This window comes from Erithacus rubecula (assembly GCF_903797595.1).
Source record: "Erithacus rubecula genome assembly, chromosome: 27".
Classification (NCBI taxonomy): Eukaryota; Metazoa; Chordata; class Aves; order Passeriformes; family Muscicapidae; genus Erithacus; species Erithacus rubecula.
In genome coordinates this window covers 836,797-904,170 of record NC_136679.1, presented here as the reverse complement: position 1 = coordinate 904,170, position 67,374 = coordinate 836,797, and the positions used below count along the sequence as shown (strand labels likewise).

At 51.9% G+C, this 67,374-nt stretch overlaps 5 protein-coding genes across 13 annotated transcripts; 1 reads left to right on the top strand and 4 right to left on the bottom strand.

The window, feature by feature from the left end:
* Positions 1–7,070: 7,070 nt before the first annotated feature.
* Positions 7,071–11,084, bottom strand: GNGT2 (G protein subunit gamma transducin 2). 3 transcript variants are annotated; one of them, XM_079327720.1, is made up of 3 exons: positions 11,031–11,084; positions 9,033–9,128; positions 7,071–7,285 (listed from the first exon to the last, which is right to left on the bottom strand). In XM_079327720.1, exons 2-3 carry the CDS (start codon positions 9,114–9,116, stop codon positions 7,160–7,162), a joined length of 210 nt encoding a protein of 69 aa, XP_079183846.1. In that variant the 5' UTR covers positions 9,117–9,128; positions 11,031–11,084; the 3' UTR covers positions 7,071–7,159. The 3 variants fall into 3 exon arrangements, with proteins under 3 accessions (XP_079183846.1, XP_079183847.1, XP_079183845.1); XM_079327721.1 differs by lacking the exon at positions 11,031–11,084 and adding an exon at positions 9,789–9,908; XM_079327719.1 differs by lacking the exon at positions 11,031–11,084 and adding an exon at positions 9,422–9,504.
* Positions 11,085–11,855: 771 nt separating this feature from the next.
* Positions 11,856–16,935, top strand: ABI3 (ABI family member 3). Of its 6 annotated transcripts, XM_079327598.1 has the most exons (8): positions 11,856–12,074; positions 13,265–13,432; positions 13,976–14,152; positions 14,975–15,060; positions 15,344–15,418; positions 15,988–16,163; positions 16,284–16,448; positions 16,520–16,935. In XM_079327598.1, exons 1-8 carry the CDS (start codon positions 11,958–11,960, stop codon positions 16,696–16,698), a joined length of 1,143 nt encoding a protein of 380 aa, XP_079183724.1. In that variant the 5' UTR covers positions 11,856–11,957; the 3' UTR covers positions 16,699–16,935. The 6 variants fall into 6 exon arrangements, with proteins under 6 accessions (XP_079183724.1, XP_079183725.1, XP_079183727.1 ...); XM_079327599.1 differs by having other exon boundaries at positions 15,347–15,418; positions 16,284–16,935; XM_079327601.1 differs by having other exon boundaries at positions 16,362–16,935.
* Positions 16,936–17,117: 182 nt separating this feature from the next.
* PHOSPHO1 (phosphoethanolamine/phosphocholine phosphatase 1) lies at positions 17,118–23,770 on the bottom strand. Of its 2 annotated transcripts, none has more exons than XM_079327607.1 (3): positions 23,580–23,770; positions 20,658–20,727; positions 17,118–19,015 (listed from the first exon to the last, which is right to left on the bottom strand). In XM_079327607.1, the coding sequence occupies exons 2-3, from the start codon at positions 20,700–20,702 to the stop codon at positions 18,263–18,265; spliced, it is 798 nt and encodes a 265-aa protein (XP_079183733.1). In that variant the 5' UTR covers positions 20,703–20,727; positions 23,580–23,770; the 3' UTR covers positions 17,118–18,262. The 2 variants fall into 2 exon arrangements, with proteins under 2 accessions (XP_079183733.1, XP_079183734.1); XM_079327608.1 differs by lacking the exon at positions 23,580–23,770 and adding an exon at positions 21,101–21,527.
* Positions 23,771–28,852: 5,082 nt separating this feature from the next.
* On the bottom strand, positions 28,853–47,495 carry ZNF652 (zinc finger protein 652). Its single transcript, XM_079327624.1, has 6 exons — positions 47,173–47,495; positions 37,102–38,138; positions 32,335–32,482; positions 31,319–31,434; positions 30,517–30,661; positions 28,853–29,382 (listed from the first exon to the last, which is right to left on the bottom strand). Exons 2-6 carry the CDS (start codon positions 37,927–37,929, stop codon positions 28,868–28,870), a joined length of 1,752 nt encoding a protein of 583 aa, XP_079183750.1. The 5' UTR covers positions 37,930–38,138; positions 47,173–47,495; the 3' UTR covers positions 28,853–28,867.
* A 3,824-nt stretch (positions 47,496–51,319) lies between these two features.
* On the bottom strand, positions 51,320–57,008 carry PHB1 (prohibitin 1). Its single transcript, XM_079327606.1, has 6 exons — positions 56,881–57,008; positions 56,458–56,619; positions 55,565–55,707; positions 54,802–54,918; positions 53,882–53,977; positions 51,320–51,547 (listed from the first exon to the last, which is right to left on the bottom strand). Exons 1-6 carry the CDS (start codon positions 56,966–56,968, stop codon positions 51,335–51,337), a joined length of 819 nt encoding a protein of 272 aa, XP_079183732.1. The 5' UTR covers positions 56,969–57,008; the 3' UTR covers positions 51,320–51,334.
* Between the last annotated feature and the right edge of the window lie 10,366 nt (positions 57,009–67,374).

Sequence of the window (67,374 nt, the reverse complement as noted above, 5' to 3'; positions counted from 1 at the left end):
CCAAGATTTTCCCTTAATTTAATTCCCTTGGTTTTCCCTCCCTGTCCCTGCTGCTCCACCCAACATTTTTTGGGATATTGTGGGAATTTTTTTTATCTTTATTTTGGATTGATTTCCTTGGCTCGTTCCCAATCCCATTTTTTTTTTTTTTTTCTGTTGATGTTTGTTTTGTCTGGTTGGAATTTTGGGGATCCCAGGATGGATCCCAGCATCCCTGGGAATATTTTTCCTGGATTTTTGGTTCTGGATTTGCTCTGGGAATGGGGCTGGAGCTTGGCTGAATTTTTCCACTCAGATCTTGGCAATCTTGGAATGGCACATGGAAAATCAATCCAGGCTGGAATTCCCTTGGCAATTCCCCCATTCCTGACCCAGCTTTTCTCCGTGTTTTATTGGGATTTTATCCCAGGTTTTCTCATTGGGGTTCCCTCTTCCACCCTGGATTTTTTTCCTGGTTTGTTTAATTTTTTTTTTTTTTTTTTTTTTTTTGGGAAGTGCTTCCAGCTGGGATCACACACCTGGAACTACCTCAGAGCCTCAGGGATCTCCCACTGGAGGCAGAATTTTGGGATTGCTTGGAAGAGGAGGAGGAGCCATGGAGAAGGTTCTGGAACATTCCAGATTCCAGGATGGTGACAGGGGTGGGAGAATTCCCAAAAATCCCCTGGAAAAGTCTGGCTGAGCCCAGCACTTGCTCAATCCCAGTTCTTCATCCGTGGATCAGAATTCCAGGGATTTTTTGTTGGAACAGAATTCCCAGGAGCTCTTGGACGTTCCACCAAAATCATGGAAGTGTTTGAGGTTCTGCTGGATTTTGGGAATGCTCTGATGGATCCTGCTGGGTTTGGGGACTTTTCCTGGACTGTGAGGATTTTGGGATGCTCCAGAAGAAGCTGTGGATGATTTCTGGGATGGTTTCCTGGATCCTGGCAGGGGAGGAAATCCCGGATCCCAACATTGGGATGGTTTTTGGGATCATTTTTGGGATCTTGGAAACAGAATTAATCCCTGGATCCCAACATTGAAATGGTTTTTGGGATCCTGAGAATGGGATGAATTTTTGGGATCCCAGCACTGGGATCATTTTTGGGGCAGGGAATTTTCAGGGTGGGAAGAGCTGTTCCAGAGGAGGGAACTGATCCATGGCAGATCCCAGGAAATCCACAGGATTGACGGATCCAGGTGGGAATTCATCCTTAAAAATCCACGATTGGTGCTGAATTCCATTGGCTCCTTCAGGATCCAGAATTCCTTGGAATTCCAGGAGAAAACTCGGCCTTAACCTGTGCCAGAGATGCCTTTGGGGTGAATTAAATCCTGAGAAATCCACGGAACCAAGGCAGGAATTCATCCTGAAAAATCCGCAATCGGCGCGGATTGGTGCCACCTCAGGATCCAGAATTCCTTGGAATTCCAGGAGGAAATCCAACCTTAACCTGTCCCACAGATGCCTTTGGGGTGAAATAAATCCCAAAAATTCCACAGGATTGGCTGGATCTAGGTGAGAATTCATCCTTAAAAATCCACGATCGGCGCCGAATTCCGTCAGATCTTCCAGCATCACCTCAGGATCCAGAATTCCCTGGAATTCCAGGAGGAAACTCGGCCTTAATCTGTACCAGAGACACTTTTGGGGTGAATTAAATCCCAAAAAATCCATGGGATTGACTGATCCAAGCAGGAATTCATCTTAAAAAACCACGATTTAACCAGGGCAGGAATTCATCCTTAAAAATCCACGATCGGCGCCAAATTCCGTCGGCTCCTTTGGTGCCACCTCAGAATCCAAAATTCCTTAGAATTCTGTCAGGAAATCAGCATTAACCTGTACCAGAGACACCTTTGGGGTGAATTAAATCCCAAAAATTCCACGGGATTGACTGATCCAAGTGGGAATTCATCTTAAAAATCCGCGATCGGCGCCAAATTCCAGCGTCACCTCCAGATCCAAAATTCCTTGGAATTCCAGGAGGAAACTCAGCCTTAAATCATCTTGGGATGAGAGAATGAAATCCCAGGAAATGAAATCCCAGGAAAGGAAATCCCAGGAAATGAAATCCCAGGAAATAAAACCCCAGGAAATGAGGGGGGAGGGAATAAGCAGAAAATTCTGGAATTTGGGAAACGCGGCGGCCGCGGAGCCGAGAACGATCCCAGGAATTCTCATCCAGCCCCAAATCCCATTTTTTTTTTTTTAATCTACCTCTTAGCCATAGGTGACTCTAGGTAGGGGCAACTCCCCAGGTGTAGCTTTAGGGAGAAAAGGAAAATTAAATTAAAAAAAAAAAAAAAAAAAAAAAAAAAAAACTTTTTTAAAAAAAAATTAAAATTAAAAAAAAAAGTTAGGAAAAAAAGAAAAAAAAAAAAACATAGAAAAATTTTTTAAATTTACACTTTTTCCAAAGAAAAATGTTCTTTAAAAAAAAAAAATAGGATTTAAAAAAAAAAAATAGGATTTATGGGATTGCTTTCTCTTGAGGAAAGTGGTTTTTGAGTCCTTGGAAGCTCCAGACCTCACCAGTCCCAGATTCGGGCTGTGACTGATTTTATTTTAATTTTAATTTTAATTTTTAATACTCGATTTTCCTTTTTTTTTTTTTTTTCCTTTTTTTTTTTTTTTTCTTGGATATTTTCTCCTCACTCCTCCGGCCTCCCCGCAGGGCTGGAGGAATCCAGGTTGATAATTTAGGGTTTTTTTCTATTTTTTCCAATAGTTTTGAGGTTTTTTTAGGGTGATGGCAGCGGGGGGGGGGAGGGGGGATGGAGCCGAATTTTGGGAGCATCCAAAGGTTCTGCTTTTCCCAGGGAAATTCAGGCTCTTTAGGTAAAAAATTCTGATTTCTGGGATGTGGTTTTGCCTCTTTTTTGAGTTGTTTTTACCTTTTTTTCCCCCTCTTACCTCTCCTGATCCCTTTGCCAGGGAGGTTTCCTTTTTTAAATTTTTTTTAAAATTTTTTTTTTCTTTTTGCCACAAATCGCTTTATTTCCACTGTTTTCGTTGTGAAAAATAAAAGAGGAAAAAAAACAGAGAAAGAAGCAAAAAATAAATTCCGAGTGTTTGTGTGGATTTGTGGGATTGAGGAGGGGAAAAAGGGGGGAAAATTGAGGAATTGGGGGGAGAAAAAATAAAGGGGAAATTTAAAATTAAAATTTGAAAGGGAAGAGGGAAAATAGAGGGGAAAGAGGAAAATAAATGGAAAAAAAAGGAAATTAAAGGGGAAATGGGGAGGAAGAAATAAAGGGAAGAGAGGGAAAAATGAGAGGAAGAGAAAAATTAAAGGGAGAAATAGAAAAAATAAATTGAGGGGGAAATAAAGAAAAAATAGAGGGGAAAGAGAAATAATGGAGGAAATAAAGGGAAATATAGGGAAAAACCTTTAAAATGGGAAATAAAGGGGAAAGGAAATGGAGGATAAATAGGAAAATAAGAATTAAAGGAGAAAAAGGAATAAAGGGAAAATAGGGAAAGAGAAATTAAGGGGAGAGCAGAGGAAAAAATCAAAATGTGGGGAAAAGTTAAAGGAGAAATAGAAAAGGGGAAATAAAGAGGAAATAGATATATAAAATGGGGAAATAAAGGGAAAATGAAGAAAGGGGAAACGGGGAGAAAAAGGAAAGGAAATTGAGGGGAAAATAAATAAAAATATAAATAAAATAGGGAAATCAGAGGGAATGAAGTGTGAAAAGGAGAACTAACGGGAATAGAGAAATAAAGGGGGAAGAAAGAAGGGGAATAGAAGAAAAACAGATGAATAAATGGAAAATAGAACGGAAAAGAAATAAAGTGGGAAATAGAGGAAAACAGAGAAAGAGAGGGGAAAATGAGGGAAAAACCCCAGAGGAATAAAGGCAGAAATAAATAAAAAAAAAAATAAAAGTGGAAATCAGAGTGGCTGTTCCAGAGCGGGGAAAGGCGCTGGGTGTGGGATTTGGGGAGGATTTTAGGGGAGGGAATGTCCCGAAATTCCCGAATTCCCGAAATCCCCGAATTCCCGGAATTCCCGAATTCCCGAAATCCCCGAATTCCCGAGATCCCCGAATTCCCGAAATCCCCGAATTCCCGGAATTCCCGAATTCCCGAAATCCCCGAATTCCCGAAATCCCCGAATTCCCGGAATTCCCGAATTCCCGAAATCCCCGAATTCCCGAAATCCCCGAATTCCCGGAATTCCCGAATTCCCGAAATCCCCGAATTCCCGAGATCCCCGAATTCCCGAAATTCCCGAATTCCCGAAATCCCCGAATTCCCGAGATCCCCGAATTCCCGAAATTCCCGAATTCCCGAAATCCCCGAATTGCCGAGATCCCCGAATTGCCGAGATCCCCGAATTCCCGAAATTCCCGAATTCCCGGAATTCCCGAATTCCCGGAATTCCCGAAATCCCCGAATTCCCGAAATCCCCGAATTGCCGAGATCCCCGAATTCCCGGAATTCCCGAATTCCCGGGATCGGCGCCGGGACTATTTCCCGCGGGCGGAGGGATAGGGTGGGCGCGCGGCGCCTCCCGGTACACCCAGCGGTCCCATGGTGTAATGGTTAGCACTCTGGACTTTGAATCCAGCGATCCGAGTTCAAATCTCGGTGGGACCTCGCGTTTCTTTTTGCCCGCAGCCGCCGCCGCGCCGGGCCCGGGCAGGGAAGAGGAAAGGAGCGGAGGAGGGTGAGACTCCGCCGGGGCCGCACCGGGAGCACCGGGCCCGCAGCGGCACCCGCCGCGCTCCATTTTGTGCGTGGGCGCCATCGCCTCACGGCGCAGGCGCGGGGAGAAGCGGAGAATGGAAGCCGGAGGGCGCTCTCCGTGTTCCGCCGCTGATTGGCTGAGCGGGATGTCACTCCGGAATCCCTGCATTTCTATTGGCTGCTTGCGCGCTTTGCCCCGCCTCCCACCGGCACCGCCCGGAGCCCCCGAGGGAGAATCGCGGTGTCTGTTTTCTATCATTGATTGGCTGTTTGATCTGTCACTCTTACAATCTCGTATTTTTATTGGCTGAGAGCGATATTTGCACCGCCCCCTCCTTCAGCGATGCTAAATCCCCCGGGCACGGTTCGGGCTCTCCGGTGCCCATCGCTGATTGGCTGCGCCTGCAGTCACGCTCTGAATATCGCGATTCTATTGGCCGCAACCTCGCCTTGTACCGCCTTCTCCCAGAGCGGCATCTCGTCTGCATTCTCCACGCTGATTGGTTGAGTCAGCTGTCACTCCACGAATCACGCATTTCTATTGGTTGCAAACTCTATTTGCCTCGCCTCACACTGGAGATGCTTCTCTCCGCATTCTCCACGCTGATTGGCTGAGCGGGCTGTCACTCTTCTAATCCCGCCTTTCTATTGGCTGAGCTCTCCCTTTTCCCCGCCTCCCCCTCAGCAGCCCGGAGCCCTCATGGCGGGTCGGAGCCCTCACGACGCTGATGGCGGCTCGGGCCGCGCCCTAAGCCGCTGTTGCTCCGGCATTGTCCCGAATCCCCTCCGCCGCGGCTTAGCCGCCTCTGACGCACGTTCCGAGCCCTTTAACGTCGATTAACGGGTCAATCCCCTCAGGCCGCCGCCCGGTGCTCGGCCCGGATTAGGGGCAGCTCAGGTGGCCTCGAGGCCATGACAGGAATATTTTATTTTTTAATTTTTTTTAACCTACGTAACCTGAAATTACCTTGGAGCGGTGGCCGGCAAAAGAAGAATTCAAATTAATAATGGAACAACTCACATTCAGCTCCATCTCTCCCAAAAAATCCACCAACTCCATCCAAAAATGCATCAAAATCCATCCGAAAATTGGATTTTGCACTCCAAAAAAACCCAGCGAAACCATAAAAAATTCCATCACTGTGCATCCAAATATTAACGGCAAAAAAAAATTAAAATTATTGGAAGATGAAGCATTAAAATAATGCATCGGTTGTGAGCCGCTGCTCACAGCTTTTATTTGCTTTTAAATCAAATTAAAAGCGGCTTTTAATTGCTACTGCAGCTGTAGCAAATAAAGGATGTTTTAGAGCAAAAATAAAGTCTAAATTCTAATTTTTTGAGAGTATTTCCTGCAAGAAAAAGAGGCTGTGGTGGTGCTGGCGGGTTTATTGAGAATCTGCAAGAAAAGAACAAAACCACCCGGGTTGGGATATTTTGTGATATTTTGGGTATTTTTGGGATATTTTGGGGGGATATTTTTGGGATTTTGGGGGAGTATTTTTGGAATATTTTGGGGGTATTTTTGGGATATTTTCGGGATATTTTCGGGATATTTTCGGGATATTTTCGGGATATTTTCGGGATATTTTGGCGTTCTGGTTGCAGGAGAATAGGGGGACTCCCTGCTTGAGGAAAATCCATTTTTTTCTGGTTTTTAGGGTGTCCAAAATGCAGCAGGAAAACGCCGCTCCAGGTGGGATCCAGGAGGATTTCCTGGGATTTAAACCTGGGAGAAGAGGAAAATTTGGACATTTTGTTTTTTTCCTCAAGGACAGCGCCCTGAAGGACTCCAAAATTCAAATTTCTGCTGCTTCTCTTGTGGGGTGGATGGAGTAATTTTTGGGTGAGATTTCCTCAAGATTAAACGGAGCTGGAATGGATTTAAAAAAAAAAAAAAAAAAAAAAAAGAAATAAAGAAAATTTTAAAAAGAGGGGAAAAAAAAAAAAAGCAAAACCCGCTGTACTCCGGATTTTCTCTGTCTGTTTAATTAGGATAAATTACATTTATCCTAAAATAAAATTAAAAAAAAACCAACTTTGCGAGCAGGTTTGTGCCACCAGCTGATTTTCCAGCTGGTTTTCCAGAGGAGGAACCGAGACTGGAGGAGGTTGTGGCATCTCCCGGCTGAAATCCCGGCCGGGAATTTGGGAATTTGGGAATTTTGGGGGATTTTGGGGATCAGGAGAGCAAAGCTCGGGGTGCTCGCAGTCCGCCTTTCCACCATCCCCCGCTTTCTCAAGCCGCTCAAAATGCAGAAGTTTCGCTTTTTTTTTTTTTATTTTTCATTCGTGGGAAAGCAAAGCTCAGCCCCGGCGGCGGCGGGGGAGGGCGGGGTTGGTTTTTTGGTTTTGGGTTTTTTTTGTATTTTTTTAGTTTTGGTTTTTTTTTTTTTTTCTTCTTTTGCTGCCCTCTACGCGCTCTAGGGTTGGCTGGGGCTGGAGGGGGAGGCGACAGTCCTGGGGGGGACACGGGGGTCAGCTGATGGCGCAGCCCCCCTTCTCCTTGAAGGGGTTCTTGTCCTCGGGGACCCCCTTGAGCAGCGGGTCCTCGCCCGCCATGGACTCGATGTACTCCTTGATCTCCTTGCCCGTCTTGGACACCTGGGGGGACGGCAGGGGGCGGTGGGTGGGAGGGGGCAGCGGCCCGGCGGGGTGGGGGGTCCCAAATTATCGCTGGGGGGTCCGAAAGAACCCTTGGGGTGTGCCAAAACCATCCATGGGGCTCCCAAACCATCCCTGGGGCACCCAAACCATCCCTGGGGCTCCCAAACCATCCCTGGGGCTCCCAAACCATCCCTGGGGCTCCCAAACCATCCCTGGGGCTCCCAAACCATCCCTGGGGCTCCCAAACCATCCCTGGGGCACCCAAATTATCTCTGGGGGGTCCGAAAGAACCCTTGGGGTGTGCCAAAACCATCCATGGCGTGTGCCAAAACCATCCCTGGGGCACCCAAACCATCCCTGGGACATCCTAAACCATCCCTGGGGTACCCAAACCATCCCTGGGGCTCCCAAACCATCCCTGGGGGGTCCGAAAGAACCCTTGGGGTGTGCCAAAACCATCCCTGGGGCTCCCAAACCATCCCTGAGGAGTCCCAAATTATCACTGGGGGGTCCTAAATAACCCTTGGGGTGTGTGCCAGAACCATCCATGGGCACACAAACCGTTCCTGGGGCACCCAAACCATCCCTGGGATACCCAAACCATCCATGGGGCACCCAAAATCGTTCCTGGGGCGTCCCAAATGATCTCTGGGGCACCCCAAACCATCCCTGGGGTGTGCCAAAACCATCCCTGGGCACCCCAAATTATCTCTGGGGCGTACTAAATAACCCTTGGGGTGTGTAAAAACCATCCCTGGGGTACCCAAACCATCCCTGGGGCATCCCAAACCATCCATAGGGAGTCCCAAATTATCGCTGGGGGGTCCTAAATAACCCTTGAGGTGTGTGCCAGAACCATCCATGGGCACCCAAAATCGTTCCTGGGGTACCCAAACCATCCCTGAGGCACCCAAATGATCTCTGGGGAGTCTTAAATAACCCTTGGGGTGTGTCAAAACCATCCCTGGGCACCCAAACCATCCCTGGGGCGTCCCAAACCATCCATAGGGAGTCGCAAATTATGGCTCGGGCGTCCTAAATAACCCTTGGGGTGTGCCAAAACCATCCCTGGGGCAACCAAAATTGTTCCTGGGGCATCCAAACTATCCATGGGCCATCCCAAATGATCTCTGGGGCATCCCAAACCATCCCTGGGGTGTCCTAAATTACCCCCGGGGTGTGCCAAGACCATCCCTGGGGCACCAAAATTATCTCTGGGGTGTCCCAAACCATCCCTGGGGTGTCTCAGAGCACCCCCAGGGCACCCAAACCACCCCTGGGATGTCCCAAAGGATCTCTGAGGCGTCCCAAACCATCTCTGGGGCATCCTAAACTACCCCTGGAGCGCCCAAAATCGTCCCTGGGATGACCCAAAGGATCCTTGGGGTGCCATGGACACCTGTCCAGGTGTGGGGCTGGAGCCCCTGGACCCCGGGATATGGGGCTGGGAGGGGAACATTTACCTGGGGGGCAGAGGGGAAGTGGGGGTGTCCCTGCCTGGCTTTGTGGGGTGCCCCTGCCTGGGTTTGGGGGTCGATTTTAGGGTTTGGGGTGCCCCTGCCTGGGTTTGGGGTTGATTTTAGGGTTTGGGGTGCCCCTGCCTGGGTTTGGGGTCGATTTCAGGGTTTGGGGTGCCCCTGCCTGGATTTGGGGTCGATTTCAGGGTTTGGGGTTCGTTTCCTCATCCAGGAAGGGAAGCCCCAGAGCCCCGCGGGTGCGGTGAGGAGCTCAGCGAGGAACTCACCATTTGCCTCTCGTTCTTCACCTCCTTCTTCAGCTGGTCCAGCTCCATCTTCAGCAGCTCCTTCTCTGTCATGTCCTGAGCCATCTTGCCCTGGAACTGGGGGAGCGGGTGATTTTTGGGATTAGATCAGGATTGGGACCAACATCTCCCCAGTTTTTCCAAGGAATTAAACACATCCCAGCGTTCATTTCCTCCAGGATTTTTACAGCACCGCTCCCCCACCACTCTTTGCACACCCCTGAAAGTTTTTGGTACAGCGAAGGTGAAGCAAACCCAATTTTCTTTCCCAAAAAAAAACCCGCACGGTACTCAAACCCCGTGAAACCAGGAACCAAAAAAAGAAAGTGGGGGGAGCCCAAAATCTCCCCGGGAGGCAGCAGAGCACTGACCTGGGGGGGCCGGGGGGCCGCCCCTGTGTGTGCTGGGGGTGCTCAGAGCCCCATGGAGGGGAGAGCGGCTCCTGCGCGGCTCCTGCGCGGCTCCTGCTCGGGGCTCTGCTGGCAGCAGATGTCTTTGCTCCCTAAGCTGATAATGGACTCAGCCTCTAAGCCGGTCAGGTGTTGTTGGAATTAGCCCCAAAGTCGGGCTAATCGCCCTGGGGAGGGGCCCGGGCAGGAAGGGTGGGTGGGGTCCGGCCGGGACACCTGGGGAGAGCCGGGGGCTCTGCTGGGGGTGGGTGAGGGGGCGAGGGGCGAGGATCCTGGATTTGGGAGTGACACTGGGAGTGACCTCTGGAACTGACCGCTGGGATGATACCTGGGAGTGAATCCTGGGAATGAATCCTGCGAGTGAATCCTGGGAATGAATCCTGCGAGTGAATCCTGCGAGTGAATCCTGAGAGAAACCCCAGGAATGATCCCTGGGAATGAATCCTGAGAGCGACCCCTGGAATGAATTCTGGGAGTGGATCCTGAGAGCGAATCCTGAGAATGACCCCAGGAATGAATCCTGGAAATGAATCCTGGGAGTGACCCCAGGGAATGACCCCTTGGAATGACCCCAGGAATGTTCCCGGGAATGATCCTTGGGAATGATCCCTGAGAGTGAATCCTGAGAGTGACTCCAGGAATTAATCCTGGAAATGAATCCTGGGAGTGAATCCTGAGAGTGAATCCTGAGAATGATCCCAGTAATTAATCCTAGGAATGATACCTGGGAGTGAATCCTGAGAGCAACCTCAGGAATGATCCCTGGGAATGCATCCAGGGAATGATACCTGGGAATGAATCCTGGGAGTGACCCCTGGGAGTGACCCCAGGGAATGACCCCAGGGATGATCTGGGGAATGATCCTTGGGAATGATCCCTGGGAGTGACCCCAAGAATGAACTCTGGAAATGACCCCTTGGAGTGACCTCTGGGAATGACCCCACGAATGAATCCTAGAAATGACACCTGGGAATGAACTCTGGGAATGAACTCTGGGAATGACCCCTTGGAATGACCCCAGGAATGATCCAGGGAATTATCTTTGGGAATGATCCCTGGGAATGAATCCTGGGAGTGACCCCAAGAATGACCCCTGGGAGTGACCCCAAGAATGACCCCTGGGAGTGACCCCAGGAATAACCCCAGGACTGTCCTGTGTGACTGACCCCGGGAATGACCCCCAGAATGACCCTTGGGGGGGTCACAGCCGCTTTCCCACAGTTTGGAACTGGCCGGGGGCAGCTCTGCGAGCAGCCGGTGCCGGTGCCGAGGGCGTGGGGAGCAGCACCGGAGGAAATCCATCACTTCCCTAAGCCCGGGCTTAGCACGGGCTCGGGACGGGCTCAGGAAGGCCCGGCCCAGCCCCGGGGGCTCTCCTGTGCAGCCAGGGCGGCACCTGCGGGAGGAGCGGAGCCGAGGGCGGAGAGGCTTTCCCAGCACCGGGGAAGTGGGAATTTCCTGCGGGGCGTGAAACGTCCTCAGCCAAGGACACGCTGTCCCCGCTGTCCTCTCTGTCCCCGCTGTCCCTCTGTCCCTCTGTCCCGCTGTCCCGCAGTCCCCTCGGGCTCACCGGGCTCGTCCCGCTGTCCCCTAAACGCTGCGCGGGGCGGTTCCCGGGAGGGGCACCGGGAGCATCCAAGAACATTCCATTCCATTCCATTCCCTTCCTTTCCCTTTGTCTCCCTCAGCCAAGGGCAGCGGCAGCTCCGGGGGTTCCTGGATGTGCCCGAGCCTGGCTCGGCCCCAAGCCCCGGGACAGCAGCGCTGGCTTCTGGATGTTGGGCACAGGTGGCCGAGATGAGGGCAGAATGGTTTTAGGATCAGGATCATTTTGGGGTTGGGATGATTTCAGGATCAGGATGGTTTTAGGATCAGGATCCTTTTGGGGTTGGGATGATTTCAAGATCAGGATGGTTTTAGGATCAGGATCCTTTTGGGGTTGGGATGATTTCAGGATCAGGATGGTTTTAGGGTCAAGATCCTTTTGGGGTTGGGGATGATTTCAGGATCAGGATGATTCCAGCATCAGGATCCTTTTGGGGCCAGAATGATTTCAGGATCAGGATGGTTTTAGAGTTGAGATGATTTCAGGATCAGGATCCTTTTGGGGGCAGGATGATTTCAAGGTCAGGATGATTTTAGGGTCAGGATCCTTCTGGGGCCAGGATGATTTCAGGATCAGGATGATTTCAGGACCAAGATGATTTAAGGGCCAGGATGATTTCGGGATCAGGATGGTTTTAGGGTTGAGATGATTTCAGGATCCTTTTGGAGCCAGGATGATTTCAGGGATCAGGACAATTTTGGGGTCACTCCCGGCCCCCCAGCCCCGGTTCCCGTGACTCACATCCTCCCACGGCCCGGGGCCCGGTGCCTCCCTCCCCTCCTGGCCCTGGCCGGTGCCGGGCGGGGCGGGGTGTCCCTGCTGGGGACGGGGACACCGCGGCGCCCTCGGGCCCTGCGTCAGCAGCGCTGGGAGGAAGCGGCACCGAGCGCGATGTCGGAGCTGGAGCGGCTGCGGCTCAGCGACATCCCCGAGGGCCGGCGGCTGCTGCGGGAGCAGCACGGCAACCTGCTGCAGGTGGCCGAGTACTGCCAGGGCAACTACCTGCAGGTCAGGGCGCGGGCACGGGGCTGGGATGGGGCAGGGACACGGGGCACGGGGCTGGGATGGGATGGGGGATTGCCACCAGCCCCCCTGGGTATCCCTGAGTGGTGGCTGCTGGGGCTGGGGTGATGCCAGCCCCTCTCGGAGCCCTCCAAGGGGTGGCTGCCGGGGCTGGGGTGATGCCAGCCCCTCTCGGAGCCCTCCAAGGGGTGGCTGCCGGGGCTGGGGTGATGCCAGCCCCTCTCGGAGCCCTCCAAGGGGTGGCTGCTGGGGCTGGGGTGATGCCAGCCCCCCGAAGGGTGGCTGCTGGAGTTTTTGCCCTGCTAGTCCGAGCATCCCTGCTGCCTCCTGTCCCAGCTGCCCCGGCCGCCCTCTGCTGCCTTTGGGCTCTGCTCTCGCTCCCCAGCAGCTCTGGCGGCGGGTTTGGGGTGCAGGGAGGGGTCTCATGGGGTTGGGGACAGCAGCGTGTCCTGGGCTGTCACAGGGGCTGGGAGGTGGCACCCGGCTGGTCCTGCAGGGATGCTGGTGCATCTCTGCTCATCCTCTTCATCCTCCTCATCCTCCTCATCCTCCTCATCCTCCTCCCTGCCTTACTCACCGAGAGACGGGGATCAGGAGTTTTGGAGGTGCATTGAGGAGGAGAACGCCTGTTCTGGCTCCCCGTGTGCCCTGGAGCCACCGGGGCAGAACGGAGGGGAAATGAGCTGAGCTATTCTGAGAGCTGCGACAGCGACCCAGCGCAGCCCTGGCACCCACGGGCGTCCCACACGTGGCCTCGCGCTGTCCCCAAAGGACCCTGGAGCCGGGAATTTCGGCTCTTGGAGCTGGGAGTTTCAGCTTTTGGAGCCGGGAATTTCGGCTTCTGGAGCCGGGAATTTCGACTTCTGGGCTGGGAGTTTCAGCTTCTGGAACCGGGAATTCCGCCTTTTGCTGCTCCAGGGATGCTCCAGCCCTAAAATCCGCACCCCAAATCTTCCCCGGCTCATCCCCTGCTGCTCCAACGCCATCCCCAAAATTCCAGCACCCCAAAAAACAGAAACAGAGGCTGAGCCGGGCACTCAGCTCCCTCCAGAACCTGCCTGAGCATCACTGCAGGAACGCCGTGAATCCCCGGTTCCTCCCATCCTCAGGGGAAGTCTGAGGCATTTGGAAAGCAGAAGGAACCTCTCTGGTGACAGAAACTTTGTCCCCTGCAGGCCAGCGACAAGAGGAAGGCTCTGGAGGAGACGATGGCTCTGAGCACGCAGTCCCTGGCCAGTGTCACCTACCAGGTCAGCAGCGTGGCCAGCGCCTTCCTGCGCCTGCTGGACCTGCAGACGGCTCAGCTGCGCCAGGTGGAGGCTGATGTCACCTGCGTGGCACAGGTGGGACCCTGCTGGGGGGAAAAAGAGGGGCTGGAGACCCCAAAATCACCCCTGGGTGGGATGAGGAGGAATCGGTCTCGGGGGTGTTTCCTGAACTGCCCCGAAATCTCATTTGGTGTCACACTGTCCCGCCTGCAAATCCCAAAGTGCCCCAAAATCTCATTTGGTGTCACATTGTCCCGCCTGCAAATCCCAAACTGCCCCAAAATCTGAGTGTTTTTTGGTGTCGCACTGTCCCCGTCCTCCCGGGGTTTGGGGACACTGCAGCAGAGTCCTGTGGCCACCTGGCACTCAGGAGCCACCTGGGCACCCACAGGAGGGGACAGGGCCAGGCTGGAGAAGCGCTCAGGGGGTGGCTGAGCCCCTGTCACCCCCCTGCTGGTGCCACCCCCCAATTCCTTGTGTTGGGTGACATCGGGGCTGTGACGGGACAGAGCAGAATCTGCCCTTGAGCAATCCCAAGGCAGGGACACAGGGCTGGTGGCACCTGGGGGAGGGGGTAGAGCCCGGGGTGTGGCTTTGGGGACATTGTCACCTCCGCAGATGGTGGCCATCCACAAGGAGAAGGTGTCCCGCCGCGAGATCGGGGCGCTGACGGTCCCCAGGAGGGTCCCGAGCGGCCCCAAGGTGGCGGCGCCCCCCGAGCCCCCCGTGCTGGAGCCCTACTACAGGAAACCGCTCAACCTCGGCGCCCTGGACGGCGTCGGCCACGGGGTCAAGGTCAGCGGGGTCCCACCGGGGGTTTGGGGGCGTTTATTGGGCATCAGTGTCACCAGTGTCACCAGTGCCACCAGTGTCACCAGTGTCCCAAATGTCCCCCATATCCCCAGTGACCCTCAATGTCACCAGTGCCCCCAGTGTCCCCAGTGCCCCCAAAAGGGGTTCAGAGCCCTCCCAGCCCCACTGGTCCTTCCCCTCTCTGGGAAATCCCCAGGGGAGTGTTCGGAGCCCTCCCAGCCCCACAGAACCTCCCCTGCTCTGGAAATCCCCCACAGGAAGGGGTTTGGAAACTTCGCAGCTCCCTTGATCCTTCCCCACCCCGGAAGGCGCCCACGGGAGGGTTTTGGAGCCCCACAGATCCTCCCACACCCCAGAAACCCCCCGGGAGGGTTCAGACGCCTCCCAGTCCCAGCAGGGCCAGGGGAAGTGGTGGCGCGGTGGCCGCGGTTCCCACGGTGCCGGTGGCCGCCCCCGCAGCCCCGGGGTTCATCCTGCTCCCCCCGAACCCCCGGGGGCTCCTCCTGCTCCCCCCGAACCCCCGGGGGCTCCTCCTGCTCCTCCCCGAACCCCCGAACCGCCGGGGGCTCATCCTGCTCCCCCCCGAACCCCCGGGGGCTCATCCTGCTCCCCCCCTGCTCCTCTGAACCCCCGAACCCCCGGGGGCTCATCCTGCTCCCCCCCGAACCGCCGGGGGCTGAGCTCTTGGGGAGGGACAGGGATGTCACAGCCCTGGAGGCGTGGGGCAGAGATGTCACCCTCCCATGTCCGTGTGTCTGTGTGTCCCCATGTGTGCCCGTGTCCATCTGTCCCCGTGTCCCACAGGACACCAGCACTCAGCTGTCCCGCACGGGGACCCTGGCTCGGAGAAGCACCAAAGGCTCCTCGGCTCAGCCTGGGGGGACACTGGGGTGAGAGGGGACAGGGGGGCGGGGTGGCCCTGAGTGTCACCGAGGGGGGGGTGGCACACGGGCTGGGCTCTGTGAGGGTTCCATCCCACTGATCCCATTGATCCCAACCCACTGTTCCCATCCCAACCCATCCCATTGTATCCCATCAATCCCATTGATCCCATTATCCCATCCCATCCCACTGATCCCATCCCACTGATCCCATCCCATTGATCACATTGATCCCACTGACCCCACTGACCCCACTGACCCCACTGACCCCACTGACCCTCCCCTCCCGCAGCAGGAGCAGCCGTGTCCCCGAGCCCGTGCAGCCGCCCGTGGTTCCCCAGGGGAAGCTCTCCCTGGGGTCCCTCAGGTACTGGGGGGCTCCCGGGACTTTGGGGGCAATGAGGGGTTTGGGGGATTTGCTGCCTTCGTGTCCAGAGCAAAAAAATCCTTTAAGGAGAGGGGGGATGGTGGGAAATGATGGGGGAAAGGGACAGGGGATGGGACAGGGAATGGGACAGGGAGGGAATGGGACAGGGAATGGGACGGGAATGGGACAGGGAATGGGACAGAGAATGGGACAGGGGAATGGGACAGGGGAATAGGAATGGGACAGGGGAATGGGAATGGGACAGGGAATGGGACACAGAGTGGGAATGGGACAGGAAATGGGACAGGGAATGGGACAGGGGAATGGGAATGGGTAATAGGAATGGGACAGGGGAATGGGAATGGGACAGTGAATGGGAATGGGACAGGGAATGGGACACAGAGTGGGAATGGGACAGGGAATGGGACAGGGGAATGGGACAGGGGTGGGGAAGGGTTGGCACAGCCGGGCATCTCGTGCCACACGGTGCCACCTTGTCCCGGCACGGGACAATGTCCGTGTGTCTCAGCGTGGGGACAGAGCCCTGACACTGCTGCTCCTCCCGCCAGCTCCAGTAGTGCCCCGGCTGCTCCTGGGGACGGAATTCCTGTCCCTCCACCCCCGCCAGGGCCACCCCTGCTGGCACCGTCCCCTCCGGGGCCGCCCCCACCCGCCGCTGCCATCCCACCCCCGCCACCCCTCCCTGCGCACCTGGCCGCGCCCCCAGCGCCCCTCCCGCCGCCAGGTGAGTGCTCAGCGCTGCGGGGGGTCACAGGGACACGGTGGGGGGGCTGATGTGACCCCTCCCCATCAATTTTTGGGGTGTCAGCCCTTTCATCCCTCACCTCTTTGGGGGTTTTGGCAGTCCCCGATGACCTGGAGCTGCTGCCACCACCTCCAGCCGTGCCTGAATTTGGGGACATGGCCTTGCCACCACCCCCAGCCGTGCCTGAATTTGGGGACCTGACCCCACCACCACCCCCAGTCGCGGAGGATCCCCCGTGGGCGCCTCAGAACTACCTGGAAAAAGGTACCCAAAATCCCAAACCCCCGGATCTTGTCCCCTGCTGTCCCCTGCACGTGGCCTGTCCCCTCCCGCAGTGGTGGCCCTGTACCCCTACACGCGGCAGAAGGACACCGAGCTGTCGCTGGCTCCGGGCGCGCTGCTGTTCGTCACCCGCCGCTTCTCGGACGGCTGGTGCGAGGGGGTGACGGAGCACGAGTCGGGAATGGGGCACCAGTCCGGAATCTTCCCCGGGAATTTCGTGGAACCCGTCTGAGCCTCACCCGCTCCCCGCGCCCGCGGCGTTTCCTTGGAATTTCGGCTTTGGCAGCGCTGAGAATGCGCAGGAATTTCGGCTCTTGGAGCTGAAAATTTCGGCTTCTGGAGCCGGGAATTTCAGCTTTGGGAGCCGGGAATTTCAGCTTTTAGAGCCGGGAATTTCGGCTTTTGGACTCGGGAATTTCGGCTCTTGGAGCCGGCAATTTCGGCTCTTGGAGCCGGCAATTTCAGCTTTTACTGCTCCAGCCCTAAAACCCCCACCCCAAATCTTCCCCTGCTCATCCCCTGCTGCTCCAACGCCATCCCCCAAAATTTCAGCAGCCCGAGGAACAGAAACCCCGAAATTCGGGGCTCGCTTTTCTGCAGCTCAGGGCTGTTTCCCAGCACTGGGCTGGTGTTTTCTGCAATACAGAAATATATAATACACAGATTTGTATCTTTAATTCCATGGCTTTGAGTTCCACACAGTCAACAGGAGGAGGAAGAACAAAGGAGAGGGGCTGGGACAGATGGGGAACAATTTGGGGCTGCTTTGGTTTTATTTCCTGCTGGGTTCGGGGGTTCCGGGGGTTCGGAGGAGTCAGGACCACCCTCGGGGGCCGGTAAGGCTGTGGATAAATCCAGGAAAAACCAGGATAAACCCAGGAGGAGCCAACCCCAGAGAGCAGCGGGTGCTGGAGGCGCCCCCGCAGAGTGCAATTAGAAGGGGTAATTAATAAAGGGGTAATTAATACTGCGGAGGGGAGGGGGACACAGGGGGAGGGGGGATGCGGTGCCAGAAGTGCCACAGCACCGCGAGAACCCCCGGGGGGGATTTTGGCAGCTCTCAGGTGTCCGGGTCAGGGGTGGGAGGGGTCGCACCCGATCCGGGGAACGGCTCGGGACAGGGAGGGACACGGGGACACCGCGGGGACACCGCGGGGACACCGCGGGGACACCGGGGAGAGGAGCAGGGACGGAAGGGGCTCCGCCGGGTCCTGCTCCCGCGGGGGATGTGGGGCTGGAGAGGCTTCCCCGCCTTCCAAAACTTTCCTGCTGCTCCCGGCACGTTCGATCCCGAAAATAAAGTCCCGGGAACAGCGAATCCTGGCACAAGGCTCGGGGTGGAGTGGAGCTGGGATTTCCCATCCGGAATTCCCGGTGGGATCAGGGATTTCCCATCCAGAATTCCCGGTGGGATCAGGAAGGGAGAAAGGGGAGGATGGCAGGAGCCAGGACGTGCCCATCCCACGGGGAGCCACAGTTTCTGAATTTTTAGGAATTCTTTCTCGAGGTCAAAAGGGAAAGGAAGCAACAACTCCACCAGAAAATCCCCGTCGGTGTGGGAGAAGGGTGAAGGGTCCGGTTTTGGCTGCAGGGTTCGGTTTAGCTCCAGGGTCCGGTTTTGGCCCCGCAGCTCAACAGGACCGGGCGCCTGCAGAAAGTGCTTCATTCCCCAGGGAGCAGCGCTGGGAAAGGCAGGAGAACATCGCAGCAGCGAGGCCAAGCGAGCAGCGCTGAGCGGGGAGCTGCGAATCCCAAACCCCGGATCCCAAACCCCGGATCCCAAACCCCACAATCCCTCAGCATTTCTTCCTGAGCAGCTCCTGCAGGTACCGCGCCACCTCCGTCGCCGACTCCCACGGCACCACGGCGGCCTGGAACGCCCCGGGCTGCTTCTCCTGCGCCTCCTGGATCAGCCTGTGCATGGGATATCCCTTCCTGGGAAAAGCCACGTCCGCCGCCGTCAGAATCCCCGCGGGACAGAAATCATTGGCTCCATCCCCCACGTAAAAAACGCGCTGGAACTCCGCGTCCTCCCGCGCCCGCTCCTGCAGGTACTCGCTGAGAATCTTCCTCTTGCACATGTTGGCCGGGCACTGGGGGCACTGGTGGCTGTGGTACGGCCCCAGCGTCAGGAATCCGCGGCGGTCGATGCTGGCCGGGTTGCTGAAGATCTTTCGGAAGAGCGAGCGCGCTCCCGCCGCCCGCAGCTTGGCCTCGATGCCGAAGGTGTTGGCGTCGGAGAGCAGCACCAGCTCGAAGAGCTCGTGGTGCTTGGAGAGGAACTGGAAGAGCTCGGCCATGCCCGGGGACAGCGGGATGTTCTCGTAGACGGTTCGGAAATCGGCGGGGCGAACGCCCTGCTCGCCCAGCCAGCCCAGCACCCGCTGCATGTGCTCGTTGTAGGAGCCGCCGCGGGGGCTCTGCCGCAGGGACTCGGGCAGCGCCCGGCCCCGCACCACCGAGTCATCGCTGTTCTCGTCCACGATGGTCTCGTCGAAGTCGAACACCAGCAGGAAGCGCGGCGGGCGCGCCCCGGCCATGCCCACACCCTGCGGGGGGAGCAGAGCCGGAGGGTGATGGGGTGTGGGGCTCTGATCCCACCGGTATTGGGGTGTGGGGGCTCTGATCCCACTGGTATTGGCGTGTGGGATTACTGACCCCGCTGGTATTGGGGTGTGGGGCTCTGATCCCACCGGTATTGGGGTGTGGGGGCTCTGATCCCACCAGTATTGGCGTGTGGGATTACTGACCCTACTGATATTGGGGTGTGGGGCTCTGATCCCACCGGTATTGGGGTGTAGGATTACTGACTCCGCTGGTATTGGGGTGTGAGGGCTCTGACCCCTCTGTTATTGGGTGTGGGGGCTCCAACCCCACTGGTATTGGGGGTGTGAGGTCACTGACCCCACTGGTATTGAGGTGTAGGGGCACTGACCCTGATGGTATTGGGGTGTAGAAGCACCAACCCCTCTGTTATTGGAGTGTGGGGGCTCTGATCCTGCTGTTATTGGGGTATGGGGGCTCTGACCCCCCCGTTATTGGGGTGTGGGGTCACTGACCCTCCCCGTTATTGGGGTGTGGGGGCTCTGGCCATTCCCACCCCCGCTGGGAAGGACAGACCCCGTTGTACCGGGAGCACCAGTCCAGCCCTGCCCAGCCGGGGCTACCTGAGCCCGGGCTGATTAGCCCAGCTGGGCCGGGAGGGGTTAATCCCCCGTGCCAGGCCCGGCCTAACCCTCCATCCTGCCCATAAAGGGATCACCCTGCGCCGCTAATCCCGGCCCGAGGTCACTGTGCCTCCGGCCCCGGGCTCAGGGAATTACCGGGCTCGGATCAGCGAGGCGGCTCTGAGCCAGCACACACCTGGAGGGGACAGAGGGGACGGGGGGGGACAGCTGGGGACAGCTGGGACAGGGGGGGAACAGCTGGGATCGGGGGGGACAGCTGGGGACAGGGGGGACAGTTGGGGACAGAGGGGGACAGCTGGGGACAGGGGGGGACACCTGGGATGGGGGGGATAACACAGATGGAACAGGAGGGGACAGGAGGGGGGGACAGTGGGATGGGGGGGGCAGCTGGGACAGAGGGGACGGGGGGGACACGGGTGGGACAAGGAGGGGACAGTGGAGACAGTGGAGGACACCTGGGACAGGGCGGGACAACTGGGACAGGAGGGGACAGGGGGAGACACAGCTGGGACAGGGGGGGACAGCTGGGGACGTGGGGGGTGACAGCTGGGACAGTGGGAACGGGGGGGACACAGCTGGGACAAGAAGGGACAGTGGGGACAGTGGAGGACACCTGGGACGGGGGGGGACAGTGGGGACGGGGGGGGGACAGTGCGGGGACAGCTGGGACAGAGGTGACAGCACAGCCTGGTCCTCCTGTGCCACCTTGGGGACAGGGGTGACAGCACAGCCTGGTCCTCCTGTGTCACCTCTGTGCCACCTTGGGGACAGGGGGGTGACAGCCAGGGGAGGGTCAGGCGGGATTTTAGGGTGAAGTTTCCCCCCAGAAGGTGGAAGAAGCTCCCCAGGGAACGAGCACATTCCCCAATCTGCCCAGGCTGGGATTTTGGGGTGTCCTGGATGATCCCTGGGGATCCCCCCCAGCTCAGGATATCCCCCAAATCCCCCCGGCCTGGGTGGGATTCTGAATTCCGGGGGTGGCAGAGGTGACAGTGGCACTGACCTTAAACAGGCATGGCAGCCCCACGCCCTGGCAGCACCTCCTCATGCTGGCACCATCCCCGGGCTCGGGGCTGCAAACACAGAAAGAGGGAATTCGGTCAAGCCCGAGGGGTTTTCCCAGGATATTCCCGAGTTCAGGAGCTTCTGGGAGGAATTAAAGAAGAGCAGAGGCCGCTTAAAGATTCTGATCCCTCCTAATCCTCCGTGAGGGCAGAGGAGAAACAGAAAAAAAAAAAAAAAATAAACAACTCAAAACCAAAAAACGAGAAAAAAAAAAAACCCCCAAAACCCTAGAGTAAAAACAAACAAACAAAAACAAAAACAAAAAAAAAAAACAAAAAAAAAAAAAACAAAAAAAAAAAAAAAAGAGGAGCTGCAAAAAAATGGGAACAGGGAAAAAAAAAAACAAATAAATTTTAAAAAAGAAACGGGAAGAGTAAAAACAGCGGGAAGAGCGGCCCTGCTCCAAATCCCCTCGATTTTCTTGCACCTTGATCAGCCCGGGCTGCAAAAATTCTCCTGGAATTCTGCCGACCCCTGGTGGTCCAGGGCGAGAGGAAAACTCCAAAAAAAAAAAAAAAAAAGCGCAGGAAATTCGGGAATTGGAGCAGGGCACCGAGAGGATTCCCGTGATTTGTCGGAGCTGCAGGAAGAGTTTTGCGGCTGAAGGTGATTTCTGGGGAATTTGGCTGGAGCAGAGCCCGGCTCCCAACTATTTTGGGAACAAACGCGATCCATGACTCTGCTGGAATAAAAAAAAACCGCGGCTGCGGCGGCACCTGGCGCTGGGAAACGGAGCTGGGCTGGAAATTTGGGAAATTTTTTTTTTTATTATTATTATTTTGTGAGGCCTGGAACCACACACTGGGTGTTTCTTTTCTAAAAAAAAACCCCCAAAATTACAAATCCAAACTTGAGGGTTTATTTGCAGGCAAAGTCTGGAGCCAAAATAAAGTCACAGCCAGGCTGGGAGCGGCTTCCAAAGTGGGAGAGATGGCAAAAATTGGGATTAAACAGGAAAGAGGAACTGGAATTTTGGTCACAGTCAGCAGGGAGAAAATAATTTGGGAGTTTGTTTGATGAGAAAAGAGCCCCGGGGTGGCCTGGGGACAGCGGGGATACCGGGCCAGGGACTGAAACAGCCCCAAAAAACCCTCCGGGCCGAGAGTTTGGGGTTTGTGGGGTGGGAAAAGTTCCAGGGATGGAATTTGGGGTTTTGGGGCGGGTGAGGTGAGACAGAGCCGCTTCTCCTGGAGATAAAATCCTGGGGGATTTCTGAGGGATTTCCAGGGATCAGCGGGACCATCCCGACCCCATCTCGCCGGAGCATCCCCGAGATGCGGCTGCAGGAGCTGCTACCCCCAAACCGGCCCCAAAAACGGCCCCAAATCGCCCCAAAACCACCCCAAAATCGGCTCCAAAATCTCCCCAATCCGTCTCTAAAACCGGTCCCAAAACTGCGACGCACGCGTTATTTCGGGATGCAAATCCTCCGAGGGCTGCGGGACACCTGGAATCCCCCAAAATCCAAAATGTTTGGGATAAGGAAAAGAAAATCTCAACCCAACAACCCAGAGCTCAATGATCCTGGGGTCTGGAATTCCCAGTTCCACCCTGATCCTGATCCCACAGGAGGGAAAAAGTGGTTTAGGAAATCTCCAAATTAATTCACGGACACACCCAGCGGGAAGGGAAATCCCGGCGGGAGCGGATCCCGATTTCTGCTCCGGGATGGGACAAAAAAAAAAAAAAAAAAAAAAAAAAAAAAAAAAAAAAAAAAAGCGCAGTCTGAGAGTCGGGACGGAAAATAAAAGTAAATTGCTCAGGAATAAAGATTTCAACTCCCCGAGTTTGGGATGAGAGTCGGAAAACGCCGAGGAATTCCTGGGAATCCTTTCCTGGCGCGGTTTGTGCCCCGAATTTCGGGATTTTGGGGGAGCCGGAGCCGCCCCAGAAATCGGCACCGGGACAGGAGCGGCCGCGGGAGCCGAACCGAGCCTGGAAATCCCGGGATAGAGGGAGAAATCCCGGGACAGCGGGAGAATTACCGGGACAGCGGGAGAATTACCGGGACCGGCGCTCTCTCCCCGGCACCCTCTGATCGCGCCCGGTTCGGAGGTTTTTATCCCCAAAGACGATTTGGGTTAAATATTCGGGTTTTTAACTCAAACTCAACTTCAAGCCTGGACAGAATTCCCGGGAAACCGAGCGGGGAGAATCCCGCAGCCCCAAAGGCACGAGGGGAGAACCGGGACCGGGACTCGATCCCAGCGAGCCGCTCCGAACCCCGAAACCGGAGGAAATGCGGGAATTAACGGGGAATCCCCGGGAAGGAGCGCTCGGGGGTCCCCCCGTCCCTTCCCGGGCTCCGCTTTCCCCCCGAATTCCCGGGAACGGGAACGGGCAGAGCCTCCCGGGTCACCTCGGGTGACCGCGCTGCTCCGGCTTTTCCCGGTGTTTGTTTTTCCTGCCGGGAATCCCGCAGCCCCGGTTCGGCCCCGGAACGCGGCGGTTCGGGGAGTCCAGCGCCGGATCCCCGATCCCACCGGGGCCTCTCGCCCGGTGTCACCGGGCTCCGGTACCGTCACAGTCCCTCCCGAGCTCCGCGGTTCCTCCCGGTACCGGCGGCGCTGAGTCGCGGCCGCTCCGTGCCCGGTATCGGCAGCAGCCGCGGCGGTACCGGCAGGGTCCAACCGGATCGGGACCCCCCTGTACCGGCAGGAGCCGCCCCGGTACCGGCAGGGTCAGACCGTATCGGCACCCCCCGGTACCGGCACCATCCGCTCCGCTGCCGGCAGGATCCCACGGCGTGGAGACCCCCGGTACCGGCACCAACCGATCCCGGCAGTGTCCGACATGGGGGGACCCGTGGCAGATGCGGCATCTCCCGGTACCGCTGCGGTGCCGCCTCTCGCCTCCTTACCGGGTCGGAACCTGCCGGGATCGCCCGGTCCGCCCCGGTGCCGGAGTGTGCGGGGGCGGCGCGGGAGCAGCCCGGGCTCGGAGCCGTTCCGGTGCCGGTTCGGTTCCGGTTCGGAGCCGGTGCCGCCGCCGGCGCTGCCGCGAGCGCGGCCCCTTTAAAGCGACGCCACCGGGGCCGCGCGGAGCCGCCGCAGTGCGGCTACGTCATCAGCGGCTCAGCCAATGGCAGCGCAGCTTCCCCGCCGCGGAGGGGCGTGCCCGCGCCAGACCACGCCCCCTCCCGAGCGCCGGTCCCGCCGCCGCCCCCGCCCCGCTGCCAAAAGTTGCCAAATCGGGCAAAAAACAACAAAATCCCGATTTGCCCCCGCCCCTCCAGCGCCGCGCCGGGCTTGTGTAACCCAAGGCTCTGCCCCCAAAACCACGCGCGGCGCCGCGGCTGGGATTGAGCAAAACGCCCGAATTGTCCCCAAAATAACGGCGGGGACGCTGGCGGGGGGGTCCGGGCGCGGGCGCGGCTCGGGCGGGGCGCGGGGCCGGCGCTAATTCGGGACGGGAATTGCAGGGTGGCCGTGCCAGCGCTCCGAGCCCCGCCCGAGCCCCGCCGCTATCGCGGGGGCCGCAGGAGCCGCCGAGATAAAAATATCGTGACAGCGCCCCGGGAAACACGGGCGGCACCGGCTGGGCTCGGGACGGCGAAAATAAAACCCAGAAAACCCGGCGGGGGTTGGGGTTTAGCGCTGGGTGTTAATTAAGAGTGCGCAGGAATGGGAAGGCGCGGCCGGGATTCCAAAGGTCGGGAAGAGCCGCGGGTTTGGCTCCCGGTTGGCAGTGCCACGTTGTCCCGGTTGTGCCGGAGTCCGAGTCCAAAAAACTCGGGATTTTCCTATTTTTGGGAAAATTCGGTCGCGGGGCGAAGCTCGGAGCTCCCCGGTGCCGACCCTGCCCCGCCGGCGCCGCCTGGGGAGGATCAAGGAATTCTTTTAGGGATTGATTTTAGGGAATTGTTTTAGGGAATTGTTTTTTATCCCCTCCCCAGCCCGGGGTCTGGGATCCGCTCCCGTTTTCCCCGGGATGTTTCCCCGCCGCTGGAGCCGCTCCAGCCCCGCTCCGAGCGGGAGATTCCAAAGGGCGAATTCCCCACGGGCTCCTTTTCACCGGGATCCGGCGGGGCAAAGACCACCCGGGATTGTCCTGGGACTATCCCAGACCCATCCCAAACCCATCCCGGGATGATCCCAAACCCATCCCGGGATGATCCCGAGATCATCCCGGACCCATTCTGGACCCATCCCGGGATAATTCCGGACCCATCCCGGTCCCATCCCAGGATTTTCCCAGTCTCATCTCAATCCATCCCAGGCTCATCCCGAGATTATTCCGGACCCATCCCAGATCCAGACTCAGCCCCATCCCAGCCCCGGGAATTTGGCCCGGACGCTCCCGGTGATTTTCCACCGGGGAGGAGGCGAGGACAGAGCCCGGGCCAGATCCCGAAAAACTTCGGGAGCCTCTTCCCAACCCCTGGAATTCCCACAAATCCCAAAAAAAACCCGCGGGAGCCTCTTCCCAACCCCTGGAATTCCCACAAATCCCGAAAAACCTCGGGAGACTCTTCCCAACCCCCGGAATTCCCACAAATCCCGAAAAACCTCGGGAGCCTCTTCCCAACCCCTGGAATTCCCACAAATCCTGAAAAACCTCGGGAGACTCTTCCCAACCCCCGGAATTCCCGCAGATCCCGGGCCAAGGATCCAGGTTTGTCCTGGATTTTGGGATTTTGTCCCTCCTATCGTGCAGCAAAATTTGGGAATCTCATGGGATCAGAGCCCCCAGAGCCCTCTGGGGTTTTGGGGAATTCTGAGGGAAATGAGAATTCCCAAAAGAATTCCTGCAGTTCAGGGATGAGGAAATTTCCAGCTGCAGGCACTGCCCTCCTGCCTGCACCAAAACTACTCCAAAATCCAGGATTTCTGTTAAAACAACATTCCCAGTGGCTGGATAAAATTCCATCATCAAATTTTTTTTTTTTTTTTTTGGGGGGGGGGGGGAACCCTCCAAAAATTGGAAATCCAATGATTAAGAAACCACAACAAATCCCAGCCTTGAATTCCCTGCACTTTAAAGCAAAATTTCCCATTTTCCTTTTTTTTTTTTTTTTTTCTGGAATAAATCCCACCCCACCCTCCCAGCATCTCACAGCACGGCCAGACCGGGAAGAGGGGTTGGAATTTTTAATCTTCTTCCACAGAAAGGAAGTTCATAAATTCTCAGAATGATCCGATACAGAGCGGAGCTGAAGAACAGGAAAAAAAAAAAAAACCAACCAAAAAAACCATCCCAGATTCTGGAATTGTTGGAAGAGCAGCCTGGAATCCTGGAGAATTTATTGAGAAGGAAAAGAAAAATGACTTGGTAAAACCTGGAATACAAATAATGGATGGAAAATTTGGGTTTTTTCAGCGTTTAAAAATCAGATTATCCCAGGCCTGAGCAGGAAATTGTGGCACTGCTGGAGGTTGCAGGGGTGGAATAAAGAGAATTCCAGGGAATTGCAAGGGTTGGGAATTCAGGGTTGGAATTTTTCCTGCCAGGAGGGAAGAGATTTAAATAATCTGCAGAAAATGATTTTTAAAAAGTCATTTCAGCTTTCAGGGGGTTTCAGCTCAGCCAAAAATGAGATTTTGGGGCCCAAAATGGCCCCAAAGTTCCCAATGTTATGGAAAACCCAAGTCCAGGATTAGGAAAATGCTGGGAATCATCCAGGGAGGAGAAAATTCCAGAGTTTTCCTACTCCAGCTTTGTCCTGGGGAAGAATTCTGCATTTTCTGGCTAAAAATGAATCCCAAAAACCAGGACCAGGCCAGAATTCCACCCTGGGAATTGGGGTGGGAAAAGTGGAATTCCCAGGAAAAAGGGAATTCCCAGGAAAAAGGGAATTCCCAGGCACTGCTCCAGAAGGGGAAAGAATTCCTGGATCCAGGGGGGAGAAAATCCAACTGAGGGATCCCATGGAATTCCAGCCCTTGGAATGGGGGAATTCCCATGGGAACTGCAAAAATCCCCAACTCTGACCCTAAAAACCATCCTGGATTCCTGGAATTCCTAGAAATTCTGCATTCCCCATTCCCAGGAATTCCCTAAATCCTGAGAGCAGCACTGGATTCATCCCTAAATTACCCAATCCCACAGAAAAATCAAAATCCTGCCCCAGATCCAAATCCTGGCTCTGGACACTTCACTTCCCCCTGCTGGCAGATCCTGCATTTTTCCTGAATTTCCCAAATTTCCCTGGACAAAATCTCCCTCCCAATAAAATTCCACATCCAGCAGGAATATCTGACCTCAACAGCTCAAGAGAAACTGAGAAAATAAAGATAAAAAAACCCCCAAAATAACAAAAAAAAAAAGCCCTAAAAATAAATTAAATCCAGAAATTGCCACTGGTTTTTCCAGACTCTGGGGGTTTGTTTTTTTTTTTTTTTTCCTCTCTTCTCCGAAGCACCTTGGAGTTGTGGGGTTGGGGAATTTGGGAAAAGCATCTTTGAGGAATCACATTTGGGCTGATTATAAAAATTTCTCTATTGTACAACAGAGGTGCAGCTACACTGAAAAAATTACACCGTTTATGGAAATACAATTATTATTATTATCATCATCATCATCATCCATTTTTTTTTTGGGTGTTTTTGTTTTGTTTTGTTTTAGAAACAGACTCTACTAAATAGGATCTATACAAAAAACCTCTAAAATAATTTCTGTAGTAAAATAAAGAAGTGTGTTAGGAGAGCTACACAAAAACAACGGGAAGGGGAGGGGGGAATTTTTTTTATCTTTTTTTTGTGGTTTTTTTTTTTTGCTTTTCTGGATGAACGCTCCGAGCTCGGGGTGCTGAAAGGAATCATTACATACACAGTGATCATTAATGCTCTGTATTAATTAACTCACAGCCTTTCCCATTAGTACAAAGAGCCCCTGGCCCGCTCCTCTTTGAGGAGGGGTCGGGATATAAAAGCCAAGCAAACCTCGTCAGCTGATATGAAATTAGAAAATCCCACCAGGCTCGGCAGCTGGGGCTTAGAAAAGTCACCAGGAAACACAAATTTGGGGGAGTTCAGTCCTGGGGGGGATGGGCAGGGCATGGGGGGGGGTTGGGGGCTCAGCCCAAAGGGGTGGGGAGAGGGGCAGACACAGGTGGGATCCCAAATCCCAAACCCAGATCCTGGATCCCAAAGGTGAATCCTGGATCTCAAACCCAGATTCTGGATCCTAAACCCAGATCCCAGAGATGGATCACAGATCCCAAACCCAGATTCTGGATTCCAGACCTGCATCCTGGAATCCAAATCTAGATCCCAAACCCAGATTCTGGATCCCAAATCTGGATCCTGGATCCCAGATCCCAAGTGTAATGTGGGATGGCAGGAGGGCAGATCCCAAACCTGGATCCTGGACCCCAAACCTGGATCCTGGAATCCAAATCCAGATCCCCACGCTGGATTCTGGATCCCAACCCCAGATTCCAAAGATGGATCCTGGATCCCAAACTCAGATCCTGGATCCCAGATCCCAAGTGTAATGTGGGATGGCAGGAGGGCAGATCCCAAACCTGGATCCTGGACCCCAGACCCAGATTAAGATCCAGAATCCCAAACCTGGATCAGATCCCATCCCATGTCAGTGTGGCTGTGCCAGGCTGGCCATGTCCAGGTGCCACAGGAAGCCAATGCTGCCATGCCCATGGCTGTGCCCGTGCCCACGGTGTCTCAGCAGCTCAACCCCACCCCAGATCCTATCCCAGATCCAGGATCCCAAACCTGGATCCCAGATCCCAAATGGATCAGATCCCAGCCTGTGTCAGTGAGGCTGTGAAGTGCTGCCCTTCTCCAGGTGCTGCAGGAAGCCCTTGCTGGGTCAGGGTCTCGATGCCATCCCAGATCCCACCCCAGCCCCAAAGCTGGATCCCAGACCCCAAAGCTGGATCCCAGATCCCATTCCATGTCAGTGTGGCTGTGCCAGGCTGGCCATGTCCAGGTGCCACAGGAAGCCATCATTGCCACCATGACTGTGGCATCTCAGCAGCTCAACCCCACCCCAGATGCCCCATTCTGGATGCCAGATCCCAAACCTGGATCCCAGCCCCCAACCTGGATCAGATTCCAGCCCGTGTCAGTGGGGCTGAGCAGCGCTGCCCTTCTCCAGGTGCTGCAGGAAGCCCTTGCTGGGTCAGGGTGTCGATGCCATCCCAGATCCCACCCCAGCCCCCAAACCTGGATCAGATTCCAGCCCGTGTCAGTGGGGCTGAGCAGCGCTGCCCTTCTCCAGGTGCCGCAGGAAGCCGTCGCCGCCGTGGCCGTGCCCGCGGTGGTTCAGCGGCTCGCTCTTGAACAGGGCGGGCGGCGGGGGCAGGTGCGGCACGGGGGGCACGGGCAGGTGCTGGGGGGGGTGATGGTGATGGTGCTGCCCGTGGGGAGGGTGGGGAGGGGGCTGCAGCGCCAGGGGGCCGTAGGGGTGCGGGGCGGGCCGGGGGGGCGCGGCAGGGCCCAGCCCCAGCGCGGCGCCGGCGGCCACGGGGGCCGGGCAGGGGCCGGGCAGCAGCGCGGGGCTGGTGCCGGGGCTGGTGCCGGGGCTGGTGACGCGGAAACATTTCTCCTTGTGGGCCTTGAGCATGTTGGAGAAGCGGAAGCGCTGGCCGCAGACGTCGCACGGGTACGGCTTCTCCCCCGTGTGCGTGCGCCGGTGACGCTTCATGTTGGGCCGGCTGGTGAAGCTCTTGCCGCAGATCTCGCAGATGAAGGGCTTCTCTCCTGGGCAGCACACGGGGAAAGGGTGTGAGAGAGGCTGGGAAATGCCCTGATCCCTGGGGAATCGCTGGGGAACTCTCTGATCCCTGGGGAATCATTGGGAAACTCTCTGATCCCTGGGGAATCGCTGGGAAACTCTCTGATCTGGGAGGGAATCACTGGGAAACTCTCTGATCCCTGGGGAATCGCTGGGGAACTCTCTGATCCCTGGGGAATCACTGGGAAACTCTCTGATCCCTGGGGAATCACTGGGAAACTCTCTGATCCCTGGGGAATCACTGGGAAACTCTCTGATCTGGGAGAGAATCACTGGGAAACTCTCTGATCCCTGGGGAATCGCTGGGGAACTCTCTGATCCCTGGGGAATCACTGGGAAACTCTCTGATCCCTGGGGAATCACTGGGAAACTCTCTGATCCCTGGGGAATCGCTGGGAAACTCTCTGATCCCTGGGGAAACTCTCTGATCCCTGGGGAATCGCTGGGAAACTCTCTGATCCCTGGGGAATCGCTGGGAAACTCTCTGATCTGGGAGGGAATCGCTGGGAAAATCCCTGCTTCTGTGGGAGAAACTCTGGGCAATTCCCTGATCCATGGGGAGACCCTGGGAAAGGCCCTGATCCATGGAGGAATTCTGGAAAAGTCCCTGATCCATGGGGAGACCCTGGGAGAGTCCCTGATCCATGGAGAAACTCTGGAAAGATCCCTGCATCTCTGAGAACCCCTGAAAAAAATCCCAGATCCATGGAGAAACTCTGGAAAAGTCCTTGATCCATGGGGAGCCCCTGGAAAAATCCCTGGTCCATGAAGGATCCCTGGGAAAGTCCCTGATTCATGGAGGAACTCTGGAAAAATCCCTGCATCTCAAGGAAACACCACTGCCTTTGGGGATCAATGGTGGTTTAGGAAATCCTGACTCCCCTCAGGATTTGGGACCAAAAAAATCCCCAAATCCTCCATCCAGGAGCTGCTGAAAACACCCAGGAAATAATTCCCACCTCCCATTTCCCCTACAGGGAATCCCAGTGAAGATTTTTACACCAATGGCAACAAATGAACCTTTCCCAGCTGGAAAACCCCAAAATCCCAAGGGAATTTTATGGGAATCTCCTCTGCAGGGTTTTTTTCCCAGCCCTTACCAGTGTGGGTTTTCATGTGCTCATCAAAATACTGCTTCATGTTGAAGTCCTTGCCACACCACTGGCACATGAACTGCTTGTGCCCAATGTGGATGCTCATGTGGGAACGCAGCTGGTACTTGTACTGGAACCTTTCATCACAGTTCTGGGGGAAAAAATGGGAATTTTGGGTGTTTGGGAGGTTGGGAGTGAGCCCTGGAGGGGCTGGGAAGGAGGGGAGGGTGAGGCAGGGAGAGCTCATAAACGGATTTTGTTTAAATGCTTTAAAAAGTGTGTTTATTGAGGGCTGGGATAAAGGGTCTGGATCAGGAGGGTGGAATGGCTGGAATTGGAGGGGAAAAGATGGAATTGGGTGGGAAAAGCTGGAATTGGGTGGGAAAAGCCTGGCAGGGCAAAAGGACAATCCAGGAAAAAAGGGTTTCTGTGGGGTGGAGCTCAGGCTGCTCTCTCTCCACTAGAGGACTCTGCCTCCCTTCAAACCAGCTCCTCACGGCCCTTCCCAGCTCCTTTCCCAAAATTTTATAAAATTACCCTGAATTCCCAGCCCATCCACTCCCATTCCCATTTCCTGGGAGTATTTCTGTGGATTTATCCCATGGATTTACCCCATGGATTTAACCCCTCAATCCCTCCAGAGATCCCTGAGGATGGATCTATGCTGGGATCAGCACTCAGTTATTTGAATTTCCCAAATTTTGATAAAATTACCCTGAATTCCCAGCCCACCCACTCCCATTCCCACCTCCCAGGATCACTCCCATGGATTTTTCCCCCTGGATCCAGCCCCCAGCAGCTGCCTCACCTCACACCTGAAGGGTTTTTCCCCTGAGTGCTGCAGGGAGTGCACCTTGAGGGACATGCTGCGCTTGAAGGACTTGCCACAGGTCTCACAGGTGAAGGGCATGTCCTTGGTGTGGGCTGGAACACAGAAAAATGTTTTAATTTCCCCAAATTATTTCAACTCCCCCTGATTATTTTAATTCCTCCTGACCATTCTAACCCCCCTGACCATTTCATTTTAACCCCCCTAATAATTTCATTCCAACCCCCCCTGACCATTTCAACTCCCTCTGACCATCCTAACCCCCCCTGCCCATTTCATTCCAACTCCCCCTGCCCATTTCATTCTAAGCCCCCCTGCCCATTTCATTCTAACCCCCCCTGCCCATTTCATTCTAACCCCCCCTGCCCATTTCATTCTAAGCCCCCCTGCCCATTTCATTCTAAGCCCCCCTGACCATTTCATTCCAACTCCCCCTGACCATTCTAATTCCCCCTGACCATTTCAATTTCCCCTGACCATTTCAACTCCCTCTGACCCTTCTAACCCTCCTGCCCATTTCATTCCAACTCCCCCTGACCATTTCATTCCAATTCCCCCTGACCATTCTAATTGCCCCTGACCATTCTAATTCCCCCTGCCCATTTCATTCCAACTCCCCCTGCCCATTTCATTTTCCCCTATTTCAACCCCTCCAGACCATTCTAACCCCCCTGGCCATTTTAATACCCCCTCACCATTTCATTTCAACTCCCCCTGCCCATCTTAACCCCCCCTGCCCATTTCATTCCCCCCCTGCCCATTTCATTCTAAGACCCCCTGACTATTTTAACTCCCCCTGACCATTCCAATTCCCCCTGACCATTCTAACCCCCTCTGCCCATTTCATTCTAACCCCCCCCTGCTCATTTCATTCCAACTCCCCTGCCCATTTCATTCTAACCCCCCCTGCTCATTTCATTCCAACTCCCCCTGCCCATTTCCTCCCCCCCTGCCCCTCTCCCCCTCCCAGCCCGGGTGGGCCCCTCAGGACTCACCAACCATGTGTTTGCGCACGTGGGCCATGGTGTAGAACTTCTTCTCGCAGATCTCGCAGGAGAATTTCTTCTCGGCGTAGCCGTGCACGATCTTGATGTGCTCGTGGAGGGACCAGAGCTTCTTGAAGGATTTGTTGCAGGACACGCACTGGGATGGGCAGAGAACAGACAAGGGGTGGGGGTTAAGCTGAGGTTTGGTTTAAAAAAGTGCCAAAGGGTGAAAGAGGAGCCGGAGAATTTTGGGGGTTACAGCTGAGGGGAGAAGAGGGGAGGTTCTGGTGCCTCCTGGTCCCCCAAAATCCAACAGCAGGAGCCACAGAGGGAGAGCTCCACAAACAGGTCATTGCAGAGGGAAAATCCAAACCACTGGAGAGGGAAAATCCAAACCACTGGAGAGGGAAGGATCAAAACTCCTGGAGAGGAGATCCAAACCCATGGAGAGCAAAGAATCCAAACCACTGAAGAGGGACGGATCCAAATCCTTGGAGAGGGAAAATCCAAACCCTCAGAGTGGGAAGGATCAAACTCCTGGAGAGGGAAGATCCAAACTCTTGGAGAAGGAAGGATCCAAACCCTCAGAGTATCCAAACCCTTGGAGGGGGAAGGATCCAAACTCTTGGAGAGGGAAAATCCTAAACCTTGGAGAGAGAAAATACAAACTCTTGGAGAACAAAGAATCCAAACCCTTGGAGTGTGAAAATCCAAACATTTTCAGTGAGAAGGATCCAAACCCCTGGATAAGGAAAATCCAAACCCTTGGAGAGTGAAGGATCCAAAATCTTGGAGAGGGAAAATCCAAACATTTCCAGTGAGAAGGATCCACACCCTTGGAGAGGGAAGAATCCAAACCTGTGGTCTAAACCCTTGGAGTAGAATAATCCAAAATCTGGAGAGGGAAGAATCCAAACCCTAGAGAAAGAATCCAAACATTTTCAGTGAGAAGGATCCAAACCCTTGGTGAGACACGAATCCAAACTCCTGGATTGGGAAAATCCAAACTCCTGGAGTGGGAAGAACCCAACAGAGCTGGAGGAGGCCAACACCAATAAATTCCCAAAGCCCCATCCAGCCCTTCCTGCCCCCCCAAATCCAGGTGTGGCCAGTCCAGGCTCCATCTCCATGGAAACCAGCTCTGATCCTCTGGATCTCCATGGAAATCAGCTCTGATCCTCTGGATCTCCATGGAAATCAGCTCTGATCCTCTGGATCCTCATGGAAATCAGCTCCATCCCTCTGGATCTCCATGGAAATCAGCTCCATCCTTCTGGATCTCCATGGAAATCAGCTCCATCCCTCTGGATCCCCATGGAAATCAGCTCCATCCCTCTGGATCTCCATGGAAATCAGCTCCATCCCTCTGGATCCTCATGGAAATCAGCTCCATCCCTCTGGATCTCCATGGAAATCAGCTCTGATCCTCTGGATCCTCATGGAAATCAGCTCCATCCCTCTGGATCTCCATGGAAATCAGCTCTGATCCTCTGGATCCCCATGGAAATCAGCTCCATCCCTCTGGATCTCCATGGAAATCAGTTCTGATCCTCTGGATCCCCATGGAAATCAGCTCCATCCCTCTGGATCTCCATGGAAATCAGTTCTGATCCTCTGGATCTCCATGGAAATCAGCTCCATCCCTCTGGATCCCCATGGAAATCAGCTCTGATCCTCTGGATCTCCATGGAAATCAGCTCTGATCCTCTGGATCCTCATGGAAATCAGCTCCATCCTTCTGGATCTCCATGGAAATCAGCTCCATCCTTCTGGATCTCCATGGAAATCAGCTCCATCCCTCTGGATCCCCATGGAAATCAGCTCTGTTCCCTCTGGATCTTCATGGAAATCAGCTCCATCCCTCTGGATCTCCATGGAAATCAGCTCTGATCCTCTGGATCCCCATGGAAATCAGCTCTGATCCTCTGGATCCCCATGGAAATCAGCTCTGATCCTCTGGATCCTCATGGAAATCAGCTCCATCCCTCTGGATCCCCATGGAAATCAGTTCTGATCCTCTGGATCTCCATGGAAATCAGCTCCATCCCTCTGGATCCCCATGGAAATCAGCTCCATCCCTCTGGATCTCCATGGAAATCAGCTCTGATCCTCTGGATCCCCATGGAAATCAGCTCTGATCCTCTGGATCTCCATGGAAATCAGCTCTGATCCTCTGGATCCCCATGGAAATCAGCTCCATCCCTCTGGATCTCCATGGAAATCAGCTCCATCCCTCTGGATCTCCATGGAAATCAGCTCTGATCCTCTGGATCCCCATGGAAATCAGCTCTGATCCTCTGGATCTCCATGGAAATCAGCTCTGATCCTCTGGATCCCCATGGAAATCAGCTCCATCCCTCTGGATCTCCATGGAAATCAGCTCCATCCCTCTGGATCTCCATGGAAATCAGCTCCATCCCTCTGGATCTCCATGGAAATCAGCTCTGATCCCTCTGGACATTCCAGGATCAGCTCCTGGAGCAAATCCAGTCCCCAGCTCCTCCTGCTGTGTTCTCCTCACTCATTAAAGGCACCACTGAAGGTCCAAAATGTGACAATTCTTTCCCAAAACTCCCGTGGAATGTTCAAGAATTCAGCCCCATTGAGGATTTCAGGCAGCTCTTCCTAAAAAAACTTCATTTTCCATGGTGGGAATTCCAGCTGGAAATCCTGGAGCGTGAGGGAACTGAATCATCTTCACCTTGCAGGGCACAGGCAGGAGCTGTGCCTTGTTTTGGGTTTTTTTTTGGGATATCTCCACTTCCCAACACAATTCCCACCCTTTCCCCATCAGTCAGAAGGGTTGGGTGCTGATTAATTAATGAATTAATCAATCCTGCTCATTTGGGATTCTGCATCTTCTCTCTGCAGGAAATTCTGGTGTAGGCACTGAGGGGAGGCTCTGACCCCACAGCTGAGATGGGAAAAAAATTCCTAGAGAGCAAAGAAATCCCAAATCCTTGGATTTACAGTGAAAAGAGCCCCTTGAGGGGACAAATCTACAATAAAATTAAAAATTAAAACACTGACACTGAGAGGAACCACACAGAGACGACAGAAATTAGGTGAAGGTGCTGATTGTGACGGATGAAAAAGCAGAAATTCCCTGGAAAAAACAGATTTATTCCACCCCTGGGATGAAAAACTGGGAGGAACCAGCCTTGGTTTGCATTTCATTTCAATATTAAACCATTTTTATTCCAGGACAAAGCTCCCCCTTGACACATTTAACCCTGAATTAAGGAAGATTTTAATTTTCACTCAATCTTGTTGGCAATTGGAATAAAAACACATCCCAAAGGTCAGGACAGAACAAAAATTGCTGGATTTATTCTTGGATATTGAGGATTTGGAGGTGACTGGATCACTTTCCTCTGGATTTAAACCATAATTTCTGTAATTTCTCCTTTTCCTATCACTTTTGTACATGTTTGTGGATGGATACAGGAAATTTCTCCATTTTATGTGTTCAAAATATTCAGGAATTCCCACTGTAATTTTAATTCCTGCTTTAATTCCTTTATTTTTTTTAATTCCTGCTTCAATTTTTATGCTGTGAATGAACCCCCTGCATGCTGAGGCATCTCTTAAATTCTCATTTAAACATTCCCTGCTGCACTGAACTTTGAAAATATTTCTTTCAAAAGCTGCAAGAATTAAATTTATATTAATAAATCCTTCCTTAAGCTGAAACAAGGAAAAAAAAATCAGCCTGGAGTTATACAGAGCTGGGCAAAGAGTTTGGAAAAGAGAAATTGCAATAAATATTCCACATCTCCCCCACAGCAGGAGCTGAGGATCAACCCAGCCCAGCACTGAAAGCAAACAAACAATGAAAAATGTGCAATTATTGTGCTCAAACTCTCACACAAAAAAAAAATCCAAATTCCAGCTGCCCAAAAATGCAACTGGGGCTGCTGCTGCTGGGAGGATTTCAGGAGATGGGTGAAAATAAGGCCAAGAAAAGCAGATTTTGGGGTGGCAGAGAAAAGAGCAGTGCCCCAATTTCTACAGGACAAGAAAAAAAAAAAAAAAAAACAAAAAAAAACCAACCCAAAAGGGAGTAGAAATTCTGGAGCTCTTCCCACAGCTCCCAAAATTCCCCAGCTGAGCTGAGCTGCTCCTGCCATGGCTGGGGGAAATCAGAGAAAAAAAAAAAAGAGATTTTTGTGTCTTCAGGGAGGTTTGTTGGGTTTCCTGCTGGGGAAGGGGTGCAGGTGCAGGGTTCCAACCCTACAGAAACACTCTGGGAACTCCCTTTGTCTCGTGCTCTCAGTGGGGTTTAAATCCCATTTTAAGCCCAGCTCAGGTCCTGACTCCACTGCTGCCTCTGGGATCTGAGATTTCCCATTCCAGGGAATTCCTGGACACCTCCCTGGCCAGGCTGTGAGGTTTTATTGTGCATTTCAAAAAGACAGAAACCCCTGAAGTCTCGACTCAGTGAGAGCTGCGGGTGCTCAGCAGGAAGAGGAGGATTTACCACAGAAACTCAGATTTTTGGGACCAGTTACTCCAGACTCTGACCCTGCTAAAGGAGCTCTGTGCTCCCAACTCACAGTTTACTCCTGGAGTAACTGCTCAGAGCAGCTGAGCACTCTTTTCCCTGCCATCCCCTCCTTTTGGGAGACCCCAAAATGCGGGATAAGGCACGTGGAGCTGTATAAAAAGAGATTTTTTTTTTTTTAAATATTTTTTCCCCCTGTGAAGCTTCCACCAGGCGGATCCAGGGCAGGCCAGGAGGTGTGGGGACCTGGCAAGCAGTCGAGCAGAACCTACCTGGATGTTTTTTTCACAGTCAGTTTGCTGGTGGAGGGACAGCTCACTCTCTAGCACAAATTTCTTCCCACATTTGTCGCAGATCTGCATCCGCCTGTGGGTGACGTTCATGTGCTTCTCCAGGTACCAGCGTGTGTTAAACACCCTGGGGCACTTCTCACAGGTCAGAGTCTCCTTCTCTTCACACTTTGCTTTCTGCACAGGTGCCTTGGGCTCCTTTGCAGTTTTCTTCTTGCGCTTGGGGGGCTCGGCGCTCTTCCTGCGCCCCCGCGTGGCTCGGGGCGCCGGCGAGGCGGCGGCGGCCGCGGCACAGGCGGCTCTCCTGCTTCTCCTCTGGCCAACACTAACCTTCTCCACTCTTTTCTCCTTTTTCTTCTGCCTCTCATTCTCCTCATAATCATTACTGTCTTCCGTGGCCTCTTCCCCACTGTCACCCTCCTCTTCCTCACTGCTGCTCTTAAGGACAGCAGTCTCTTTGGACTGGGAGGGGACACCCTTCTCCCCTTTGGACACATTTAAGGTTTGGTTGTTAAGGTTTACCTCCACTATAATCTGCTCCCTTTTGTAAGTCACTTCATCTTCCTCCTCTTCCTCCTCCTCCTCAGAGTCGTCAGAGTTTTCCCTGTCTTCTTTCACAGCCCGGACCTCTCCTACCGCTCTGCTCTCCCTGAAAAACGGCTGCTCCTCCCTCTCGTGGAGGTGGCCTTTGCTCCCTTTGCTGTCCACCAGCACGGAGAAGGGGCTCCCTGACTCCCTCTTGTACACCTTGGTGGACAGGTCCAGCTCCTGGCCGGGGTAGAAGGAGGCGGGCGGCCCCTCCTGCGCCATGCCGGCCCCGGGGGGGGGGCTCGCCCTTGGCTGCCTGGCTCATCTGGGGGGGCTCATGGGGCGCCCTCCGTCTCGGGGGGGCTGCTCCGGCCCGCAGCCTCTTCCATGGGAGGGTCCTGGGGGGCTGGGCTGGGCGGAGGCTCGGGATCACGGCAGGGGCAGGGCGGGGAGGGATCCTCGGCAGGAAGCGCAGCCCTCGAGCATTTTATCTGCAAGAGACAATGGGGAGATGGAGAGGGGTCAGTGGGAAATGCCTGGGGGGTTTGGGGGGGTGTTTCAGGAGGAGCTGGGTGGGGAAAGGGAGGGACAAGTATCAGGGGTCAGGAGAATTCCTAGAGAATGGAAATCCAGGTAAGGAGTATTCTCCATCCACCACAGCATCACTGCTGGGCCATAACCATTTCTCCTGGATTTTTGGGAGAACTTATGGTCCCACAAATATCAGAATTGCCAGCAGCAGATTCCCAGGGAATGGAAATCCAGGCAAGGGATACTCTCCATCCACAACAGATCACCACCACCACCACCATATTTCTCCCAGATTTTTTTGGGAGCACTGACAGCCTCACAAATATCAGAATTCCCAGCTAATGGAAATCCAGGCAAGGGATACCCTCCATCCACAACAGATCACCACAAAAACCACATTTCTCCTGGATTTTTTGGGAGCACTGACAGCCTCACAAATACCAGAATTCCCAGCAGCAGATTCCCAAGGTTCCCATCAAGGAATCCTCTCCACCCAGCACACACCACACCAGCAGTTCCTCCTGGGTTTCTGGGAGCACTGCTGGCCCCAAACCTCCCCCAGCCCATCCTCACATATTCCAGAGCCACATTCCAACAAGCTGTGGAATTCCAGCCCTTCTCACCTGGCAGCACCCCAGAGATCCTGGATTTCCCGGGATTTGAGCAATTCTCCCTTTGTCTCCCTGAATCCCCACATCTTTGCCCATCCACATTTCCCCTGCTGTTTTCCAGGCTGGAATTTGCCCGGGACGCTGCCACTTCCTCCTGCAGGAAGCGCCACGTGGTCCCTCATGGACATAAAGCAATCAATCCCTCACATTTCTCTTTTTTTTTTTAATTCTTTTTTTTTTTTTAACACCGGAAAAAAAAAAAAATCCAGTTTGGGAGCTGGGGATGGCAGCAGCAAGCTCAAGGTTTTGGGTTGGGCTGATCTCATCAGGAATTCCTGAGTTAAACCTGGAGTTAAACCTGGGATTAGAGGGTGAAGAGAAGGAGAATTAAGGATAAGGACACCCCAAAAAGGGATGAAAAGGATAAAAAATCCATTCCAGGGATTTCTCCCATGATCTCCAGCCTGGCCTGGGATATTTCCAGGGATGGAGCAGCCACAGCTTCCCTGGGAATCCCATCCTAGCCAGGAATTCCTTCCTGATATCCCACACAATTCTCTCTTTTCCAGAGATTCTTGCACTATCATTTCTGTTCCACCAGAATTTTCCTCTCTTCTGAGTAAATTTTAACTGGACAGGAGATGAATAGTTAATATCAATTATTAATAAAAATAAAGAGAGTCTTTGTGAAGTGACATGCTGGGGAAAGAAAGGGAAAATAACCAGTCTGATTATGAACTTCATTTAAACAGCTTCTTGAGCACTTCTCCAATTTTTTTTTATTATTATTTTTTATTATTTTATTTTGAATAATTTTTTGAGGGTTTTCAAATTATTCCAGAGCATCCTGAGGGTGCCTGGCAGTGACTGCAGGGCTCATTCCCACTGCTCCAGCTTCAAATTCCACATTCAAGGCAGGAAATCCCAGGAGATAAGGCTGGCTTATGGTCACAACTCAAATATAAAATAAAAATATAAAATAAACCGATTTGGGCCAGCTGGAATTCCCAATCCTACACCCAGGAAAGCCGTGGGAAGGATGGATCCCAGTTTAGCTTTTCCTTAGTGGGGATGAATTATTCAGGAGTTCAGAAAATTCCCTGTTCCATGCAGAAAATATTTTATTTTCTGATTATTTCCTCATCATATTAAACATCTGCAGGAGGAAATCAGGAATTTTACTGAGCTGGGAAAGCACAAAATTTGCCAGGAAAAGGAAATTTCACTTCTCCATCCCTCCTATTTTTTTTTTTTGGGAAAAAAATTCCTGCCAATATTTTCACCTCTGTTCAGGGAAGGGATTATGCGTAAAAATATTTTTTATCAACAGGTAGCACCTCAAATCAAGCCCACAGTGGGGTTTATTCTGAATTATTTGTTTTTTAAATAAAAATCAAAGCCCTCCTTGGCCATTTAATACAAACAGCAGCTCTGAATTACTGCCCTAAAAATGCTCTTAAAACCCCCTTTTTCCCTCCCTTTTAAATTTCTAATCCCAAAGCTGCGTTTGGGGGTTTTTAATCCCAAAACATCCAAAGGTTTTTTGCTGATTTTAAAGGTGAATTTAATTTTATCAAGGTTGATTTTTCCTCAGAACAAATTCCAGCCACGAGATGTAAAAAGGAGAGTTTTAAAGAGATTTTTGATGCTTATCAAGCCCCAAACCTGGGAAATATCTGTAGAAAGAACCTGAGCAATAACTCTGAAGAAAAAAAAAAAAAAGAAAAAAACACAATTTTGCAGACAAAAGAGTGGGTGGAGGAAACTGGTGAACGTGTGGGAGCAACTTCACACCGAGCTTCTGAAGAAAAAACCGCATTTTTTGGTGTTATCGGCGCTAAAAATAGAGAGATTTGGCTGGACCCGGCCTGAGGGGAGCGGGGCAGGCCCGAAGGAAAAACAAAAAAACTGAGGAGAAAATGTGAGAAAAGTGAGGAAAATGAGGATTTCAGGAAAAGGTGAGGATGTGAGGGGAAGAGGATTGAGGGAAAATGAGGGTGGGAGGGAAAAACTGAGGAAAAAATTGAGGAAAATGTGAGGGTGTGAGGGAAAAATTAAGGGAAAATTTACTGAGGATGTGAGAAAAATCAAGGATTTTAAGAAAAGCTGAGGGTGTGAGGAAAAAATTGAGAATTTGAGGGGGAAACAGGATTTCAGGAAAAGCTGAGGGTACGAGGAAAAAAATTGAGGAAAAACTGAAGGTGTGAGGGAAAAATTGAGGGAAAATTTACTGAGGATGTGAGGAAAATCGAGTATTTGAGGAAAAGGTGAGTGTTTCAGGAAAAACTGAGGATTTCAGGAAAAACTGAGGATTTTGGGATGTTTTCCATTTAAAACTCTGTGAAATCCCCAGGTCATGAGAATTATGGAGAAAGAAGCAGCAGGAAACAACCACAGATTAAACAGTGAAAAAACACACAAAGTGAGGGATAAAATGACATTTTTGGGGTGTCCTGTGCAGGAATTGGACTCGATCCCTTGAGCAGGATATTCCACAAACAGCTCAGTAAATCTGCAATATTGCAATAAAAAAATCTCAATAAATTATCCCAGCTGGAAGCACAGGTGCCTGGAACAGGCCCAGCCATTCCCTTCACATCTGAAGGAAATTTATTTCCATTATTTCTTTCTAGTCCTGGCTGCTTTAGGTGTGAACAACCCTGAAAATCTGTTTTTAAGTGGGGAAGTTTTATCTCCCAAGCTTCACTTTGCCACATCCTGGTGATTTTGCATTTCCATGGGAAGTGTTGGTGCTGCCAGAACCCATGGAAATGCAAAATAAATGCAAAACAAATGCAAAATAAATGCAAAATAAAGCCCTGAGTGCTGCTAACGACCCTATTCCCATTCCCATTCCCAAAGCTCAAATCAGGAAAATAATCCTGAAAGGGAAATAGGGAATTGCAATTTGGGAATGGAGGGTTTTTGGGAATATTCAGCATTCCCAATTCCTGTGGAAAAGAGGGAATTCAGAATTCCTTCAGCTTTTCCAGACATTTTGGACATAAAACCCTGGAGAAAAGGGGATAAATAAATCCTGTCTATTCTGGAATTCCAGTGTTCCCACCTCATCTGAATCTCCTTTTTTGTTTTGTTTTTTTCCAGATTTTCTTTGAGTATTTCTAAAATGATTAAAAATAATCAGGAGAGCCTTGGCAGAGACAGAAGAACCTGGAGAGGGGATAAATCCTGGAAATTCTGGAATTCCAGCCCAGGATGAAGTTCCCACCTCATCCCATTGCTTTTCCAGGTTTTTTTTTTGTTTGTTTGTTTTGGTTTTTTTTTTTAATTGTTTTTTTGACCATTCCCAAAATAACTTGGGGTGAGTATTTTGCTGACTCAGCAGGTAGCACTTTTATTTTATTTTATTTTTCATCCCCCTGTCTGGGAACTTCTCTCCAAATGTTCCACAGGCTCCCAGAAAATCAGATTCCCAGAAAAATGTCTGTTTAAAAAGATTCCAGAAAAATATCTATTAAAAATCCCAGAAAATCCCAAGAAAATATCTGTAAAATTCTGCCACTGGAACAGAAAAAAACATGAATAAGAACTCTCAGGCTTTTTCCCATTTTTTTTCAAGAGGAACGATCTGGTTGCATCCAGATTTTTGGGAGACACAAAGCCTTTCCAACCAGAGATTCCTGGATTTTTTTCAAGCATTATCTCCACTAAAAATCCATTCCAGAAGTTTCCACTTGGGAATTCAGCATTAAAATCCCTCGGATTTTGCAATAAATGAGGAGGTTTTTTTAACTGAATCTAAAATAGTTTGAGATTTAACAGCCACAAACTCAATGCTTTATTTGAAGTAGGAAAAAAAAAACTTAAAATAACTTTTAGCTCTTTATTCCAGGCTGTTCCCACTACCTGAAATATCTAAAAATTAAAAAGCTGTGGCTGAAATAGGAAATTCCAGGTATTCCAATCTATTCCTGCATCCTTTAATGCAAAAAAAACCCAAACCAAACCAAAAACCCACTGAAAATAAGATTACAACACCCCCAGGTGGTTCCCTGGTTCACATTTCCCATTTACCACTTTTTTATCATTATTTGATCAAATTTAGATTAGAAAAAAGCTTTTTATGACCACATTAAAAGGTCTTTTGACCTTTAAATTTGTAAAATAATCCAAACAGGTGCCAAAATTCCTTTTTATCCTTTAAAACCTCTTATCTTCACCCCTTTCTGCTGATGTATCTTGAAGAAAATCAGAGCTAAGCTAAGATTTTATTCAGATTTTATTTCAATTATGGCACTTCCCATTAAGTATCACTGACCCCAAGGTCCAGGAATGGAGGAAACCCCAGAAAGGAAATTTGCCATCAAGATCTCTTGCCCAAAATTAACATTTTTCTCCCCAAAGAGGCCCTGGAGGTGTCTGTGTGTCCTTGGATATGCAGAGGTGTAAACCAAGTGTGAATATCCTGTCCCAAAGCCTCCCTAAAATCCCATTTCCAGGGGAAAAAAAAACATTTCCAGGAGTAAAAATCCCATTTCCAGGGGAGAAAAAAATCCCATTTCCAGGGGGAAAAATCCCACTGCCAAGGGGGAAAAAAATCTCATTTCCAGGGGGGAAATCAATCCCATTTTCAGGAATAAAAATCCCATTTCCAGGAGGGAAAAATCCCATTGCCAAAGGGAAAAATAAATTCCATTTCCAAGGGGAAAAAGTGCTTTTTCCAGGAGGAGAAATCCCATTTCCAGGACTAAAAATCCCATTGCCAAGGGGAAAAAAGTTTCATTTCCATAGAGGACAAAACCAAAACATTTCAAGAGGGGGAAAAAAAAATATCCCATTTCTAAGGAAATAAATGCCATTTCCAGGAGGGGAAAATCCCATTTCCAAAGGGGGGAAAAAACCCATTTAAATAAGAAAAAAATCCCTTTTAAATAGGAAAAAAATCCCATTTCCAGGGAAAAAAAAATGTCATTTCCAGGAGGAAAAATCCCATTTCCAGGGGAAAAAATCCTATTTCCAGAGGGGGAAAAATCCCATTTAAATAGGAAAAAAAAAAAATTCAGGGGAAAAAAAAAAAAATCTCATTTCCAGGAGGAAAAATCCCATTTCCAGGGGGAAAAAATTTTGATTTGCAAAGGGAGCAGGCCCAGCAGAAGGTGCTGGAAAAGCTGCTGGGAAAAGCAGCAGCTTGAAACCTCCTGAGGGAAGGGCAGGAATCTCAGCAGCTCCTGGAGCTGCCAGGGTTTCACTCCAGCAGGGAGGAGCCAAAAACTCCCAAATTCCAAAAAATCACCTGGAAAAGAAATGGGATTTAAAATTTTGGGCATTGGGAGATTGGTTGGTTTTTTTCTGGTTTTTTTGGGAAGTTGTGAACGACAGGAAAAAGCACAAATCTGGATGGGATTTGTATAATTTCTGTTTTTTAAAAATTAGGTTTTGATTAAAATTCTCTTTGAGGCAACAAGGCTGTGACAGATTCCAACCAAAACAAATTTGGGGTTAAAAAATTCCCAAAATTTTGCTCCAGTCCAGGAGCTGCTGGGAAGGTTTTTAAGGCCTTGTTTTTACAGAGGGAACAGTTGGGAAGAATGGGTTAAAAAAATCCCAATTTTTGGTAGAAAATGCTGGAAAATGGGATTAATGGAAAAACAGATTTTAAAAAAATCCCAATTTTGGAAAAATTCCACCACATTCCCCTGAGAGCTCAGGACAGAGCAGGTGGATCTCACCTGGATCTGCTTTAATATTTCAAGTCTGAAACTTCATGAGAATAAAACTAACAGAAAAATTCACTTTTTTTCCTAATTTTTCTGGGGGGGAAACCTCCAAAGATTCACATAATAAAAATCTTAAAGAGCAAACAGCACAGATTGAGCAAAATGTAAATTAATGCTGGTTTTGAAAAGTAAAATTATGTTTAAAAATTGACTTCATCTCCCTTTTAGAAGCCTGGACCTTGCAGAGATGAGAGTTTGTGCTGGAGGAATTGTAGCAATAAAAATAAAATATGTTTTATATGTTACATAGCACATAATATATTATAAAATACATAATATATACTATATAATATATAATGTATGTTTCTAATTATATGTTAACATATTATATATAACATATAATATCATGAATAATACTATATATATTACATATTATAAAATACTTTAAAATAATAATTATTCACAGAATACCAGCTGCCTTTCAGTTCTGCCTCTTTATTTTTCTATGCAACCAGGAATAAATTTAATTTAATTTAATTTAATTTTTTTTTTTTGGCCAGGCCCCTGAGAGAGGCAGAGAGAAATAGGTCAGTGAGGAGTTTTGTAAGCAGCTGAAATCCAGCTGTGCCATCTCAGGTGTGCTCTGGGCACGTCCCTGCTCCTCCTGTTTACTGCAAAAATCCTTCCCACGTGGAACCTCCTGCTCTGATCCCAAAAAAACCTCTTTGCATAGATAAAAAAATTCCATTTTTGGGTGGAATTGCAGCTCTTGGGGTAAAATCCTCACGTTCTGTGATTGTGGCAGAGAGGAGGAAAGCACAGCACTCCAAAAATCTTCTGGTTTTAGATGATTTAACCTAAATTTCCACCCTTCCTACAGCAAGATTTCCTCTGAAAACATCAATTAAATACTCCCTATATCATTATTAATGATAATAAAATCAATTAAAAATTCACAATAATCTGCAAAACCAAAGCCTCTTCTGATCAACATTCCAAATCAGATCAATATCCCAAATCAGATCAATATCCCAAATAATCCTGAGCCACAAAACCCCCAGGGAATGGCCCCAAATCCCCATCCCTGTAGAAAATAAAAATTATAAACCAGCCCTTAACCCCCTGGCAGCCCAGGAAACACAACTGCTTAGCTGGAAAAATCAAAAAGCCTTCATGAATTTGCACTTTTCTTTCACACAGCCTCTGGAAAAGCTCTCCCAATTTCTGAGCCTGCTCTCGCTGGGGGTTTGGGATCCACAATTTGTGGTCACATCTGGAATTCCAGCGGGCTCTGCCTCCCTCCAGGAGTGCAGGAGGATCCACAGGAGCAGCACCTGGTGCACAGGTGAGGAGGTGGAAGGGGTAAAAGCAGGCTGAGAGCCAGAGGTGAATTATCAGATCTGATAATATCAGAGACACAAAGCCTTTTTAAAATCACACTTGGGTAACGCCAAACCCTTCCAAAAACATCTAAAAAAAATCCAGTTTTTTAAAAGCACAGGTAGTGAGAGAAACAGAACAAAACTTCCAGCTGGGAACAACCCAGGTGCTTCCCAAACTTCATCTCTTCTATCCACAAGAGCGGTGCCAAGCCGAGGATAAAAATCTCTCATTCCTCACATCCCTCCTTTCCCTCCAAACCCTCCCGCAATTCAAGATTTTTGTGTAATTCTGCCAAACCCGCGGGGACGCCACTGTCACCGTCGCTGTCCCTGCAGCGCGACACCCGCAATTCAAAAATCACTCCCAAAAATCCCAACCCCGGGGCGCACGCAGGGAAAGGGGAAACAGCTGAAAGAAGAGAAAACCCCCCGGTTTTACAGCCTGTCCTCACCTCTCGGTGACAACCGCGGTGACACCGAGCGGGACGGGCCGGGGGACAGGCGGCGAACCCCGACACCAAGGCCAGCCCCGCAGGAATGTTGGGTTTGCTCCGGGAATTCACCGAGAAGGAGAATCCTGCTCTCCCCTCCCCCAGGCAGGTGACACAGCCCTGGGACCGCGGGGAGGGGACAGTGAGCGCCGGGACCCCGGGAGAGAATCCAAACCGGGGAGAGAATCCGACCCCGGACGGAGCCCCCGGGACCCCCGGGAGAAAATCCTGGTTTGGATTCCGGGAGAGAATCCAAACCTGGGGAGAGCCCCCAGCCCAGGACAGAGAATCCAAACCCAAGGAAAACCCCCGGACCCCGGGGAGGGAATCCAAAACCGGGGAGAGAATCCAACCCGGGGAGAGCCCCCCGAAGCCGGAGGGAGAATCCAAACCCGGGCAGAGACTCCAGCCCCAGGCAGAGCCTTCAGTCCCGGGCAGAGCCCCCAGACAGAGCCCCCCGATCCAGAGCAGAACCTCCAATGCTGGGGGATGCCCCCGATGCCCGGCACAGCCCGCAACCCCGCACAGAGCCCCCGGTAGAGCCCCCCGAGCTGGGGCAGAGCCCCGGGCACAACCTCCAATCCCGGAGAGAGCCTCCAACCCCAAGGGAGCCCCCGATGTCGGGCAGAGCCCCCCAGCCCCATCCCTGCCCAGCCGCTCCCCTCCGGGCCGTGCGGGGCCCGCACCCCGCTCCCCCCGCCGCCCACCGCCGGGCCGGGCCTAGCGCCGCTCGGCTGCGCCGCCAGGCCCGGGGGGGGAGGAAGGAAGGAAGGAAGGGAAGAAGGGAGGAAAGGTGGGGGAGGAAAGGGCTCGGCGGCCGCCCCGCACTCACCCAGGCCGGTGCCCTCGGGGCCGCCCCCGCCGCCGTCCATGCCGGGCGGCGCGGGGAGGGGGGCGCGGGCGGGCGCGGCGGCGGAGGGCGGAGGGCAGGGCGGCCGGGGCCCTCCCTCCCTGTGCCTGCGCTCCGGCCCCTCCGCTCGGCCCCGCGCTCCAGCGACCGCCGCCGCCTCGGCCCGGCGCTCAGGCCCAGGCGCTGCCGCCGCCTCGGGCGGGCGGGCGGACGCGGCTCCCGCTGCCCCTCGGCCGCCGCCGCCGCAGCGCTACGTGGCCGCCGCCGCAGCCGCCGCCGGTCCTCGCGGGGGCGCGCGCGCGCGGGGCTCGGTGCTGTGTGTGTGTGTGTGTGTGTGAGGGGCGGGGGCGCGCCCCCGTGCCCGGACCGGTGCGCGGCGGGAGCGCGCGCGCGGAGCGGGGGTAGGATTGAGGGGGTGGAGCAGGCGGGAGCGCGCGCGGGACGCGGTTGAAGGGCCGGGAAAAGGGGAGGGGGTGAGTGCGCGTGTGCGGGAGCGCGCGCGGAGGCGGGGAGGGAACGGGCCGTTTTGTGAGGGGGGAAACACCTCCTAGGCCGGGGGGGGGGGCGAGTACGCGCCTGCGGGAGCGCGCACAGATTGTGAGGGGGGCGGTGTGGGTGACCCGCAATCAGAAGGAGGGGGAAGCGCGCGTTGCGGGAGCGCGCACGGTCCGAACGGGAGCGCGCACAGGCCGCGGAGCGGGGGGAGTTGGCGCAGTGCACATGCGCCGCCGGGGGCGCCGTTCCCGCGCGCCCGCCCCTTTCCCGCCGCTGCTCCACCTGAGGCGGCGGCGCGCGGGCCGCAGGTAAGGGGGGCTGCGCATGCGCGGGGGGAGGGTCGGGGGGCTCATTACCTTCTCCGGTAATTAGCGCCCGTGCCGTAATTAGCGCGGCGGGTGAGGCGGGTTGTGTGAGGGCTCGGGCCCCGGCGCCCCCTCAGCCTGCCCGCCCGTTACTCCGCGCGGCTGAGCCCTCAGGGTGCCGGGGTGGCTCCTGCCCTCACGGAGGACGGCGCTGCCCCTCAGCACAGGTGAGGCCGCAGAGCCTGTGCCAAACCCCAGCTCCCGCTTGCCCGAACCTCCCTCTCTCCCTCACACGCTAATTGCTGCTTAACGCCGGCCTGCGGGTTGGTGATTACAGCCTGATGGAGGAGAGCGGTGCGACAAGAAGCGACACCTGTGGCAGGCTGGCATCGCCTTCCCCAGGTGCCACCTGCCCCCGAGAGCTGCAGAGCCTCGGCCGCAGCCCCAAAACCGCTGCTGGGGCTGTGTAGGAGGGGACAGCGCTGCTGCGGTTTGGGTTTGGCAGCCCTGGAGGAATTAGTGAGAGTAGCAGGAACTCGGAGGGGGAAGGGCACCAACCCTTCTCAGCTTTGTGTTCCTGTCCTAAATCCTTCAGTCCACAATCTCTACCTGCGGTTTGTTTCCTCACCTGCAAATTCCCCCCAACAGCGGAGTTGAGATTCTGCCAAAAAAAAAAAAAAAAACCCAAAAAAATCTCGGTACCCTGGAGTTCCAAATCCCGAATTCCAGAGGGTTTGGCTTGCTCTGGATTCCTGAGCACAACCCCCAGAGCTGCCCGTGCCCAGCAGGGCTTGGGGCTCGCAGAGGCAAAGTTCAGGATGGAGTTAAAAGGGCAGGATCAGAACAATGCTCCCGATTTTCCTCCTCCTCGCCCCAGCCGTTCCTGGAGCAGAACGGGACACGCTGACCCAGCCCTGAGGAGCTGCTGCTGCCTGTCCCAGCCCGGAGCTGGAAAAACCTTGGACACTGCTCATCCCAGTCCAGCAGCCCGTGCAGTGCAGCTCCTGGAGGAAAAGCAGGGAGGGGATGTTGGGGCAGGTGCTGCTGCTGCTGGAGAACTCTGTGGGTGAGGATGTGCTGGAATTTCCTGCCTTGGAGAGGGAAGTGCCTCATCCCCATTCCTGACAGGAGGATTTCCAGGGTAACTCCTGGAGCAGCCCTGGCCCTTCACCCTGTAGTTTGTGAGACCTCCAAATCCTGCAGTTCTGCCTTAGGCACAGCCTAAACCAGGGCTTGGCCCCCTTGACACAATTTCTTGGAGCTGCTCAAGGATCCTGGGCAGAGAAACTGAGGCACAGCTGATGGAAACGTTTTTTGCTGAGGCACAGACAATGCTGGCACCTCCAGCTCTGCAGCCCAGCCAGGCTCCCAGGTTTATCTCCCACATCTGCTCAGGATGCCCTGGAGCCACGGGAGGGGAAGCAGAAGGGCAACAAAGGGATTTTCCTGCTGGATTGTGCCTCAGGAAGCCCTGGCTGCCCCAGCTCAGAGGCTTTGAGGTCGTGGCACTGCAGAGGAGAAGTTCAAACAGAGGAAATTGCTGTGCCCATTCTCCTCCTTTCCCAGTTGGGTGTAAAGGCACAATTAAATATTAATTAGCCCCAAAATAGCAGAGCAGAGTTCACACCCACCAGCATCTCACAGTGCCTGGGGTTGGGGAGTGCTGGCAGTTCTGTGTGGGATTGTTCAGGGTTTTTTGGAGGGTTCTAACTGCAGTGTCAGAGCCAGGAACCTCTGCACAAAAAACACCAAAAAAGGGGGGGGAAGAGGACACTCTGGAGAAGGGGGGAATTGAAACCCACGGAAAAGGAGATCCCTGGAAAAAGGAAGAAAAGGCATTCCTGGAAAAGGGGGAAAAGGGAACTCCTGGAAAAGGGGATCCCTGGAATAGGGGCAAAATGAAATCCCTGGAAAAGGGGAGAAAGGAAATCCCTGGAAAAGGGGAAAAATGAAACCCCTAGAAAAGGGGGTCCCTGAAACAAGACACCTCCTCGCACCCTGGCTGTCCCAGAGAGCAGCCAAGCTGCAGCACACCCCCAGCTCTGAGATGGTTTTGGAGATTTTGGACCATTTGTTGGGGGATCACAGAACAGCTGGGGCTGGAAAGGAGCTCTGGAAGGGCACTGGGAGAAGCCCCCCACACTCACCTCATTCCAGAAATCCAGGGTCACACTCATGTCCCAAGCTCTGAGGTTGTCAGGATTGATCCCAGCACCAAGCTCAACCTTCACTTCTCCTGAGACAGCAGCACAAAATAAATAAAAAGAAGCCACGACCCACAGTGCCAGCCTTGGGGCTGTGACATTTATTGAAGGCTGCTTACACAATCTCACAATTCCACTTTCCTCAGGACAAGGAGCAGGGGTGGGACACAGGATTTCTGTCCCTGCAGCAGCCAGGGGCTGGGACAGGAGCCCAGGGGGATGGAGAGATGTCCCAGTTCCAGAAATTTCCTGCACAGAACTCTCCAGAGCCAGAGGGAATCTGCTCCTCACCCCACAGAGCCCTGCCCTGAGCTGTGGCACCTGGAGAGGTTTGGGGTGGCTGAGGTGTCCCCAAGTTCTCAGGTGACACCTGGAGAGGTTTTTCCCCTCAGCAGGGACAGGTGTGGCTGTCACTGGGGCTTCATCCCAGGAAATCTCTGCTCCTGCTGCTCCAACCGCCTGGGAAAGGCCAATCCCCAAACTCACCTGCTGAATCCCCAAAATTTATCCAAATCCCCAAATCTCACCTGCTGAATTCCCAAATCTCACTCACTGGATTCCAAACCTCACCTGCTGAATCCCCAAAATTTATCCAAATCCCCAAATCTCACCTGCCGAATCCCCAAAATTTATCCAAATCCCCAAATCTCACCTGCTGAATTCCCAAATCTCACTCACTGGATTCCAAACCTCACCTGCCGAATCCCCAAACCTCACCTGCCGAATCCCCAAAATTTATCCAAATCCCCAAATCTCACCTGCTGAATTCCCAAACCTCACCTGCTGAATTCCCAAACCTCACCTGCCGAATCCCCAAACCTCACCTGCCGAATCCCCAAAATTTATCCAAATCCCCAAACCTCACCTGCTGAATCCCCAAACCTCACCTGCCGAATCCCCAAAATTTATCCAAATCCCCAAACCTCACCTGCCGAATCCCCAAAATTTATCCAAACCCCCAAATTCAGACTCACTGAAGCCACCTCTGTGACCGCAGCCCCGACGCCGCCTTCACTTTTATTTCATTTCCCATCCGCAAAAAAACCACAAAAAAATTCAATTTGCAGATTTGCGTTTCCTGCGGCGGAAGAAAGCGCCGCGATGGTTTTTGCGCGCGTTTGCGTTTTGCGCCCGTTGCCGTCACTGGGGCAGCTGCAGCAGCACGGACTGGCCCGAGGGCAGGTAGGTGATGTTGCGGGAGCGGGACAGTTGGTAGGCGATGTCCTCGGCCGCCTCCAGCTTGCGCAGCTCGATCAGCCCGTCGCCCGCCGTGGCCAGCGAGTTGGCAATCAGCTCTGCAGCCTTGGAGTCGCCCTCGGCTGAGATCACTGCTGCCTTCTTCTGCTGCTCTGCCTGGGGGGTCAGAGATTTGCATGGGGGTGATGTGGGGAAATTCAGATTGTTAGTACGGTTATACGGGTGCAAGGGACGCCTGGATGCGACGTGCGGATGTGGCGCGGTTACAAACACGTGTAGCCAAAAAGTAAAAAATAAAGTTATTGAATAATCTAATTAACTGAGCCTTACACCATTACAGAGATAGCAATTGCAAAAATGTGTAGCCAAACTTAAAGTAAAAAATAAAGTTGTTGAATAATCTAATTGAGCCTTACACCATTATAGAGATAGGAATTACAAACACGTGTAGCCAAACTTAAAGTAAAAAATAAAGTTGTTGAATGATCTAATGAACTGAGCCTTACACCATTGTAGAGATAGCAATTGCAAAAATGTGTAGCCAAACTTAAAGTAAAAAATGAAGTTATTGAAAAATCTAATGAACTGAGCCTTACACCATTATAGAGATAGGAATTACAAACATGTGTAGCCAAACTTAAAGTAAAAAATAAAGTTATTGAATGATCTAATGAACTGAGCCTTACACCATTGTAGAGATAGGAATTACAAAAATGTGTAGCCAAACTTAAAGTAAAAAATAAAGTTGTTGAATGATCTAATTAACTGAGCCTTACACCATTGTAGAGATAGGAATTACAAACACGTGTAGCCAAACTTAAAGTAAAAAAAATAAAGTTGTTGAATAATCTAATGAACTGAGTCTTACACCATTATAGAGATAGGAATTGCAAAAATGTGTAGCCAAACTTAAAGTAAAAAATAAAGTTGTTGAAAAATCTAATTGAGCCTTACACCATTATAGAGATAGGAATTACAAAAATGTGTAGCCAAACTTAAAGTAAAAAATAAAGTTATTGAAAAATCTAATTGAGCCTTACACCATTATAGAGATAGGAATTGCAAAAATGTGTAGCCAAACTTAAAGTAAAAAATAAAGTTATTGAAAAATCTAATTAACTGAGCCTTACACCATTGTAGAGATAGGAATTACAAAAAAATAATGCCAAACTCAAAAATAAAAAATCATAAATAATCTAATTAATTGAGTGTCACATTATCATAAAACCAGCAATTGCAAAAATGTGTAGCCAAACTTAAAGTAAAAAAATAAAGTTGCTGAATGATCTAATGAACTGAGCCTTACACCATTGTAGAGATAGGAATTACAAAAATGTGTAGCCAAACTTAAAGTAAAAAAATAAAGTTGTTGAATGATCTAATTAAGCCTCACAGCTTTGTAGAAGCAGCAATTGCAAACATGTATAACCAAAAAAAAAAAAGTAAACCAACTCAAAGTAAAATGTAATAGTTAAGTAATGTAACTGAGCCTCACACCATTGTAAAAAAAAAATCTTGAAAAAATAAATATATATGTACTAATTATCATAGTAATTGTAACATTTGTGCTTTATGTACTTGAATATACCCAACAAAAAATTAATAAAACTTTGAGCACAGTGTTCATAGCTTGAACAGAAGGGGGAGCTGCTGGAACCTTTGGGTAAGGGGAAAAAGGCAATTTAAATTCTTATTTGGGCAAAGGGAAAAAGGCAATTTCAATTTATTTTTGGGCAAAAGAAAAAAGGCAATTTCAATCCTTTCTGGGCAAAGGAAAAAAGACTATTTCAATTCCTATTTGGGTAAAGGAAAAAAGACTATTTCAATTCCTATTTGGGTAAAGGGAAAAAGGGAATTTCAATTTTTCTTTGGACAAAGGAAAAAAGGCAATTTCAATTATATTTATGGAAGGGAAAAAGGCAATTTCAATCCTATTTGGGCAAAGGGAAAAAAACTATTTCAATCTTATTTATGCAAAAGGAAAAAGGCAGCTACAACCCTATTTGGGCAAAGGGAAAAAGGGAATTTCAATTATATTTATGAAAGGGAAAAAGGCATTTCAATTCTATTTGGACAAAGGGGAAAAGGGAATTCCAATTACATTTATGAATGGAAAAAAGGCAATTTCAATCCTTTTTGGGCAAAGGGAAAAAGGGAATTTCAATTATATTTATGGAAGGGAAAAAGGTATTTCAATTCTATTTGGACAAAGGGAAAAAAGGGAATTCCAATTACATTTATGAATGGAAAAAAGGCAATTTCAATCCTTTTTGGGCAAAGGGAAAAAGGGAATTTCAATTACATTTATGAATGGGAAAAAGGCAATTTCCATCCTATTTGGCCACCCTTGCCTCACTTGTTCATTTGTGGCCCCTGCTGCAGGCCTGACCTTTAGGAGCAGAATTCCAGCAGGACAAAGCCCAGAGGACATTCCAGGAAAAGCCCCTGGAGTGGGAAGAACATTCCCCAATGGCCCAGGGCAGCAGGTACCTTCTCCACGATGAAGCGCGCGCGCTCCGCCTCCTGCTGCGCCACCTGCTTCATCTCCACCGCCTCCGTGAACTCCTTGCCAAACGTCAGGTGGGTCTGGGGGACACAAAGGCAGCAGGGGATTCAGGGATTGGGATCCCTGCATATCCCACAGGGATCCCACAGCCAGCCCTGGGTGGGACAAGGGGGAGGTGCAGCAACAAAGAGGTTGAATTTTGTGCTTGGCAGAAATAAAGCTTTCAAAGGAAGAGGGAGTGGGAATTTTGTGCTGTCCAAGTGGGAATTTTGTGCTGTTAGAAAATGGGGATTTTGTGTTTTCCAAATGGGAATTCTCCCTGCTGCCAAACCCCGCAGCACCTGCAGCCCAATCCATCACCCTGAGCTCCAGCTGCTCCTGCTGGAGCCACCAAATCCCTGCAGGGCCAGGGCTGGGGCCACCAAGGTCACAGGGACAGAGCTGTGACCACAGAGTCCTTCCAAGCACAGCCACACCTGGCCAAATATCCAAATGTCCACATGTGGCCAAATGTTCACTTGTGGCCAAGTGGCCAAATGTCCATGCATGTCCAAATAGAACATGTGTCCAAATGTCCACATGTGGCCAAATGTCCATATGTGCCCAATGTCCACATACCCAGCCCGCCATGCTCTGGGCACTGACTGCCCCTGCCAGGGGATAGGGACAGGGACACTGACCAGGGACAGGGACACTGACCAAGGACAGGGACACTCCCCAGGGACAGGGACACTCCCAGGAGCAGGGACAGGGACACTGACCAAGGACAGGGACACTCCCCAGGCTCAGGGACACTGACCAGGGACAGGGACACTCCCAGGAGCAGGGACAGGGACACTGACCAGGGACAGGGACACTCCCCAGGGACAGGGACACTCCCAGGAGCAGGGACAGGGACACTGACCAGGGACACGTCGTCCAGGATGAGGCCGAAGGTGGCCGCTCGCTCGGTCAGGTCCTCGCTGACCTGCCTGGACACCAACTCGCGCTGTGTGATCAGCTCACCCGCGTCAAAGCGCGCCTGCAACGGGAGAGAGGTGAACAGCAGGGACCGGGCTGGGAATGGGCTGGGACAGCAGGGACCGGGCTGGGAATGGGCTGAGAATGGGCTGGGAATGGGCTGGGACAGCAGGGACCGGGCTGGGAATGGGCTGGGAGAGCAGGGAATGGGCTGGGAATGGGCTGGGACAGCAGGGAACGGGCTGGGAATGGGCTGGGAATGGGCTGGGACAGCAGGGAACGGGCTGGGAATGGGCTGGGACAGCAGGGAACGGGCTGGGACAGCAGGGAACGGGCTGGGAATGGGCTGGGACAGCAGGGAACGGGCTGGGAATGGGATGGGAATGGGAACAGGATGAGAATGGGATGGAACAGGATGGGAACCTCTCAGAACCTCTGGGAATGGGAGGGAATGGGATGAAATGGGATGGAACAGGATGAGAATGGGATGGGATCCTTTGGGAATGGGATGGGAACCTTTGGGGATGGGATAGAATGTGATGGACACTGTTGGGAATGGGATGGAACGGGATGGAAACCTCTGGAAACGGGATGGAATGCAATGGACACTGCTGGGAATGGGATGGAATGGGCCCCAGCCCTTTAAAGCAGGCTGCAATCCCAGAGCTGCAGCTGCCAGCAGGGGCAGGGGGCCCAGCAGAGCTCACCACCACAGACTTGAGGATCTCGGTGGTGATGGAGGGCAGCACGCGCTCGTCGTAGTCCTCGCCGATGCTGGTGAAGATGCGCGGCAGCTGCGCCGTCACCGGCCGGAACAGGATCCGCAGCGTGATGTTCACGTTCTGCAGGTCTGGGGGGCAGCAGCAGCTCAGGGGGCTGCCCTGGCCCCCTGCAGCACAGCTCTGAGCCCCACGCTTTGGTTGGGTGGGATCAATGAGGTGGTTTCGCTGCTCTGTTCAGCTTTGGGGTGTTGTGGCAGCTGGACTGGGTGAGAGTCAGGGTTCCCTCCAACCCCAGCTGCTCAGCACTCGGGGACTTACAGCACCAGAGGAAGAGTTCTCCAGGGAAAAAGATCAAATATTCCCAAATGGGACATCTGGGATCTCCACAGAGTCAAGGAATCTCCAGAGGTCCCTTCCAACCCCAAATATCTGGGACCAAACGAAGACTTCTTTAACCTGTTCTTTATTAGAAAATCTCAATCCATTCCCAAACTGGAATCTCCAGAGGTCCCTTCCAATCCCAGATATGTGGGACCAAAGGAAGAGTTCCTCAACCTCTTTATTTATTAAAAATCTCAAACTATCCCCATGTCCAGCTGGGACACATGGGATCACCACAGAGCCAAGAATGTTTTGAGGCTGGAGAATCTCCCTTCCAACCCCAAATATTTGGCACCAAAGGAAGATTTCCTTAACCTATCCTTTATTAAAAATCTCAAACCATCCCTGACTGGCTGGAAGGACCCTCTGGACATCACCCAGCTCCCTTGGCAGGTGACATAGGTGGCTGCACAGAACCTCCAGAACCATCTTGTCCACCCAGGGAGCAGAATTGCAGTGGGATGAGCCCAAGGTGGCCGTGCCCAGCCCAGCCCCACCTTTGCTGCCGGTGATGACGGGGACGTTGCGGGGCCGTGAGCGGCAGTCGAAGATGATGGGTTTCTGCACCCAGGGGATCAGGAAATGGGTCCCTTCTCCCACCACCACGTCCTGCACCCCTCGGAAGCGGTCGAAGATCACAGCTCTGTGCCCTGCATCCACTGTGGGGACAAAGGGGGAGTCAGGGGGGTCACTGCTGCCAGCAGAGCCACGGGGAGGGGAGCTAGAGCTGGAATTAGCAGGAGAGAGGGTAATTAATGGGGGTGTTTGGAGCAATAAAGCAAAGAGAAGCTGGATGGAACTGCAGGGGTTCCCTCATGGAGCAGCTCCAAGGGCTCAGAGTGTTTTTATCGGGCAAGAAGTCAAGATTTGGACAGAAATCCAAAATGAATTGATCTGGGGTCTCAGCCCGTGCCACTCACCGTTGTACAGAGCCGAGTTCACAACGCCCCCGGCCACCGCCAGGCCCAGGCCGAGCTTCCCGATGCTCTCGAACACCTTGGCAGCCATCCCACAGCTCCAGAACCCGCCTGGAAATCCCGCCTGGAAACCCCCCGAGGGTCAAACCGCAGCGGGGGGGCTGCCCTGCCCTGAACCCTACAGCACAGCGGGCAGCATCGCCTGGGGAACCCCAAATCACCTCGGTCCTGGGGGCTCCTTGTGCCCCCCAAACCCCTCAGCCCTGGGAGGGCTCCTCGATCCCGGGGCTCTCCCTCCCGTGACCCCGGACCCCCCTCCATGACGCCCCCATCCCTCCCCGTGTCCCCACGCCCCGACCCCGGGCCTCCCCCTGCCCGCTCCCCCCTAGGCCGCTCGCCGCCAGCACGGGCAGCCCACGGGCCAAAGCGTGGCTGTGTTCACCGTGCCGGCTCGGCTCGGCTCCCCCCGTAGCCCCGGACCCACCGCCGCCCTCCCGCCCGCCGCTCCCGCCGCGCCGCTGACCTCCACATGAATCCGCGGCCGCCCGCCCCGGCGCGCATGAGCGCCGCGCCAAGACGCGCGCTGCTGATTGGCCCGCGCCCCCCGGTTCGTGCTGGGATTTGTAGTTCTCAGCCGCCGTGCCCGCTGCCGGTCCGCCTACAGTTCCCAGTGTGCCCCGGGGCGGGCCCGCTCCCCGAGTAAAGCCGCGCGCTATTGGCTGGGGAACCGCAAGGCTTCATGGGAGATGTAGTCCTGAAAGGAAAAACCCTTTTAAAAATCCCTAAAATTACCCCAAAACAACTTTAAAAACTCTCCAAAGCACCCCAAAATCCTTTAAAAACCGCAAAAAACCCAAACTAAAAAAACACCCAAAAGCCCCAAAATTGCACTGTACAACTCCCCCAAAACCCATCAACATCCCGAAAAAATCCAAAAAAACCCAAAAATCAAAGAATTAAAAACCCCTCAACGCCAGCCTCAAAAATAAAAAATAATCCTCTAAAAGTCCCAGAAAAACTTAAACCCCCCCCCCCAAAACAACCTTAAATATCCTCTAAAAAAACCCCACAAAAGCTCTTTAAAAACCCCTCAAAATAACCTCACAAAGCCCCAAAATTCCCATTTAAAACTCTCCCATGAAAACCTTTTAAAACCCCCCCAAAAAAACCCCACAAACCCCCTATAAAAACTCCAGAATTCCGGCAAAAAAAACTCCTTTAAAAATCCCTTAAAAAAAAAATAAAATCCCTTAAAAGAAAAAAAAAAAAAAAACCAAAAGCCCCAAAATGCCGAAAAATCGATCGGGAGGCATTAGCAATGGAGAGCCGAGCAATTGATTGGCATGCATTAGTAATTAGGGGGCGGGGCCGTGTCTGTGCTGAGGGGCGGGGCCGTGTCTGTGGTGAGGGGCGGGGCCGTGTCTGTGCTGAGGGCGGGGCCGTGTCTGTGCTGAGGGGCGGGGCCGTGTCTGTGCTGAGGGGCGGGGCCGTGTCTGTGATGAGGGGCGGGGCCGTGTCTGTGCTGAGGGGCGGGGCCGTGTCTGTGATGAGGGGCGGGGCCGTGTCTGTGATGAGGGGCGGGGCCGTGTCTGTGCTGAGGGCGGGGCCGTGTCTGTGCTGAGGGCGGGGCCGTGTCTGTGACGCGGGGCGGGGCCGTGTCTGTGGTGAGGGGCGGGGCTTTCCCTGTGACGTATTTCGTGGGCGGGGCCCGTGCTGAGGTGGGTCCCTAATGGCGCCCGGTTCCGTTCGGGTGCTGCCGGTACCGGCCGCGGATCCCGTCCCGGGCGGTGCCGCCGCTCCCTCGGCGGGCGGAGCGCGGGGCTCGGGCACCGGGCGGCACCGGGACGCTGCCGCCGCCGCTCCGGGCTCCTTTGGGGGCTCTGCACTCGCTCCCGCCGCGCCCCGGGGACCCGGGCCCGGCACCTCCAAACCCGCCGCTCCCGGCGCTGCCGGGGAATGTTGTTCCAGCGCAGACAGAGAATTCTGTACACCTGTAAGTAATTTCTGATGTGGTCGTGCCGCTTTAACGGTGTTTGAAATCGCTCTTCATGCCCTCGCAGCAGCATTTTGGAACTGAAGTGGAAATTTAGCCCTGGTCTGTTCCCAGAATCGTGGAATCCCAGGGTGGTTTGGGTGGGAAGGCGCCTTAAAGCCCCTGCAGTCCTTTTCCCTTTCGCTGCCCGGCTGCTCCCAGGGCTGGGTTTGGTGTTTTTCTCTGAATTCCCAGCAGTGAACGCCGCAGATTCCCGGGCACTGATGTACGGCTCTGTTCTAACACTGCGCTCTGCTCCTGCAGCTTCACCTGCGTTCAGCCCGAGCTCCTATCAAAACACGGGGGGCTGAGGAGATTTGTCTTTCATATTCATCATTGTTTTTCTCTTATGCTTTTTTTAGCTTTAAACAGTTTGAAATTCACGAGGAGGTAAGCGAAGAAGCTGCTGGATTCTGTATTTACCACTTGCTAAAGAGAGCCTGTGAGAGAGGAAGCAATAACTACAGTGCAGCATCTCCTGAGCTTCTGCTGCATTTCCAGGAGCTCGACTTTGCTTTTAAAGCTGCTGAGTATTTTCTATAAAGTTTAGTGAGAGCTTCTGTTCCCAGGACACACAGCCCTGTATTACACCAGTGCATGCAGAATGCAAAAAGGGCTCACCAGCTTCCTGTCCCCTCCTATGTCCTTCTCAAATACAGAAATAAATCACAACCCTGCCTGGAGCACAGGAAAGAATATCGTTGCCCCAAAAGGTGAGTGAGGAAGGTGAGTTGTCAGCCCTACATTTGCCAAGTGGAGTTATTTTTGCATTGTCAAGTGCCTTCAGATAATTCTTCTGAAGGGTGCTACATAAATAAAACAAATGCCTGATTGGTTTAAAGTGAATCTCTTGAAATTTGACTCCCTCCTTCTACAAATCACACGTATAAATTTCCCTGCTTCAAAGATTAAACCAGATCTATCATGGGTGAAATGAGAATAATTTTATTACACACAATAGTTCATTAGCAAAGAAGAAGAAATTTCATGTACTCATGCAAAGCCTGCACAGAATATTTTACTTATTTTACTTCAGAGCAGTTGGATGAGCTCTGCTGGAGGCTGCTCACTGAAATTCCCCCTCTGTCATCTCATGTTTGTATGCCCTGCATCCCTTTCTGTTGAGTAGGGACCTTATGTGAGTTTATTTGGTATTTTCCTGACACCACACGTGTCTTTGTAGCCCAGTTTATTCCTCACATCAGAGCAGCTGTGTGGGAGCAGTAGATCTGTTGATGTTCATCCTGAGTCAGACAGCAGGATTGATGTTAAGGCAGTTCCTTCTCTCAAGTGGCTGCTCACAGGAGCTGCACAAAGATTTCTGCTTCTGGAACTGAATTCTGTGATACTGATTCTATGTGATTAACACTGTGTTAAGGCACAATTAGAGGAGTTCTTTCTAATCCTGCCTTTTCAGATCTCTGTTTACTTGGCCTCTTGGAAGATGCACAAATGGTGACAATGAAATCATCTTTTAGCTGGTTACAACATAAACCTGTGCACTTTGTTTGGTGCAGGTCTCTCTTTTCTGCCCAGAGCTGTCAAGGCTCTGCAAGGTGACCTTGGAGCACTGTCCTGAACTGCCACATGCTGGGCCATGGAATAAATAAATAAATCTTCCTGTCCAGGTGTCATTACTGGTCCTGCTTAGGACTCACATGACTCACTCTCTTATAAATTTTATTTTTTCCCTTAAAAAAAATTAATAAGCCTACCTATGCTTAAGGCATAAAGAGGACATTATCTTCCTGGAAGAGATAGCCAGGGAATGGTTAAGCCTTTTAATATCCTTAGGTAGGAATTAGGAAGGAAGAATGGATGCTTTGTAAGGAATTACTGGTTATTATTACAGACCTCTGAGAAACAGACATGAAATTAGTAGTTGTGTGTCATTTCATTACTGCTTTGGCAGTCTGCTTTCTTTTCCTTTAAGGCTAAGATGGTTGCTAGGGTTTTTTAGTGAATAACCTTTTTGTGTTCAGCTCAAGGTGGAGTGTAATTATTTTGTGAGTTTGGTTTGTGGGTCCATTTTAGAGATTTTTCATAGAAAAAAAGAGTTCAGCCTTTGTTAACCCCCCTCTCCTCAGCTGGAGTGTCTCAGCTCAGACAGAGCAGCTCTGTGTCTGTGCTCCTCATTGCACTTGGTGCTGAGGATCTGAGATGAACAGAGCTGGTACTGTTGGATACTGGCACTGAGTGATTTTTGGGAGGTTCAGTTCCCTGTCAGTGGAGCAGAGCTGGCACTGTTGGATACTGGCACTGAGAGATTTTGGGAGGTTCAGTTCCCTGTCAGAGTGTCTGGTTCAGTGGCAGGATCTGTGTGTGGAGCAGAGCTGGCACTGTTGGATACTGGCACTGAGTGATTTTTGGGAGGTTCAGTTCCCTGTCAGTGAGTGTCTGGTTCAGTGGCAGGATCTGTGTGTGGAGCAGAGCTGGTACTGTTGGACACTGGCACTGAGTGATTTTTGGGAGGTTCAGTTCCCTGTCAGTGGAGCAGAGCTGGCACTGTTGGATACTGGCACTGAGTGATTTTTGGGAGGTTCAGTTCCCTGTCAGAGTGTCTGGTTCAGTGGCAGGATCTGTGTGTGGAGCAGAGCTGGCACTGTTGGATACTGGCACTGAGTGATTTTTGGGAGGTTCAGTTCCCTGTCAGAGTGTCTGGTTCAGTGGCAGGATCTGTGTGTGGAGCAGAGCTGGCACTGTTGGATACTGGCACTGAGTGATTTTTGGGAGGTTCAGTTCCCTGTCAGAGTGTCTGGTTCAGTGGCAGGATCTGTGTGTGGAGCAGAGCTGGTGGGCAGTGCTGGAGCCCAGAAAGCACACCTGGGTTAAGGACATGGCTGAATCTTTCACTCCAGGGCAGACTTGCTTCTGGGAGCCAATAAACCTACTCTCCTACATGGCTGTAATAAAGTTTTCCCCCATCAGGCTGATTGTTTTAGGACATGGCAGCTCTTCAGTTAGTTTTTACAATCAGAGGGCTGGAATGCCTCTGATGTGGAGAGAGATGGAGAAAGCTTTGAGAGACCTTAGAGCCCCCTGCACTGCCCACAGGTGCTCTGAGAAAGCTGAGGAGAACTTTTGACAAGGAGTGACAGGAAAGGGGGAATGGCTTTCCACTGCCAGGGGTGAGATGGGATTTTGGGAATAAATCCTTCCCTGTGAGGGAGGGCAGACCTGGCATGGGTTACCCAGAGCAGCTGTGGCTGTTCCAGGCCAGGTTGGACAGGGCTGGGATCAGCCTGGTCTCAAGGAAGGCAGGATGAGATGGATTTGAAGGTCCTTCCATCTCAAACCATCCCAAGATTCTATATAAATGTGTTATATAGGCACAGAGGGGCCCTGAGAGAGCAGCAGGCTCTCAGATCCAAGTGTGTCTCCTACACAGGTTCTCCATCTGAGCCGTTTATCCTGTGTCACTCAGGAGTCCTGAAAAGCAAGTTCATGGTCAGTCATGTAAAACAGATCCTCCCAGACACCTGCAGGCCAAAGATCCAGCTGTGTGAGGCACAGCTGGACCTGCAGCATCAGTGCAGAGCCCCTGCAGGGTTTGCCAAGCCCCAGTGCAGCCCCAGTGCAGCTCACACCTGCAGGGAGACACCTCTCCTCTTTCCTGGCTGTTCTGTGGGGCTGTGCCAGCACCCCAGTGTTGGATGGAGTGCTGCAAGCCAGGCCTGCAGACATCACAGTTTGTTTTTTCCCTCCTTGCTAATTGCTTTCCTCCACCTACCAATTCTCACCCCCTGTGAATGGTGCCAGAGCCCCGGGGCCAGCCTGGCTGGGAGCTGCTCAGAATGGCAGACACTGTGTATTTATGGCTTGGAAAGTGTTTAAAATGACAGGAAACGTATTTCTGCTTAAGGTGTGTCTCTAACTTGGGCTCCATAATTTGTGCATGTTGCTGTAGCAACGCTGCAGTGGCATGGGAGCTGCTTTTCTGGCTGATTTCTGAGCAGATCTGAGCAGATCCTGGCAGGAGCTGTTACCAAGCAACTCACAGCTAGAAAATGCACCCAGTGCTTTTTAATATTGCCCATATTGGTCATATATGTTCATTTTGTCAACCTTGGTCATTTCGATGTGAAATAATTGCTGTGGAGTACTAGGGAAAAATCCCTTTTTTTGCAGGGGCCTCCCCCCTCTGTGGTTTCTCTCATAGGGATGTTCAGTGTGACAGACAGCAGTCCATTTCTTTACTGGGGAAAGGAAAAAAAAATAAAGTTGTATTCAAGACCTGGGTGGAAAAGCTGCATCCCAGAGCTGCAGCTGATCCAGTGTCGTGTTTGAGGACAAGTTGGTGCTGAAACACTCTTGGGAAGTTTTTCCTGGTTTCTGCTCTGGTTCTCATTCCTTCTGTTTTATCCCCCCCCAGTACTTGGAGCAGTTTTGATAACAATCTGCTTGTGGAGGACGATGTGAATTAGTAAAATATAAGAAATGACAAAGATGGTGATGATCCATTTAATGGATATTCTGAATTTAAGGGCAAGCACTTTGGCTGTGGAATTTGTGTGTCCCAAAGCCCCAGATGAATCTGTGCTTGTGCTTCTTGAGGCAGATGGAAGCACTGGTTCTGCTTGTGCAGCTTTTATTGAGTTTGGAGGATTTTTTAGCAGCATGTGGGAATTTGTTTGGATACAGCAAGAAGGTTCCAAGATGATTTGAGTGACCTGATCTACTGGAAGGTGTTGAAACAATGTGGTTTAAGGTCACTTCCAGCCCATGGTGATTCTGTGATTTTATTTGGGATGACTCTGCTGTCCTGAAAGAGGCAGTACCAGCTTGTTACCTTAGCTGCAGACACAACCCTTCATATCTGGTACCCATTTTCTTCAAAATAACAATTATACCTGCCCACAGTGATATTTAACAAACATTTACCTGCCATCTTCTGAAGGATTCCATTTCTTCTCAGACATGAAGCAGTTGGTGTAGGACAAACATGCCAACAGCTGCTACCCATGTTGGTTCCTTGTTGTGTGCAGGATGGCAAGGAAAGGAAACAAAACCTGCATGAATCATTGTTTTCCCAGAATGTTGCTTCCCCTGCAGATATTTACAGGTTGTTTTTTAGGAAAACTTTGAGTTCACACACTGCCCACTGATTTTCCATTTTTATGACAGGGTCATAATATTACTGCATAATTCATCATGTAATCACATGGATCTGCACTTGCTTTGATTAAATTAAAAAATGCATCTCTTAAATTGTTATGTCTTTCAGTGCTTTAAACAAATATCCAAGAATCACTGTGGATGGCAAAGGGCTCCAAGTTTCTCAAGTCCAGCCTGTGGCTGATTCCCACTTGTCAGCCAGACCAGAGCACTCAGTGCCCTGTTCAGTCACTCCCTGGAGGTGTCCAGGGCTGGGAACTGCCTGAACAATCCCTTTCTCCAAAGAAATTTCTGCTTCTGTCCATCCCAAACGCCCCCTGGAGAAACACAGCCCGTGTCTGTGTGTTGCAGGGTGAGTGTTCTCCAACTCTGGGGTCCACCTGACACTGTGTGGAGAGCCAGGGTAATGCAGGAGGGAATTTCCCCCAACAACTCACAGCTATGCTGCTTACCAAAGAAGAAACATCTGTGCCCAGGAAATCTGTTTTTTTCAGGATATAATCTGGTTTTTTTCAGGATATAATCTGGTTTTTTCAGGATATAATCTGGTTTTTTTTCAGGGCAGCTTCCCAGCAGCTGGAGGTGCAGAGAGGTTAGAAGGCTGAAGGAAATGCAGTCACAGAAGGGACAGATAAGGTGATAAGGTCACAGATAAGGTGAGAATGTTTAGGGTGAGGGTCAGGTGGATGGGAAAGGAGCAGTTTGGGGCCACCCAGCCATGCAGATCAAAAGAAGGAACCAAAGCTGTGTGGAGCTGCTCATGGGTGAAGGAATCAGTACAAGCTGCTAATGAGAGAATGAAGTCAGAACTAACAAAGATGTCTGTAAGATAAGGAGACAGAGTTGTACCAAATTAACAGAGGGGCTTATGAGAAAAAGAGTCAGTGCTGTATAAGGAGAAGGCCTGTAGAAGAAAAAGAGTTGAGTTCAGAGTATGAGAATAAGGACTGAAGATGAAAATGTGTAGAGTTAAGAGTTAAGAAATGCACGTGGAAGGGCTGATGGTGCTGCCAGCCCTGTCATCTCACCTTAGCTGTGACATCTGTCAATGTCCCCTCCTGTGAGCAGTCTCCTCTGAATTCAGCATGAATTGAGAATCATGTTAGAATTGCAAGCTCCTGTTGCATTTCATTTACCATTAAGGCCTGAGCACTCAGCCCTTGCTCCATGCCTCATCCTGTTTCCCATCCCCCTTTGGATTGTTGCTGGCACAGGGCCAAGTGCACACCAGCCACACTTGTGTCCCTGCTGGAGGAATTCTGTGCTCTGGCTGCTCAGGAATAACTCAGTGTGCAGAGCAGGGCTGAAGCTGTGCCAGACTCATGTCTCCAGCTGTTCTCTCTTCATTATTCCTTTAACCTGCATGCCTGCAATTGTGTGTTTACACTGAGCTGTCAAAGCCCCAGCACCAAGCTGGGATATTTCCAATGGAGCTGGGGCAGGTGTGGCTCAATGGCCAGTGTAAAAACCTTTGGCTTTTTCACAGTTCTGAACAGATTAGTGGCAAACACTCAGCCAAATAGCATCTGGAAAGCCAGTGGGAAGCAAGGGAAAAGGGGAAAACCTTTACTGCATGTGAATAAAAGTGTTGACTGAAAGGTAAATACCTCCTAGAGTTGGCAGCTCCTGCCCTCAGCAAGTGTCCCAACAACACTCTGATCCACAAGCCAAGATTGTTACTGCTGATGAGGTCAATGTATTTCTTGTGGTGTAACAGAATCAGAATGGTTTGAGTTGGAAGGGACCTTAAAGATCATCTGGTCCCAGCCCTGCCATGGCAGGGACCCCTCCCTCTGTCCCAGGCTCCATCCCCAGTGTCCCCCCTGGCCTGGGCACTGCCAGGGATCCAACTGCTGTTGTCTAAAGAGAAAAAACCCAAAGGAATGCTGCTAAAATTACCTCTGGTGGAGCTGTGACAGGCAGTGGGATCTCCCACCAGAGGTGAATATGCCCCTCTCCCCTATTGGGGTCCCTGTGGTGGATTAAACAAACTACAGGAAATGTCAGCAGCAACTGAATAAACAATCTGTGTTTGAAAGTGTTGGAGAATAAATGACTGATTGATGGCAGCCACTGCAGAAGGGCTGTGCCAGTCACAGCAGCACCCAGGTGTGTAAATAGGGAGATTTGGGATTGCACTATCAGTATTTGTCAGGTTTTCCTGTATTAAAAGGGAATTTAAAAGGGGCAGTGTGGATGCAGGACAGTCTGAGCTGCCCTCACCTTGATGCACCTGATCCCTGTGCCAGGAAACACCTCTGGGCTCTTTGGCCACTGCTAAACATGTGCTGAGAACTTTGGAGAGATGACCCCAATTTTTGCAACTTGGCTGGAAGGAAAGAAATTAACATCTATTTTCTTCAGCCATTAGCAAGCTTAAGTGTCTACAGGATGGTCATTCAGGTAGTGGAGTGCCTTTGACAGGTAATTAACTAATTACCTTGAGCAAATCCACCCTAAAGTGCACCATCAGAAACCAACAATGAGGACAAACAATCAATGGATAGTTCTGCAGGGGACTCTGGGATTTGGAAATGGCTTTCAAAGTGAGGGAATTTTGCTATTTATTTGAAGGGAGCTGGGATTCCACCTTGAAATTTTGAGGCCAATAGAGACCATGGATGCATCCAGGGTGACCTCTGGAAAAATCTGTGTACTGCAGGGTAGAACTGTTTATCTGGCTTACAAAGCACCTGGAGGAAAGAATTCTAGGATACAAAACCAGTAAAATTGGGCTGAAATGATCTCTGATTATGACCAGTCCATTTTCTTGTGTATTCTTTTTTGTTCCTTTATGAAGAAAAGATTTTGCTGAGCTCTCAGTCAAACATAGCAGGGAAGGGGTAGTTGGAATGCAGTCATTCTTTTCAGAATGTGACACACTCGGTTTTTAAAGCTTAAGCTCTTATTTTTAGGACTAACAATACACAGTTCTTTATTGGCCCACAAATAAAAGTAAAAACAGGTGGTTGGGGGTTGTGCAGATGTATGCTAATAATTCTTGGCAAAACCTGCTCTATATTCCTTGAATGCTACATCTCAAGGCATTTCACTCTTTCTCTTATTTCAAGTTGCATGTTGTACTTCACTTAATATCTTTCTTCAAATATTGCAGTTTGGTTTTTCTGGTGCTGTTTTTCTTTTTTATTGCTTTTTTTTTTTTCTTAATGCTTCTTATGTGTCATAAATATTATTTCTGAACATCAAACAGATGAAGATAATTAACAATTTCTCTCTCCTCAGTCCTTTGCTGCTGTTGTGCTGTGTCCTTCCTAGTGGATTGTGCAAAGCAGCCTTGAGAAACGTTTTCCTCTTTAACTGGCTAATTTTCTGTTCAGAAACACAAAACC

What these genes read in the sequence shown, in the direction of transcription:
- PHB1 (XM_079327606.1), bottom strand. Translation starts at nt 56,968, where the DNA reads ATGGCTGCCAAGGTGTTCGAGAGCATCGGGAAGCTCGGCCTGGGCCTG. An exon ending in CGTCATCACCGGCAGCAAAG is followed by an intron (nt 55,708 to 56,457) that starts GTGGGGCTGGGC and finishes GCTGCCCCCCAG; the next exon opens with ACCTGCAGAACGTGAACATC. An exon ending in CGCGCTTCATCGTGGAGAAG is followed by an intron (nt 51,548 to 53,881) that starts GTACCTGCTGCC and finishes CTGACCCCCCAG; the next exon opens with GCAGAGCAGCAGAAGAAGGC.
- ABI3 (XM_079327597.1), top strand. Translation starts at nt 11,958, where the DNA reads ATGTCGGAGCTGGAGCGGCTGCGGCTCAGCGACATCCCCGAGGGCCGG. An exon ending in GCCAGGGCAACTACCTGCAG is followed by an intron (nt 12,075 to 13,264) that starts GTCAGGGCGCGG and finishes TGTCCCCTGCAG; the next exon opens with GCCAGCGACAAGAGGAAGGC. An exon ending in ATGTCACCTGCGTGGCACAG is followed by an intron (nt 13,433 to 13,975) that starts GTGGGACCCTGC and finishes TCACCTCCGCAG; the next exon opens with ATGGTGGCCATCCACAAGGA.
- PHOSPHO1 (XM_079327607.1), bottom strand. Translation starts at nt 20,702, where the DNA reads ATGAGGAGGTGCTGCCAGGGCGTGGGGCTGCCATGCCTGTTTAAG. An exon ending in GGCTGCCATGCCTGTTTAAG is followed by an intron (nt 19,016 to 20,657) that starts GTCAGTGCCACT and finishes CTCCCCCCGCAG; the next exon opens with GGTGTGGGCATGGCCGGGGC.
- GNGT2 (XM_079327720.1), bottom strand. Translation starts at nt 9,116, where the DNA reads ATGGCTCAGGACATGACAGAGAAGGAGCTGCTGAAGATGGAGCTGGAC. An exon ending in TGAAGAACGAGAGGCAAATG is followed by an intron (nt 7,286 to 9,032) that starts GTGAGTTCCTCG and finishes CCGTCCCCCCAG; the next exon opens with GTGTCCAAGACGGGCAAGGA.
- ZNF652 (XM_079327624.1), bottom strand. Translation starts at nt 37,929, where the DNA reads ATGGCGCAGGAGGGGCCGCCCGCCTCCTTCTACCCCGGCCAGGAGCTG. An exon ending in CGTGCGCAAACACATGGTTG is followed by an intron (nt 31,435 to 32,334) that starts GTGAGTCCTGAG and finishes TCTGTGTTCCAG; the next exon opens with CCCACACCAAGGACATGCCC. An exon ending in AAAAACCCTTCAGGTGTGAG is followed by an intron (nt 30,662 to 31,318) that starts GTGAGGCAGCTG and finishes TTTTTCCCCCAG; the next exon opens with AACTGTGATGAAAGGTTCCA.